This window comes from Python bivittatus, unplaced genomic scaffold, assembly GCF_059951505.1.
Source record: "Python bivittatus isolate LINGU-HERP-01145 unplaced genomic scaffold, Pbiv_v1 ctg000120_np1212, whole genome shotgun sequence".
Lineage (NCBI taxonomy): Eukaryota > Metazoa > Chordata > Lepidosauria > Squamata > Pythonidae > Python > Python bivittatus.
Genome location: NW_028277037.1, coordinates 2451453 through 2510532, shown reverse-complemented (window position 1 = coordinate 2510532; position 59080 = coordinate 2451453). Strand labels below are relative to the sequence as shown.

Here is a 59080-nt window from a genome sequence, read left to right as displayed (position 1 = left end):
TCTGCATGCACAGGTGGGCGCTCAGAGCTTGCTTTCCCCCACTTAAAAAGTCTTCTTCCAAGGTACAACTTCTCCTATGCAAGTCCAACCGCAATCTATTCTGAACCCAGCAGTGACTAATAAACGCTAGCAGCACACAAAGTGGATAGCCTTCCTCTGTTTGTCTGGTATGCGAAGATATACTGCCCCTGAACCTGGAGGCTTCACTGTACCACGGGTCAAACACTGACCGCTGAGCCGGCTGCGCGCCAGTAAGAGAGCCAGAGAGCTCCCCAGAGGAAGCCCAGCGTGGCTGTCTGTTCACAAGCAGCATCAGAACGCGGAGGATTAAACGCGCGCCCGAGGAAGGAGCCGCAGTCGCTCCCTGCTCCTCGCACAGCGGATCCAGCGAAAACAACCCGTGGCGCCTCCCAGGCTCACCATCCCAGGTTTGCAGCAAGGTGCGGGGATTCTCTGCTTCGGGATTGGCGAAATCAGGCCAATGAGCTCGCAGGGGAAGGCAGGATTTGTGTAGGCGGAGGAAGTGGGGCAATTTGCGACAGTGCCCGAGAGCGAAATAAACCCGGCGGAGAGCAGGCAGTCGCTGCAGCCGCCTTCGACGGTCGCTTGGGTCGGGGCTCGCGGAGCATCTGCCGGAGGTGAGGCCCGCCGCGGGACGCCGGCGCGGCTGAGGTTCCGGGCGCGGGTTTCCCGGGCAGGGGCCGTGGAAGGCGCCCGGGCGTCGCGCGGGGCGCGCTTGCCTCGCTGGGAGCGGATTGCTGCAGGTGGGGCCGATCCAGCGCTGGAAAGCGGGACGCGGGCGGAGGCGCGCCGGGGTCCGCTACGCTTCGGGCTTGTTTCCCGTTTCGTGTCGAGGGGGTGGTTCTCTGGGCAGAGAAGTTATTTCCAGCTGGTTGTGTTCGGGGAGGGAGAGGGAAGAGTATCGAGTCGTCCGAAGGAGGAGAATGAAAGTTTATGGCGTTTTGATTAACAAAAAAATAAAATGTGGGACCACCCTAACTGGGGATCCAGGATATCCTAGTGGCTGAATAGCTAGAGATAGAGACTGTGAAAGAGAGTTAAAAATTGCAAAGAGGGGTTGGGGGGAAGCAAAGAGATGGATGAACCCAGCAAGCCAACGTTGAGCAACATCAGGTATGAGAAAGAGCCGTGACTTCTTGGAGCAATGATTCAGCCTCTCTTTTCTCTCCCAAGAAACCCCTCCGACCATGCACTTAATATCAGCGTGGGCAATAGAGAAACAAATCCACCCATCGGCGGGTTTCAACGTTTTTAACTCCTGGGGCTTCTATTCTCATGGCAGAAACTAACCTGATTTCTCAGAAGTCTTTCCCCCAGAGCCCTTCCAAGGCCTTTCTTTCACTTGCCACTTACAGCCCAGGTACTCACCTGCTTACAGGATTCCCTGCTGGCCCGTGCAAGACACACTTCCCCAGAAACAGTGCAGGGTTAAGCAGTGTGCATCTGTGGGATTACAGTCACACATTTGCTGCAGCTTCTGGACATGAGTTCCAGTCTTGTCCTGCCCTTGATGTACCCAAGGTCATGAGTTCCACCTGGAATTGCCCAACAGACCGTCTGCATTCACACAGCATGCTTAACCAGGTTACTGAATTGGCTGATTTTCTGGGCTTGTGCAGCATGATGTACTAATAGCAGCACAGGCTAAACACACAAAACAACAAAAACGCTTATTGAGTTAATCCCATCCAGTTTATTATGTAGTAGAAAGGATAGTGAAGCTTCACGCCATAGTGAGGATGTCACTGTTCCATGTTAAGAAATTCCTTGTAAGCTGAAAATTGGCACACCATTTGCAGGCCGTTGATAACGTTAGAGAGTATTCCGGGCAGTAGTCCCACGACTGCAGCCTCTTCTGCCCCTTCACTGTCCATCCTCTTCACCTCATGGCTGTGAAGGTCTGGGAGGTCTTCACAGGTAGCATCGTCTTCAGCCTGCCATGGTTCTGGCAGCGAACAACCCTACAGCCTTAATCAATTGGTCAGGCCGTGGGGAAGCATTCCACCATTCTCAGTGCTGCTCTTTCTTTTTCTCTTCTCAGCTGCTGATCATGAGGAAGAAAGTTGAGGTTTGGAGGAGAGGCCCAGATCCCTGGCACTGAATCACAACCAGCTTGTAGCATCCAGAGCTACAGGAGAAATGCATTTTCTATAAATACTGCCTTTTCTCGGCCCGATGCTCTGTCTGCCCTGTGGGCTTCAGCCCTCTTTGTAACAAGGGATGACTCTGTTTTGAGACGAGCACACTGTTCATATCTGGACTTGAGAAGCCCTGTGAAATAATGGGGGATTTCACCACCAGAACATACGGGACCAGAGGCCTGGATAACAGGCCTCTTTTTGGAGAGACATCACCAAGGGTAAAATGAAAGATCTTGTGTTTGTCTAATGTGTCTTTTGCCCTCCAGGAAAGGGGTGATTTGCCGGGCAAAGTTCTTCCCCCAAAAGGAGCATAAATGTATCCCGGAATGTGTGACCATATTGCTCCTGATTCCAGTTGCAACTGGGCTCCAGAGCTAGCATGGCATAATGCTGAAGATGCTGGACTAAGCAAATAGGGTTCATGTCTGGCTTCCTCCACCAAAGCTTCCTGGGTGAATTAGGGCAGTCATTCTTCCTCAGCCCAACCTACCTCCTAGGGTGCTTGTTGTGGGGTTAAAAGGAGAAGGGGCTGCTGTCAACACCACCTTGAACTTCTCAAGGAGATGTGAGATGTGGCCGCCTGCAGTCTGGAAGTTGTACTCAGCATTAGATTCCACTGTGTAGAGGACTCTGGACATGCAGCGTGGCTCAGCCATGCTGGCTTTGTGTACCTTTTCAAGGTACATGCAGCTGTCTGCTCAGCTTTGTGGCAATGGAGGGTTGCATTTACCTAGAGTCTTAGTTGAATTTTCTACTCCCCACTGAAACATGCCATGAGCTAGTGACTGCAGAAACATACGGGTCATCCTCTCTAATAATGTGATTGAGCAATAGTGTGATTGTGTAATATATACACAGTGGAGTGCCTTTAGCTTGCAGTCTTTAAAACTCTTGCTTACTCTATGAGGGTCTTCTAATAAAGAACTCTTTGTGCTGTGCAATCTGGACACGTCTTAGTTGTGACAGATTTACCTTGGAATTTCCTTGGGTTTAATGGATTTATTCCAACAATCTTTTAAAGATTTTTGCAAGGAGAGGGGCATTGACCTCTGGCTTAAATTTAAGTGTGACACTCTGGACTATCATTTAACATGGAGTTTTCATGTAATTTGCCATGTTCATCCTGTGCTGACTATGCATTTTGAACTTTGTTAGATGAAGTTTTTATCCTCAGTTGTGGTGGATTTCTTCATAGGATCTTCCCATAAGGGGCTGTTATAAGCCAAGCCCTATACAGGCCATCCTTCCTCAAGCTGATGTCCTCCAAATAAGTTGGACCAAACAGTTCTCAAAGTCCCAAACAGCTTGGCAGGTTTAAGGAGGTTGGGCTCTTCCATGTTGATGGGGATGTGGATTTATTTATTTTCTCATTGCACCAGCTTCATTGTGATTCCCTCTCACACAATCTGACGCACTGCAGCAAAACATTTTTCAGACCACCCTACCCCCAAGTATTCATTGAAAATATTCAGCTGTGTCTGTCTGTCAGCCATTCCCAGTGAGAAATAGACACTAGGTCTGAATCCTGGGCAGATATTCTAAGGTTTATTTAATTGAGTAAATCTTAACAATATGAAGTCAGTTTGAGCCGACGTGATCAATTTATGTTGGGTGGGGTGATCAAAGAGGTGTGTGTATCTTGGTGTCTGTTGTAATTTCCCAAAGAATGTTAAGAGGATGCAAGTCAGATTCTTTGCGGTTCCTCCTGACTGCTGTTTCAGATTCCAGCCAGAAAAGATGGGGGCAGTATGCAGAGTTTTCTATGCATGTACTCTATTGGTAGAGCTCTGAAGCAACCAATACTTATAGTTTTGGTACCCTAACATTTTTAGCTGATTTTTTTCTTTACTTCTTTAATTGCAATGAACTTCATTTGTCCTTTCCTTTCTCAGCTATTCCATTTTGAGATGGGTAAGCTACATGCTGAGAAACATCTGTTGTGTCTCTACAACGTTGCTGTTTATATGGAGTGATAATCTCTGACTTTTAAAATGTCTTTTTTAAAAAAGAAAAGAAAATTATGCTATCTTTTCTTCAACGTAATGTTCTTCTGATAAATTGGTTAGTGTGACTAAGTGTTCTGGATTAATGGATTTTGTAGCTGAACATATCAGGAAGGTCTCAAGTTGAGTAAAAGTGGTTTGAAACGTAGGGACAATTGGATTATGACAATAATATATGGAATGCCAACCTACTGAAACATTTTTCAGGACAGAAGCAGCCACAAACAACAATAAAGGGAAGAAGAGAAGAAAGGAAGATCTAAGCATCTTCTTGAGAAATAAGTTTGTCTTGCTAAGAATACAAAGCCTCACCTTTTTAACTGTTCTGAAATATCTGGTCTCCCTGGTATTCTTCCTCCCCCCCCCCCCCCCCCCCCGCTTTCAGCGGTCTTTCTTTAGAGTTTCCTAATCGAGACTTGTTGAGATAAAAGGTATCTTGAGAAATGACGCTAATACTTTGGAAATGGCACCACCCTGGGGAAAGACTAGCTGGATCAAACAGATAAGGAAGAACATTATTGGCTTAAAGTCCATCTTCTGTATGACGTATTGAGTAAGTTGGTGTGTAATGAGTAGATACTCTACTGAGTGCCTGAATATTGTCCTGGAAATGGTAAAAATGCCTCTTTGCTCAAAGAAAACAAAGTGTAGGAATAAAAGAGAATGGCTGTTCTGAAAGGGAAGGCTCCACCCCATATATTCATAGCTATTGAACTGCTTAGCATCATCTTCTAAACTTTGACATAGGATGACCTAAAGAGGGAGTACAACAAAATGCGTTTTGGACTTGTAACCATTTGGAATGACTGCATCCTAAGAACAGTTTGGAGCAAACTTTAGTATTGCAGAATGCTCAGCTGGATACTGGGCAAACAAGTTCATTGGGTTGTCTTGTGCAGGGTATTTGTATTGCACACCTCCAGGTATTTCCTGTGCTTCTCTAGCCAGAAATAAGACCTATTTGAGCTTATTTTGGTTTACTCAACCTTGACTGATCTTCGTACTTGGATGGGAGATGCCAGAAAGCCCCAGGGCTTTCTTAGGTTAGAGTAGGAACTCAAAAGGAAGACTTTGCAAGAAAATCTGTATTATTGCCCAGAAAGCTACTTTGTCCTGTTTATGTAATCGCCATGAGTTCAGCCTGAGTCAAAGAGCTTTTACCTCTAAGTGTGCACAAGATTGTGTTGCAGCCTCAGACTGCTGTTCCTATAACACAAGCTTGTTTATCTTTGTTTAGAGATGAATTCCAGGTTTTCAGGGGGACTTACTCCCTAATGAGTGACTTGAAGACTGTGCCCTTTCAGTTTTGTTTAAAGAGAGGTTTTGTTTTCACTGTTGGACATTTCCAGCAATCCATTTATAATCATCGGGTTCTTCTCGGGACAAGTTGCTACATTAACCATCATTTCTTATTCAGGAAAAATTACCGGGAATGATAAAGTTTAGTTGAGAAAGCAAATGCTGCTGTTCCACATCTGCCACTTTCACTGACCTTCTTTTTATGTGGAGGCTTCCTTCTTCCCTAGTTGTAATGTTTAATTAACTCATTTTTTATGTAAAAATGTGTGCATGTTTTTCCTCCCCTACACCCGCCAATGGGCAGGGGCATCCTTGGGGGGGGGGGGGGATTAAAAAGTTCTAAGTCCTGTTCAGTTTTTATATGTGATGCATGTAAATATTTGCAAATTTTTCCTCCTCCACCACCCTTAAAAAGGATGGGAACAGGCAGAAAATTCCACAGTAGGCTGAGATGATGGTCACAATGATGAAATTGAAGCCCTGCCCCATCTTGACAGGTCATGTGCCAGAAGGGGGCGGGGCTTTGTGTGGTTGTGGCTGTCATCTTCACTTTTTCACTCTCCCCCGCTCCCCCCAATATTTACCCCTGGAAATGGGAGCAAGAAGACTCTGGCTACGGATTGCTCTGGTTTCTTCCCTTCAGCTCCCTCCCCCAATCCTTTGAAACACGTTGGTGAAATTTTGGCAATCTTGCTATCAAAATTCAGTGGCCCGCTTTGGGGCTATTTGGGGACAGAGAATTAACAATGGAAATGAAAGTGCTTTGCCTCCCAGTCACCATTTGGGAACCCTTCTTTTATAACCCCCTCCCCCCCCAAAAAAAACTTTTTAAAAAACAGATTGGAGAAAAAAAACGTTTCAACACCCAGAAGGTCTTCTGCAGCCTGCACGAGTGTGGGAGGATGAGCTGTGTTCCATGGCCCTTCAAAGACTGCCCACCCCTCTTTGTTCTGCATTGCCCAAAGTGAGTTGAGCATGAGGAATGAATGAAACTATCTTGGGAGCAGCAAATGCAATCCTTTGGAGGCCCCTGGGAGGTTTTTCAAGAAAATTACAGGTAGTCCTCACGTACCGACCACTCATTCAGTGACCATTTGAAGATATAATGGTGCTGAACAAGAGGTACTTATGACTGGTCCTTGAAGTTTCGGCTGTTGCAGTGCCTCCGAGGTCCCGTAATTGCAATTCGGGTGCTTGGCAGCCGGCTCACACAACGGTTGCAGCGTCCCGTGGTCACATGATTGTCATTTGCAACCTTCCCTGTTGACTTCCCACAAGCAAAGTCACAAGCTGGTAGGGAAGGTTGCACATTGCTCTGATAAGTTCCCCCAGCCTTCCTGCACTTGTGCCCCACTGCGCCCTCCATCCCTTGGCCTTCCTGCACTTGTGGCCTGCACCAGGCCTCCCAAGCCCTCCCCCAACTCCTGTGTGGCCTGTGCCAGCCCTTCCAGGGCCTCCCCAACAGCCCACGATACCCCTGAGCTCCTTACCTGGGACTCCCACCACTTCCCACATCTTCGGGTTACGATGACAACCAGGACTGCCAGAATTGTTGTTGCTAAGTAATGTGGTCATGTGATGTCACACTTTACAACCGCATTGCTTAGTGACATCAATTCCAATTGTCGTCATAAGCCGAGGACTACCTGTAGCAGCATATATGCCGACAGGGCGAAAGGCAATGATACTTTTATTTTAAATTCTGGAATTGGGAGAAGCATAACACAGGCACTCTCTTAACTTGTTACCCCCTCCCTCTATAACATTTCCATATAAGTTTAAAATTTCTTGCAAGCCTCAAAAGTCAACAGGACAACGCAAACAAAGGAGAGGAAATCCGAAACAATGGGAAACATTCTGATGGGCTTCAGTGGTCAGGAAATTGAGCCGTCAGCAGCTGTTAAGGACAGTGCTGGACAGAAGGAACCACAGTCCCCGCGGAGACACAGAGGCACTTAACAAACCTTGAGGTGTGTGAATAGGAGGACATTGAAACAATGCATGCCTCTGATCAGGTAGAGGTCAATCTTGCTCGAGCTGTCTTGAGAATGCATTGGAGCAGTGTTTCTCCTAGGAACTGGTCTTCCATGCAAGGATGCTACAGCTGAAAGGAGGACCACTATTGACTATCCATCTCAGTGTTTCTCAACCTTGGCAGCTTGAAGATGTGTGGACTTCAAGCTGCCAAGGTTGAGAAACACCGCATTAGAGTAACAGTCGAAAAATGGGTGGGGTGGGGATCCAAGGGTAAAGAAACAAGAAGGAAGAAAATGTGTCCTTTTCTAAAATCCAAGAGGGCCATGAGTAAATATAGCAATATAACTAGCACAGCGCCAAAAGGAATAAGGGAAAATGAGAAGAAGCCCTTATTTTTCAATCTGTAGTAGGATAAAATGCAACACAGTAAAAGATATATAAAACTTCCATATCTTTTATTCATGCCTGACATAGAAATTTAGCAGAATGGCGCATAGTCAGGTTTTGTTCAGTCTGCTCAGGTGTGAAATTTCTAAAACTTCGATGATGGGGTTGGAATCCTAGAAAAAGATGGACGTTTTGGAAGAAATGCAATATATGCAACTTTTTTACATCCTTTATAACTCTAAAGCCACTGTCTAAATGACTTTATAAAAATCCAGACTGTATTTTGCTTCGCTCATAAGATTATTTTATATAAATTGAAATCTGTGGTACAATATTTTTTGATAACATTTATTTTAGAGTGTTTTTCTTTTCAATTACAAAGAAAGTCACACAATGTTGAATTCTTTGGAATGTAGCATCTCTTAATCTTTGCTTGATTAGGAAAAGGAGGCAGACAAAACGTTAATGTTGAAAAATATCACCCCCCCCAAAAAAAGTTACATATTCTGGACTTTGCATTCCAATGTATCAAACAGATAAAAGAAAGCTCTTATTTTCAGGGGGTGGGGAAAGCTGGGAAAATATAAGGCTCAGAGTCAGACTAACCTTTTGATAAATGAATGTTGTTTATTCAGTCTATATTTTCTGAATCTGAAAATCTAGTGGAAGAGATCCGATTGGAATGCAGCCAAGGCTTGCAAAAAACACGGCATTATTTTTCTCTCTCTGCCCCCCAATCGTTGTCAGTTCTTCTGATTCCTTAATGTCCATAGAGAAGAGAAAGGACACCCGTAGTTCCTTTGAAAATCTTTCCAGATCCTTGGGGGCACCATAACTCTGTAGTTCAATTGTTGGGCAGAACAGATGGAGCTAAGTTGAATTATAATCGCGTAACTCCTCTGCTCTCTTTGTATCTCACATATTGTAGTCATGGGCAAGAGTGGAAGAATGATGCTATTGGTGTGGTGTTTCTTCAGTTGCCTATGTGAACATCTCTTTTGCTCTTATTCTCCAGATGACAGTTGGACATTGGATGGCTCATGTTTCTTTCTAGCAGCCCTGATCCCACAATGTGAATGATCCGCCATCCCAACTTCCAGGCGATAGCTTAACCATTGGGCATTGGCAGGACACTTTTGGAGGTGGTGGGAGCTGTTTTCATAGTTTTCATAGAAAAATTAAAAATAAAGTAAAAACAAAACAAGATACAATTGGGGATGGGTTCATCCGTGGATAGTCGAAGTCTGCCTAATTATACAGGCAGTATAACAAAATTTAGATACGTTCAAGGAGACTGACTCATACTGATCGAATAAGAACAACCATACACAATAAAGATCAGAATTTCCCAGGTGTTTTACCAGGTAAGGAGTTATAAGGTGGGTGTTTGAGTCCTTATAGAGCAGTGGGGAATTCTGGCTGGCTGGGGAATTCTGGGAGTTGAAGTCCAGACATCTTCAAGTGGCCACGGTTGAGAAGCACTGCTATAGAGGGTACAGTATAGCTGCAGTTTCAATAGCCCCTTCCTTGTCCACAGTCTCAGCTGCCCACAGTCTCAGCTCACAGGGGGACTTTTTTGTGTTGTCCCTCCAAAAGTGCTGTGGGAGAGCATTGAAGCGTGCTAAAGTAAGTGTTCTTTGAACTTTGGAAACAGTTATGTGGTATGAGTATCTCGCTGGTTTGTAAAAAGTGACTGCTTAGAAAACCATTCTAGGTAGAGCAGGTGGTCCTGTTGGGCTTCCAGGTCTTTGATATGTTGTTGAAATGTGCTGATAACTCATAACTGATAACTCATAAACCAACATTAGGAACTCCTCCCTGGAAAAACCAAGATGTTGAAGTTTTTGTGGGATTATCCTGACCTAATATTGAATTGTAATTGTCCTCAGTAAGGAAAGAACCCAAACCTGTGGGGAGGAGCAGTAACTTCAGCCACTGTGTACAGGTCTATGCCTCCCTCCTTAATACTGTGTGTGGACTGCAAGGGGCTACCTGGAGTATAGCCCTTAGGAATTTAGATTGGGCCTTTTCAAGAGTAAAGGAAGTATAAGGTCCTAGCCGCACACTGAACAGTAGTTGCATTAGCCTCAGCTGAATATAGCTTCAGTGCTACTGGGATATACTGCACTCCTCTGGTGAAGTGAAAAGATTGAATTGCAGCTACTGTTTTTTGAGCATTTTGTATAACAAATTCGGTGCACGCTGCATTGATGGAACTGTGGAAAACAATGCCCAAATCTTTAAAAGATTTCACTAGTTCAATACTCAGGTCATTTCAAAGTTGTTTCTGTTGTGGGTTGCCCCCTTTTCCTTTTCAACTGTAGACAATACATTCATGCAGTGCAGATTTTAAATTCTTCTTGCCTTCCTCTTTTTCCTTAAATTATGTTTAATTCACATGTAAATGTAACTTCTGGATTCATCCAAAGTGATGAATGATCACTTTGCTACTGATGGAGGTAGCAAAGCATCTGCTTAAGTGTTCAGTTAGAATACTGTGCCTTAAAGCTGCAGTCCTGAATGTAATTAGAAAGATCAGCCTTCAGACAAGTGAGCCATGCAGTTCCATGGAATTATGGGGTATGTTGCAGTGGCTACATTCGCACAACTTTTTAAGCAGGTCCGGTGAGGACACTTCCCACGACACACTAAAACCTGGGGGTGTGGGGTGGGATTTGGGCTGACTGGTTGGTGCTAAGCAGCTCACTTGGTTAGTTGATGGTGTATTGTGCAAACTCAGGAGTAATCCAGTAACTAGGTTTGGGGTGTTCTGTATTTGCAGACAGGCTGAGTTGCTGGGATTGACTGTAGCCTTCTCGCCCCAATTAATCAGCTGACACTTGCAGAAAACGCAGAAGCAATTTCTCATACAGTATGGTCCTTTTGCTTTAGGGAAACTGTTCATGAAACAACCCATTGTTTTCTGCATTCACAGGATTAATGAGAAGAGAGTTTTAAAAAATATACCCTGCAGATTTGTGATGTTGAAAGGTTAATTCTTGTTCTTTCCCATCTTAGTCATGTTACAGGGTTCTACAAGCTTCTACTGTATCCCCAATGCTATTTAAACAAGCATGAAATCTCTGATGGGGAACATGGTGATGTGGTGTCATGGAAGACGTATCACCAATGTACAGTTGATCATCAGCTCTACTTCCCTGTTTATATGATCTTTTGACTCAATAATAGTGAATGAATAAAAGTCAGTAACTCAGAGTCAATCCTGATAAAGAGGTAATAAGCAGTGTTTTATTGTGAATTTTGGAATGGCTTGAAGGGTGATCTGTAGTTCTGCAGATGTCATGGTATGATAACTCCTAACAACCCTGGTCATCAGGTTCACTGTTTAGGAAAGCCTTTAGGATCTAGCAGTCATTGGAGTACCTATTTGTTTATTAGATTTACAGGTACAACCAGAGGAAAAACAAGGGAAAAAAACAAAAAGAACTAAAAATGGAAAGATTTACAAGCAGTGTAAAATTAGCTAAATCACATATTAGAACATCTTTTTTTTAATGTCAAAATTAGACAATCATACAATAATTAATAACCATAACCAGTATGAATTAAATTATAAATTATAAACCAAAATTTTAAAAAAGCAATAATTTCTGTCTCATCTAAGAAATTTGGCAAATTTAACAAATCATAAAGATAATAAATATTATAATCTTATATTAGGAAAAATCCAAACTTTGGAGGTGGTAGAACTCAATTATAAGATTATAGTCTGAAAATGGCTTCTACATTAAATTAAATTCTATATCAGATTTGTTTTTCAAATATGAAGTTAGTTTTGACATCAACACGTATTTCCAGGAGAATTTGCCATCCTTCTGTGGCGGGGAATATTTGTAATTTTCAGTAAGAAGCATGAAAAATCCTAGTAGCTGTTACCCTGTACAAAGCCAGTTCAATATACTTTGTGGGACATAAGATTTCATAATATTTAGTTTAAAAAAAGCACACTAGAAAGAAAATCCACCTTTAAAATTTGTTTCATTCCATTTTAAATCATTTTCCTGAATTATTGAGCTTTATGACATTGCTACCAAATTTTTTAAAAAATTATGCAACCTGATTACTGCATTTCCAACAATTTTTAGAGAATGAACTATCTATTTTGGCAATCAATACTGGAGTAATACACCATTGATAGAATATCTTCTTCCAATTTTCTCTAAAATATTTTCTGTAAATTTTATATTTTCTTCCTTTGATATGATCTTTGTTGCATGCCAATTTTTTATTCAAATATCACATCAATTTAATCTATAATCTTCACTTGTTCAATACTGAATCACACTTCACCAGCAACTTATAATTAAGCCCAATAGATGATTTGAATGTTGTGTGGTAAGTTTCTCAAATTTAGTCAGATCTCTAACTGTTCCACCTTGTTTTTGTACTCCTTTTGGGCTATAGAGATTATTTGTAGATATAAAAACCAATGAGGTGACTTTGGCCATTCTGAAGAGGAGATCTCAAAGGATTTGATCTTTACTGATAGTTAAGTCCTACAATCTCTATGAATTATTGTCTCTCCACTGATCAAATTTGTGCTTTCTCCTTAATGAAAATAAATAACTAATACTGAAGGAAGAGGCAATCAGCCTGGGCTAATTTTTTTTCTGAATTTATCCCATACTTTTTGAACACTACTAATTGAATGATCCCTTATGGATTGTATTTTTCTCATTGTATCCATCCTGCTGCTTTTATAGAAGCCATCCAAACTTAAGGTATTATAGTACAGTCTGTTATCCAAAATAAGCAACTAGCTTGGTAGTACAATTTAAAATGTGGTGTTGCCAGTCCACCTCATTCTTTTGAGTCTTGTAGGATCTTAAGCATTACCTTATGTTGTTTTTAGACCATATAAAGTTAGTTGTTTGCCTCTGCCAATCATTTAATATCTTCAGTTCTTATTGAGTTCATTTGGAACAAAAAACGGTGCCTTTCAAAATGTTCATTTTGACTGCAGCTGTTCTTCCTAACCAAGGCAGTGTCAACTTTCTCCCTTTTGAAATGTCTGCCTTTATAACTTTTCCAAGTCTGTGAGTTATTGTTCTAAATTCTCCAATACATGTCTTTTTAGGAGTTATGTTAAAGCCTGTTGTTTGCTGCAAAGACTATTTTTTTTCCCTGGATAAGTTCCGTATCATCATCGGAATCTTGGTCTTACTAATCAGCTATCTTGATAATGAGCTATACAGCTGCCTGCATTCCATTATTGATTCTAAAGAGTCCTTTGGGTGGTAACCGTAAATACAGCATCATCTCCATAAAGATTTAAATTAAGTTCTTGATTTGATAATTTGATTCCTGAGATTCTATTTTCTTGTTGAATCTTCTTTGTCAGTGGTTCTAATGCTAATAGAAATAATGAGAGAGAGAGGTTTGGTTTATAAGGAGCTCTTTATTTTGTGTTTGTGTTGACCCTTGAATTTAATATCTTTCTGTAATAATAAACCATTAACTCTTTACCTTTTTGGTTTGAAGTTTCCTCTGTATAATCTGACAATTATTGGATTATGATGTGCATCGGTCAGAGGTGCATAGGTCAGAGGTGTTAATAATGAGTTGTAAATCCAGCACACATTTATTGAAATGGCTCTGTTGCACCCAATTACACGAGGCAGACACTGACAAGCTCTGGAAGCCTTGGGATTTATATTCATCCAAAATGATTTGATTGAAATTCTTCGATGGCATTCCAGAACCAACCTGGTGAGAACTGGTTCTGGAATGCCATCTATGAATTCTCAGTTGTTGGGGAGGCTGGCAAACTGCTGGAGAAAAGGAATAGAAAATAGGTAAGAAAATAGGTAAAACTTTGGCTTAGTAACAGTTCTGGGTAGCCTCACACCATGCTGGGTGTTGTTATAAATATTGGCACAGCAACGGTCTGCAGTTGGTGTTCAAGGACACTTGGCCATGAGCATGCCTCGCTAATGGCAGACTGCCTGGTCCTTCTCAGTGTGTACAGATCTGCCTTTGAAAATTCTTAGAACGATGAGCTGGTGAGTTTGGGGTTTCAACTTGTGCAAGAAAAGAACAGTGGTCAGATAATTCTGTCCAAGAGGGGAGAGTCCTCACAAATGACTTCTTGGATGTTATGGATGCAAGGATTCGTGTCTTATTTTTTATCATTAGGAGTGTGTAAATACTATAGAAACCCTAGGTACATAACTTATCCTGAAAATTTAGCCAAGTTGGGTGTAAAGTAATAAAAATGCGTTGGACAATGCAGGCACATGAACATGCACACACACACAACCACGCAAAGTTAGGAATAACAGATGGAGTGAAGTGATCAACAGCCTTCGTGACCTGAGGAGTTTGGTTTTCCTCCAAGTGATAATGAAACGGAACAGATTTAGATGACTGTAGCTACATTTGTATGATTTGTGAAGAATACAGGATACTGAATTTTGGATGTTCAGATGGCAGTAGAATTATTACCTTCTCACTGCCTTGTTTTATCTATCAAGAATGGCTTTCTTTGAAGGACAATCTAATGATAAATGGACTTTAGGTTACTGTGAGAAAATTCTTTGAACAGTGTGTTCTGCAGGCAGCAGAGATCAACGTATTCCTTATGTAACTTTACCCTCCTTCTAGTATAGCCTCAGATCCTTACTCTAGCCCCATATGGGGGTTATATAACCTGAACTGAAAGTATTGAAATAAATTGGGAGTTGGCTTCCCAATTTATTTCAATACGAGCCAAGAAAGTTTTAGCAGATAAACTCACATAAGAACCCATTAGTGAACCTACAGAATAGCACGGATGGTCACAAAGCACCAAGATTCCTCAGTCAGCACTGCATCTTAGCATCTTCCATTCGAGTTTTTCTGTGCGGTTATGATTCTTTTAAAATTTGGCTAAACCTCCTGATTACTGTTCTGTTAGGGTGCCTTGCAATGCCATTGCCCAGCTCTGTGCCCTGTTCTGTTGCTGTTTGGATCTTTTATGTGCCTGGGAACGTTGGGTCTTGCATATGCTGGGAGCTTATTTTGAGCAACAGCATTATTCCCACCCCTCCCCCCGCCCAAAGGTGACATCAGCTATTTGTGTATCTTCTTCCCAGGAGCCTCTGTAAGGGTCCTGGGTGAATGTTTGCAGCTATTTTCACTTTTCCTCTTAGGCTATGCTGGGTACGTGCATTTTGCTAAGCTAGGATTTAGTTAAATCAGGTTTGTGCAGCATTAAGTGGCTGAGGCCACATATTGTATGGCCAGCAGAATCATTTTGTGTCCTTCATTTTGACCTAATAAATATTTTCCTAATGATACCCACTGGGTTTTTTTCTAACGGCCAACCCAATTTTAGATTTTGCTTCTTTGGTTCTGTCATAGTAGCTGCCAGTCTTCAGTTCTGGGTAGAACTGTAGTTGCTAAGCGGTGTATTGTGTTGTTGTCATTATTTGTTAATTAAGCATGTGTATGATCTATGTGGTCAGGCTGTATCTGTTGTAATAATAAACCATTAACTCTTTACCTTTTTGGTTTGAAGCTTCACCAGCTTGAACGCTGGAGTTTGTTGTCCCAGAAGCGTCAATAAAGCAAGCAGCAGAAAAACTTACTCTTGACTTTAGTTGACTTTAGCTTTTATTGATCAGTAGAAAAGACACACAGCTTTTTCCTTTTAAATTGGACACTACTTCCTAAGAGTAATTTTGTTTATTTCTGCAGATCAGACCGGTATTAAAACCTGAAAAGGCCATTGTTTCTCTCTCCTTTGCATTTCATGAGTGCCATACCTCTGCCTATTGTCTATCACAAAGCCCAGTGGCCAGGAGTGGGTAACCAAGGCCGCTACGAGCCATAAGAAGGACAAGTAGATCTTCTACATCAGTGTTTCTCAACCTCGGCAATGTTAAGATGTGTGGACTTCAACTCCCAAAATTCCCCAGCTAGCATGCTGGCTGGGGAATTCTGGGAGTTGAAGTCCACACATCTTAACATTGCCGAGGTTGAGAAACACTGTTCTAGATGATTAGTGGGGCTTGCTAGAAGGCTCAGTTGACTTAGGAATCAAGAAGCACAGTATCAGAGATTGAGGGCTGAGCAATTTTCAGTGTACTCTTTTTCCTTGTCTTCTTTTAATTTCGGATTAATTTTGGTTTCTTAGCAGTTGCACAGCTTTTCCCATCCTGGTGTCCTTCAGAAATGCCAGCCCTGAAGACTTGAAGAGCCATCTGGTTGGGAAAGGCTGGGTGATAGTGGAACATCTGTAATACATTGGGTGGTGTTTGAATGGAGGACACATCCCAAAAGTGGGTGGGGTCCTTCACTCCATAAATCAAACTCATAAATTTCATCAATTCATAAACTACCCTAGTTTACTGCCCTGACGCATCTTGATTCCATCCCTGCCCCATTTTAAAACAGATTCTACCCCATCCCCAGTCAGCTTTAATCATAACTTGATATGTTCAATATTTAACCTTTTTTCTATACTTTCTCTTAACCGCCCCCCCAAGTCACTTTTCTCCTGGCAATAACATTTGCAAAGAACTAAAACTGAACAAGTCCTCGTTGATTCTGCCCAGCAGTATAAATGCCTGCAGATTTTACAGAAATGTCAAGGAAAAAATAAAAGGGGGGGGGGACCCCCAGCAATAAAGGGGAAGTGGCCAAAGATGGGTTGAAGGAAAATTGGGGCTTTTCTTAGCAGAAGGGAGCAAATGAGAAAAGGAAGTGGTTGTGATTTTAATAACACAAGAGAAGCCAGCTGGGGAATTGCAGCGGGAGCAGAATGCCCAGCCAAAGCCCGCTTTTTGCAATTTTTAGAGGGGTTTAAGAGGCAAACTGGTGGCCTTAAGCTGTGAAGCATTATCAGATATGTTGATGCACTGATTGCCAAGTGATAGACACTTAAATATGAACCGGTTCCCAGTTGCCTTTCCACTTTTTTGGTTAAATCAGTTTCCTCGCATCTCAAATGGCTTTGCTTAAATTATGGAAACCCTTAAAAGACTTAGATGTTGATGTGATTTATTTGCCCTCTCACATAACTAGCACCAGTTGTCAGCTGTTTTGTAATTGTGTCAGTATTTTGTATTTTGCAGACATAGCAGAATATCCTTTTATTATTATTTTTTTGTCTTTCAGGACAGAGTAATCAATTTTGCAGTTGGCATCGTAGCTTCCTTGTTGCTCATAGTAAGTATTCAACTTAGCCTTCCATACCTAATTCCAGAAGTGAAGTGGTGATGTTCATGGCTTTTCGTGTTGACCTCCACATGCTTGAATCTGCACCACAATGTTTCAGAGCAGGTTTATCTTCTAGCTTCTAGCAGCCAGTAAGGTTATATTCACTCAGGATTCTCTCCAGGGAATGGCAAAACATTCATTTCCTCTACCCCAGTATCTTTCATAAGGGCATGGACATTTTGAATTGTGCCCATTTCTTTTTCAAAACTTTTTTTCTATTTCTACAAACCTTCATTTCTTCCTGCAAACACTGATACTTCCATCTTACTCAGCTGCTGTTTATAAATATTTGATTTACATATAGCAAAATACACAGATCAGAGCACTTCAACAGAGGGACTAGGTGGTAAATGCCAGTAAAAAGAGCCCCATATCCACCTGCCTGAGATACCAGTAAATACACTCTGAGCTGATAGCTTCTGCCTCTGCACCACCAGAGTAGCCAAATTGGGATGCAGCACACTCAGTTGTTAGAGCAAGTTAACGCTCCGTTGGAAAAATAAAACATGACTGGGGAAAATAGAATATGCAGCTGGCTCGTTGCCACCATGAAGAACATGGTGGTAAGAAGATGGAATCAGTTCCAAGCTGTTTGAAGCCCCATCTGTTATTTTTCAAAGCCCAGGGTATAATGTGGATATGTCCCTGTCAGGTGAGAATTAATTGCTGAGAAGTATGAATGCCTGAGATGCAGAACACGATCTCCCGGTCTGAGGACTTTTCGAGCCCTCCTTTGAAGATCTTTTAACTGGCAATGCTTTGTTACAATCTCAATAATAAACTTAAGTTCCATTAATATATGAATGATTTGGTTCTCCATTATGATTTTCTATCAAGTTTTTTCTCACTTCCATGAGTTGCCTGTCTGTCTTTTTCCTCCCTAAACTAAACATCCAAATGTGTTAGATTTTTCTTAAGGGAAACTGTTTCAAGCTCTTGCTAATTTTAGTTCTCTCTTGTGTATTACAAAGCTCCAGATGTAAGCATCACTAAAATTTAGATAATTAATGGCACCTTCTCGGCACGTGTTAAGTGCCTTGTGTAACAGCTGAACTTTTAGCACTGTTATAATAACCTTCAAAGAGTTGTCCACATGATTAAGAGAACTGTGTTGTCTTTTAAATCATGGATTTCAAAACAAATGCAGTTAAAACCTGTATGAACTACTCAAATCAATGTTCTCTTTCTAATTTGGAACTTTTTTCTTCAGTCTCAACAGGTGGTAGCACCTGGCTGACCTTAGACCTTATCTGAGCTTGGAAGCCAAGCAGGATCAGGCCAAATACTACTGCATGGGAGACCTCTGGGGAATCCAGGAGCGTAGGCTAGACTGAAAAGTAAAATCATCAACTTCTATCATCATCCTGGAAAAAAGCAATGGCCAATCAAGAAAATTATAGGGATGCGTCCATGAAATCCTCAAGAACCAAACACAACAGGCTGATCTTCAACATACCCAAAGTTCAGGGGATAAGCTACTGTATTGTACTTCTAAGTTCATTCAGTGAGAAGATGGCCAACAGGACCACTGTGCTGTTGACATCCTGAATTTCCGGGGAACCTAGAGTGTGACCAGAAGGTCTCAATAGAGTTTAAATGTGGGGAATTCTGATTGGGTGTGTCTTAGAAACATCCACTGACTTTCACTTATCTAGCTGTTGCTTTACTAAAGAACAAGAGTGTACTAATGCCCTGTTTAAGAAAAGTTACAAGGAAGGTAGGGAACTTATAAGTGGTTGAACTAGTAAGTACTGTACAGTCCAATGCTGGACTGCAATTGCCTGTGGTGAAAATCAGCTCTGAAAAACACTTAGAAATATCTTTCAAAAAGGTTGTATCTTTTCATTCTCCCTCACCTGAGTTTCAGCCAGCTGTCCAACACTGAACTGGCTCACGTGTCACATTGATTCCCCAAGCTAGGCAGACATGTTAAATTCTAGTGTGCTGTGCCGAACTGTAATGGTAAGAAATAACTACACTAGGTTGATCAAGCTGCATTCTGACAGATCTAGAGTTTACCTTAGATTGGAACAAATATGGATAATCACATTCCACAAATGTATGTAGTTTTTGGTAAAGTTAATGCCTGTACTTTTTTTTTTTTTTTTTTGGCTGTAGGTCACTTTAATCAGCGCTTTTGTCTTTCCTCACCTACCTCCAAAACCGGTGAATATATTTTTTGCTTTCTGCATCTCCTTGAGTTGTGTTTCGGCTGGCATTCTTGTAAGTATTGTTGTGCTTACTTTTGCAAAGATTAAGTAGATCTTACTCCGATCAGGGGAACAATAGTGCACAGTAGGCCAGCATGAAAAGCTGTAAAAATACTGCAGGGCCCAAAGTGAATAAGGATTTAAATCCACAAGTGTTGTATAGCTATTTGCATTAGCTAGCTAGCATGCCCCCTAAGCCAGGTTTTAGAACCAGTTTTAGAATACCTTGTAATGGTAGCTTTGTCTAGGTATAAGATTTCCACTTTTCATTGGGGAGAATGAATGGTTGGTTCTAGAAACATTGTGTGCATGTACGAGAGAGGTTATTGTAAAGAAGGATTAGGGACAGGATAGGAAAAACATGATCCTCAGATTCATTTCCTTTTTCCCATCCCTTATGTGAGAAGATAACAAATAAAAAAGCAACTCACAGCAGGACTGCAGCTCAGAGCCCAGAGCTTCCTTCCTGCAAGCCCTTCCATAAGTTTTATTATACCCAAAAGGTGAAAAAAAGAAATACAGAGTTATTTTCAACTAAATTTTAATTAGATTTTGCTTTTGTCCTGGCCAGACCCACTTTGGGGGAATGTAGCCTGCTGAACAAGCATGGCCACCATCCCACAGTGTGCACCTCTGATCTTCACCATCACCCAAGGAAATTATAAACATCAGAGTAGATTCATGAGGGGATAGTTGTGATTATGAAAATATTGCCTACTTTGGGTGTCTTTAATATCATGGTCATGTAAATCTCATTAGAAGCAAATCTTTCATGGGGTTCAATTCCCATCGCCAAGTAGAGCGCTATTGTTACTCTTCCTGGGAGAGGACATCAACCTCTAGAATATCCCAGAGGTGGTCAAGGGTTCCTCTAATACGATGACAGTGTCCATCTACTTGACAGGTTCCTCTTACTTTTCCCCCCCCTTTTCTTCTCCCTCCAGATCTATTGGTATCGACAAGGAGACCTAGAGCCTAAATTTAGGAATCTAATTTACTACGTTTTGTTCTCAATCATTATGCTATGTATATGTGCCAATCTCTACTTCCATGAAGTGGGGAAATGACTCTCATAGGACAAATGTTGCAATGCATCAAAATGGTCCAAGGCACCATTTTAAGATGTGCTCTCTGAAGAGATGATTACTGCTTCCAAAAAGCCAAGGCTTCATCAGTACCAGCACTGGAAGGATGACCTTGAGATTTCACAGATGTGTACTTTAACAGCTCTTCCTTCTGGTGAGGTGAAGTAGTGCAGTATGATGTAGCATCTGCTTTTGGGGGGTGGGGGTGAGCAACAGAATAGCTATTTGTGCACTCAATGAACATTCCAATTGTACGCTTGCGTTTTTCAGAATGGCACACCCTTTTTTCCTTTGTGAAAAAAATGGCATTTTTTAATTACACTGTACAAAAACGGCAGCACTGCAAATGTCTATACTACATTATAAATAAAAAGGCATCTACTATTACAGAAGAGAAATAGCTTCTCACTTGTATTAAACTGGACACCACTATTTGGTTCCCTCCCAAAGCAACCAACTCTTTTGTTAACTACAACTTCATTGTACATGAACAAAGCCACAGACTGAATACAAACTAACTTCGGAGGAAGCTAATAATTACAGAAGTCAATACTGATTTTGATTTTTTTTTACATAGCCTTGTAGTACTGAGTCATGTTGCCTACCCAAGTTGCACCGTAATCTCAGCTTAGTGTTTCCATGTACAGATCCTTCCATGTAGATGGAACACTCAAAGTCATCACTATGCTTGTTCAGATGAAAATCTCTGAAAAATATGGTCCAAACTGGGTTCATTTGCAGAGGTGGTTTTAGCTTCTGTAATAGATTTCTGAATAAAAATGAGAAGGTCTTGGGGTTTAAACTTACTTCTAAGTTTATTGCAGCTTGAAAGTCTTCTCTTCATGCTAGACTCAGGGTTCCAGTAGTAGTATTTGAAGTTTAAGAATTACATCTAATCATTCTGGGGTGACATCCATTGCCAGCAACAGATTCTTTAGTTTCAAGGAAGATCGCAAATGTGATCTTGCAGTGCTTTATGGTGCTTGAATACACTGGAACCATTAGAAAAATAAACCTTTTCTAATGTCACCTCTTGCTTTCTGTAGTTACAATTTTGTAACTATATTCTCGCCTGAAACAGGAGGATCAGTGCAAACTCTAAACTGTTTATCTGTCCATATGCTCATTTACTTCTGTGTTATTGGTCTAAGACACTGAATTCCCTCACTGTCCAACTGGGTTCCTATCCCCAGCAGCCTAGTAAAGGTTGTATGCTACCATGAAAATACAAGACTCCTTTAATGCAGAAACTTGGGGGGGTGGGGCAGCTTGACGGTCACTATTTGAAATCAGAAGACAGTAATTCATGTGGTGAGCACAACAGATTGAAGCTCCTTTGACCAATGCAGAAGTTACAGACCGTGGGACACCCTCAGTGACAGCTTACTAAGTTTTCCATACCCTTTGAGTCTTCAGAACCAGGGCTATCCAAAGAAGAGCCAATAATATGGGAATTCTCTCCATGGTGTTGTAATATAGGATCTAGGAAGAACCAAGATACAGTAAGTTGTTACATAAATACAGCCTTTATCTCTTGTGCTGGCCTAACATGCATGCCGTCTAGAACACCTTGAAAGGTTGGTTTCTTTTTGTTAAACCAACAGGATAATGATGATATGAAATTAATTTTTTAGACAGAAAGGAACACCAGGAAAGAGGCCTAACAGGCAAAACTCAGGAAAATTTAAGCTGATTGCTTAAAAGTTGTCTTCCTTTCCCTTCTGCTGGAAAAAAAGGGGGGGAAGGAAACCCTAGTTCAAATACTGACTGCATATATCACCAATGTGCTGTTGTAAATCAAGAGATTTCTTTCCCGTGCGTGTGTGCTTTTTATTTATTTATTTTTGCTGATCTTATGGGAAGGATCCAGCATCCTTGAAAACTTGATAGATTCACTATAATGGGAATGTATGATCTGAATAAAAACATTTGCCCTGATCACCCAGAGGCCATGTTAACTATCCTGAGACTTTCAGACCAAATACGTCAACAGTGGACAAATGTAAACCGTGTGCAGTAATCTAACTTCTGAATTGCATCTGTAACAGCACCAGTGTAACAAACCCTCATACAAAGCTTTCTGCTCTACTGACCAAAATTTATGATTGACGAGACTAATTCTACAGTTCGAAAACAACCTATTTGTTTTCCAAAAACAACAAAAACAAAACCCAAAAGTCTATTCTGCCCATTATTCCAAAAGCTATGCATATCCTGCATGTCAATTTCATCTACTTCAGTTTCTTATAAAATTAACTTACTGGCATAAAGACTCAGTTAATTTTCCCAGGATCTTTAATAAATATGGAATTTCAAATCTTCAAATTCCATAAGTGTGGAATTTCAAAGTCGAGTTCAAAGAGGAGCTGATGTCTGAAATTCCTTATTCCTATTTATAACTGAAGCAAAAATAAATGCCAAAGGATAATGTTGAAAATATGAAAAATAAAATCTACTTTTATATAGGAAATTATAATGGCTGTAGTAAGAATCTTGTAGGATGCTTTTGCTAAAGAAAAATAATTGAGTTGTTTAAAAATATGCTTGAAATTGTATGAAGAAATTTAAGAATCTTCTTAAAACACCAGCTTCTGAGTTAAAATTCATCTTAAAATAGTATATATCTTGTTCCAAATACCCAAAAGAATTCTAATCTATCTGCTTAGATTTTGTTTCATTTCTGTCAAAAATTGAGAACGTATAAATCTACCAATTGAGAAACTATTACAGCAAGGTGAACAAAAGAATCTAAATTCAACCTCAGATCTCTAACCTTGGGAGTCAGCAGTTCATATCATACTCTGTCCATCCAAATTGCCTAAAAACAGTAATTTAGTCTCTGCTTGGATAGGACCTATGAATCAGGGCTAAGAGAGCATCTGTAGGTTGAGTGTATATGTCAGAAAAGTTGAGATGATGGCAATGACCATGTGATCAAAGTCACATCACCTTTTTTACAGGTGTTGCAATACATGTTGCATGTAAAAAAAGGGCAGGACTTCAATTTCATGGTTGCGGCCACCATTTTGACACCCCTCTTGCCCTGAATGAGCCTATGCAGAACGTTGTCCAAAGTACTTCTCCACCGAAGATGGCATAATCCACTTTTTAAAAATGATTGTTTTAAATGTTTGCGTGGTTTTATTTTACTTTAGATTTGCTCTATGGCATTTTATCTGTATAAAATAAATAGGAAGCAATGAACCTGGCCTAAGAGCTATAATTCATTAACAGCAAGAGACAACACAGTTCAGTAGCTATAATTTATTTTTTAATAGCTATAACTATAAAAATAAGCAGTTTAAGATGTCACTGAAGAAGGTGAAACATCACAGTAGTTTGTTTTAACAGTGATATGTTAAAGAAGAAACAACAGGTGGGTTTGCTCTGCATGCTAATCAAACCCAACCAAAATGCAGAAACTGACTATCTGGTTTTCAGATGGCATGGTTTAGCAATCCAGAAAGAAACAGCCTCCTAATCTTCTTCACTGTAAAGGCAACTTAGTTCCCCATCACATATGAATTTAGTAGTAACTAATAATAATAGAAAAAAAGAGCACATTACTAAATCCAAGTTCAGATATCATTTGGGAGACAAGAAGGCAGAAACTGAATATTTCCCACTTTGTCTTGTGGTTGGTGGACAGCACTTTAAACCTCAGATTAAACTCGCCTCACCTGTGTCTTTCTAGATGACTTTGGTCTATCACTGGCTAGGGCTTACACGATATGAGCTACGCCTACACACCAAACAGGGGAGACATTTTGTCTTGTTTTGAGCTTGGGACAAAACAGCCCCTCTGGGAACATTCTGATGGAATCTGGCCGGGTTCTGTCAGAAGAAAAACTGAAATGGCTCCAAGCGTTTTGTGCCAACCTCAAAAAAAAACCCACAGGAAAGGTTTTCTTTAAGAGCAAAGCACTTTACAGCCAATTTGGTGTAGGGTGGAAGTGTTGGGATAGAAACTGGGACTTAGAAACTGAGCCATGGAAGCCATCAGAGTGACTTTGGGCCAGTCATTCTCAGGCCAACCCACCTCACAGGGTTGTTGTAGGGAAAACAGGAAAGGGGAGCATTTTGTATACCAACTTGAGTTGTACAAAATAAAGGTGGGATATAAATCAAATCAGTCAACATGGCCTGTTTTGAGGCTGAAATCACTAGGATAAGAACCCGTAGAAAGATGCTGCTCACAGCAAAAAAGTTCTTGTTTTGGATTTTAGAACAAACCTCTTGAAACTGTTTTGCTACGAACTCAAAACCTTCAAAATGGTCTTTGCAAGATTAAAATGTTCTAGACACCACTCATCTTCACCAAAAGTTCAGTCTTGTGGCAGAAGGAAGCACAGTTCAGAAGAAACAACGCCTTAGCTATTACACGTGCTTCAGTCAGGAGCACAGCAGGCTCTGATACTCCCATCGAGTGGCATAATGCTAAACAAGACAACCAAATCAAGCTCAGATTCAGGACAGTTACCTGTTAATGTTGTCAGAGGCAGCACTGATTCATTGTCTATATCATCTGATGTCTGGATAAAGCCACGGGGAGAAGGCACAATCAGAACCGTTCCATCCATGGCAGACTGTTCTACTTGTTCTTCTGTTGTGGGAGAACCAAGATCCTGTACGACAAAACCAACAACTTTGCTGAGCCGTTTCTGGAGAATTTTAAGAAGTGTTTTTAAAAATCCACAGTACCAGATAAAGTCGAGTGACGCTGCTTGCTATAAATAAATTCCTACAAGTAGAAGTGTATCCACAACAGTAGATCTTAGTGGCAAAGCCTCTTATGAAAATATAACAACGTGATGGTTATTCACAACTTCTTGGTAGGAAAGCAGAGAATCAAAAAATTGTCCTGAGCGCTCATCACCTTTTTAGTACATGCCAGGGCTCAACTAGTAAAGAAGCTGAATTAGACAAGAAGCAATTTGATCTCCTCACTTTCTAATACTTAGATTTCACATTTTTGCCAAAGCTGGTAAAGCATGACTTAGGGCCACATACACATCCAGTCACATGTTACGTGTGGTTTTCCTTACCTCGGAAACATAAGTGCCAGCCAAATCTGACTGACAGTCTTCTTCACGCTTGAGATCTGTATTCAGAATTTCTTCTCCTGCTCTTCCCATGAGCTCCGGGCTATTTCTGCTGCCAAATTTGGAGGAGTCGACCGCACTGAAAGCAGATGGTTCTTCACCTGCCAGTTTGGAGGGGTGGATGTCATCTGGAAAAGTGTCTGTTTCCAGGGACGTTGGCGTGTCTGCTAGATCGACAGGCTGCATGTCCGAATCTACACTTAGTTCTGCCTGGCTGACGGAGGGTGAAATGTCTTCTGCTGCAACTGTGCGAATGATGACACTTGGTGCGTGACACTGCACTGTAACGTTCTCAGTCGTGTTCAGCAGGTGCTCGGGCTGTGGGAAATTGCCACAAAATGGCTATTTGTATTTACAAAGATTGTAAAGGCTGAGTTTATCCTCTTTTGCAAGCTGAATACTGGTTGCTCAGTGCCAGGAAGTTTTAAAAAAAGACAAACCATGAACATTTATAGAACAAAATGGAAACTGGAAATCAGTCACCCCATATATCACATTTACTTAAAAGGAAGACAATCCCCACCCCACCCTGAAGAATAAAGAAAAATAAATGCAGACAAAACCAGCTTCCTTTCCTTGTCGATCTGGACTGCCAACTTCAGCTGAAGCTAGTCTTAGAGAATCCCCATCGCTCCAGTAAAGGCATGTGTCATACATGTGTGTCTACTTACCTGCCAGAAACTACATGCACACACATACAAAGGCAAAGCCAGGACACGCACACAGAAAGTTGTTCAGAGCATTGACTGAATTAACTACTGATAAAAATTAATGGCTTATAAAATAAGGCACCTCATTATCAGTAGCATCCACAGAATGGGATCAAGGCCGGCAAGAAGATGGGAGTGGCCTCGCAATCCAAGTCTTGGCCCTTTTGTGGGTGTGATCCATGGGGTCAGAGCTGCATCGTGATGCCCCCACTGCTATCGGCCTGCTTTTATCTCCTTCTGGTTTCTAAATTCACTGATCCCCCATCTGTGTAGACCAACCATTCCAAATTCAAACCATCTTTATTACACACAAAGTCCTTCCCAAACACCTTCAGATCAATCTTCTATACTTTTAGGAGGAATTGTTTGCAATCATTTGTACTTCCTTTCTGCTCTTTCCTTTGTTTTCAAAAGCTTCTTCTAGTCTTCTCAGTGAATATAAAGAGACTTACTCTATTCAAAGATAATTATTTGGGGCAAAAGATTTGTCTTCCTACTGGGTATAAATGGTTTTGTGAATGTATTAATAATAATAATAACTGGAGAAAATCACAAAATATAAAAGACCTGCAAACAGAAGTAGAACGACTGTGGCAAAAGAAAGTAAAGATAGTACCAAGAGTAATAGGCATCTTGGGTGCAATCCCAAAACATCTGGAGCACCACTTGAAGACCATCAGCACTGACAAAATCACCATCAGTCAATTGCAAAAGGCAGCTTTACTTGGAACAGCTTATATCCTGCGACGAAACTTTTAACGCCATCAAACAACAGCATCTGCTTATCTCAGGTCCTTGGGAAGGACTCGATAGGTGGATAAAAATGCCAAATGCAGTCTAAACATCTGGCTGACTGTGCGACCAATCATCATCATCATCATCATCATCATCATCATCATCATCATCATCATCATCATCATCATCATCATACCAGTCTTTCAGGTATAAATAATACACCTTAGTACTACAGTTAATAGTGTTTCTTTCATTGAAACTGTATACTTGAAAGAATTTCTAAACTCAGATTTGAACAATCTCAAACCATTCTTTGGATCTGAACAATGCATTTCTCTAGTTAAATAACTAAATACAGGAATACAGCTTAGGTCCAAGTATTTGAACACTCAAATTTGGATTCATGGATTTAATATCTGAAACCCAGTGCTGAAATATATTAAAAAGATTAAGGGGCAATAATGGTATATAACTCCCACTTATCAAGAAATTCCTAGTTCAGAGTTTAAAATGTCATAACATTTCATTGTGTTATTTTATTTTAGATTTATGGATTTGTCATGTCCTTTGAGAATATTATAGAGATGCTTCCCCCAGGCAGAGTAAGAAAAATATCATCTAGCAAAGGGCCATAACTTCTTTTAAGAGTTGGAATGTACTCTAATGGCAAATGTGATCTGCTGACAATAGACTTCTCATAAATGCAGCATTTGACTTGAACAAGCTATTGTTCCTTGTCACAAACACTTCTCACTGAAACACTGACATTCTAATAACTTTAAAGCAAAACTGATACACACTGGAAGTTCTCTGATATACTGCTAGAGGCCAGTCACAGCTAACCCAACTCACTAGCCACAGCTCTGAAGCCACCCACCCTCCCTGCACCTTCTTCCTGTATCCCTTTGGTCTGCTTTCATGATACCTACGGACAAGGCATGGACTATGATCTGGTCTGGTGAGGCTGGGGCCGCAGCAGCTGTCAGAGTCACAGTGGGGCTGGTGGTTAGTGTCAAAGGCAGGCCTTGGGTTGAGCTAGTCTGGAGTAAATAAGTGCCTGGAGTTCCAGTTGGCTGTAGATGAAAAGACTAAGAACAGAGGAGAGAAGGGCAAGAGGAGAAGTTACATGTTTAATGGCCACCTCAACCCTGTTCATTCCAAGTGAGACATCAAAAAGAAACTCGACTCAAAAAGAAGTTATAAAAACATAACTGAAACAAGGTATTAAAAACTAGGTATCTATACTGTCTACATTTTTCCTTGCAAACAACTCCAGATTGGTTAATGTGAATGTATTTCTTTACTACATTTTCTCCATTATTTAGACAAAAATATCAGGCTTATGAATGGACCTCCATTTTCTCCTCAGAATAACAGGAGAGGCGATTGGGACTAGAACAGTGATGAGTTCAAAGTTTCAGCTTGTGAAAGTTCAGTGTTTTAGCTACTCTGTGCTGCTCATTTATTATAAAGAAAGGGAAATAGTTGCTTGATAACTGTTCTCTCTAAGTTCCAGGCACGGCTTTTAATAATAAGATACCTCTTTTGGAATTCAGTGGGACTTAGGAATGTCGCCTCAAATATGCAAAATGCAGGGACAGTGAAACTGTTACAATCACTTTACATTGTTTTAAAATCTTCAGAACTATACTACATGACCTTTTGGTAACTGCTTCTATATATTCAGGGGGTAGTGGTGGTCAGAAGTCCATCAGTTCAGCTTTAGCTGATACACCAGTTTCATTTTTTGAGGGAGAAGGATGAGGCTAAAAGCTTCATATGCCATATGCTCTTGTGGGGGTGTCCTTGAAGGATGTTTGGAAACGATATGACTGTCTTCTATGATAGAATAGACAATAGTGATCTTAGGGCAATTGTAGTTGGTTGCCAATCACTGTTCTGATTCAACTCAATGTCTTGGTGCTTTCCTAATAAAGCTCCAGTTGGGACAATGATATCTCAAGAACATTGGCTTTCACATAAGCCCATCATCAGCATTCCCACTTTGGAGGTGTTGAATTACAATGCTTAGTGTTCTCAGTTTGGGGTCATACTAGCTGAGAACTCTGGGAGTTGTATCCCCAATACATCTGGAAAGAGCATCTGAATGGGAGATGCTGATATAGATACATGTTCTACTTTGCACTAGAACTTTTAATATGTTAAGATCTTTAACTACAAAAAGGTAAAAACCACTTCAGTGCAGTATAATCAAGTAAACTCCATAATACCTACTGGCAAAATCTCAAAGGTCTGTAATGTTCCACTATTTAGTGTTATAGTTTCAGAGTCAACAGAAGCAGCAGGGGATTCGGCAGAAGCTATATGAGAAAAAACACAATAAAACAAAACAGGACCAAAGGTTCAAATCAGTAAATAAGCCCTGAGCATATTAATTGACAAGAGAATGTAAAATAGAACATGCACCAAAGGATGATTCTCCCAAGTTGTGAAACCAGGAACAAGGAAAGGAACATTGTATATTAAAAAGCTACCGTTGCAAAAGGGTTGGGACAGCTTAATCGGGGTTTCTGGGAAGACTCCCACTGTGATTTATTCATTGGGCCAGATTTTGTTAGCTTCAGAGGAAGAATTAAATCTCAGTCAGAGGAGGAACAGCAGTCTACCTTGTGTGGAAACACACAAGTTATTTGAGTGCTGGCTCTGGCTCTCTTTCTACTCTCTCTCTGTGTATCTGTCCTCTACTCCCGGGTTCCTCAACCTTGGCAATTTTAAGTTGGGTGGACTTTTAACTCCCAGAATTCCCCAGCCCTGGCTGGGGAATTCTGAAAGTTGAAATTCACCTGTCTTAAAGTTGCCAAGGTTGAGGAACCCTGCTCTACTCAATCAATCTTCAGAGCCTGCAGAGATCAGATTCACTAACTATATAATAAAAGGTCAAGTCTCTGTAAAGTCAAGCTCCACTTTGAATAACCTCATGTCCATGATCATGTAGTCGTCTGGGCCATAGTACAGAATGCAATAATGTTAAAAATATTAGCAATGGTGACACATGGAATAGCATTTTAAAGAAGCAGCAAACATTTGCCATGTTCATGTTTGCAACTGTTTTGTATCTTGTTCTCCTCTTAGTCTAGGCAATACAGAAAGATTCAGTCCATAATATCACAAGGATTTGTTTAATTATCACTACTAGGATTCTTACACAGTCCTGGTCATCAGTTCAGTACCTCCATCATGAATCCACTCTAACGTCTACACAGCAGCCGCATTCAAAGAGCAAGGGAGCAACCATAGCTGTGACTTGACCATGTCTAGGAAGACTTTGCTGATACAGCCAGTGGCTCAGTGAATCTGAAAAGCCACAATATAAAATATGCAAGACTTTAAGCTTGCACAGACTAAAAGCAATTGGAGACACAGTGCTGGGTGATTCACTGCAGTATCTCTAAGAAAGAATCTAAGTTTTGACCGTATCAGCTGGAGAGAAAACGGAGAAAGGATAACAGAAGTGAGGAATGTATGTAAACAAGATTACACACATGGGAAGCATAGGAAAATTTCATTTGTAGATTTAAATACTGCCTTTCCTTCAGGAGCTCAGGTGGTCTACCCTCTTCTTCCATTTTTTCCAACAGCAAACCTGTAAGGTAGGTTGGGCTGAGAAATAATACTTGTCCCAAGTGAGCTTCCATGGCTAAAGACCAACACCTTCACCATTATACTACACCAACTCTCATTAATTTTCATATCTGAACATGCAACGCTTGTTCAACTTTTCATATCAACATAATTGTAACTGTGGTTACCACCATACCAGAAAAAAACAGCAATATCTATACTCTTATTAATGTTGCTCCTAGCACATCCTGAACAGAACATCCTAACTAAAGAAGAAATGTGCATATAGTAAAACCTGACTGGAGAAAGACACCAAGGCATGAGTTTCAACTACTTACAGACATGGGTGATCTGGACTGGAATCTGTAGGGCTGCCATGGGGCCAGGAGAATTGCCCGAATTTTCTTCCAAACGAGCCACTCGAATCTGGACATGCTGAACACCAGATCCAGAATGAGAGTTTGGCAACCCAGGTAAAGACTTACTCTCTGAAAGTTGGTGCCCTGGAGCATTTTTTTGGCTTTCATGAAGTTGTTTCAGACCTTTTATAAGAACTGGAACAAACAAAAAGTTATTCAGTGTTGCTGGAAACATTAAACAAAAGTAAATATTTATAATAAAAATAACAGCTGCCAAGAGCAATTGTACCTAAATTATGTATTAATGATAGCAAATTAGAGTGAACCAGATCCTAGACTAGTCTTGTATTTAACCACTTACTTGGTCATCTGGTGGTGATCAGCTATTTTCTCCAAGTGCTGTAGTAAATCTTTTAAATTGCAACTCTTTCAGATTTTGGAAGCCTTGCTTTGAGTTCAAAAGAGTTGTTTTGAGTTTGAAATGGGCTGTTTTAATCAATTTAGAAAGGCTGTGCTCAGAACTCTTCCATAAGGGTCACTTTGTGTGTGATGGGCAGCTATATAAATATGAATGAATGAATGAATGAATGAATGAATGAATGAATGAATGAATGAATGAATGAATGAATGATTGAAACATCCCATCTAAAATGTGAAACCACTCTTTTGAGTGAGAAACAGCAATTTAACAGTTCAGATGCAAACCTCCTTTGCCTGTTAACTTTCAGTTGAAGTTCAAGCCTTGTCCTCAGAGACACACTATCCTGTTGCTTTGATCCTCAATGTGAAGGGAGCCTAACTTGCAGGCTGGCATGCAAGAAGTATGGCTCTTAGTGCAAGTTCAAGCTCAAAATCAAGCAAGGAAACAGAAAGCCACAGCTTCTTGGCGTAAGAGGAGGCACCTTAATTGTGGATATAAGAAATTGGAATGATTCCCCATCCCTGAATTGTTACAAATTCAACCATTCTACATTTTAGTCAGAGAAACTTCCAAAGGTGTCCCTTGTAAGGAAAACATCAGGACTTTTCACAGATATGCATGAATATTCAAAGTCTCAAACTAAAGCAACAGTGCTAGAAATATTCCTGAGTCTTAAGTCCTAACCTTCTTTGAGATTTCCCTCTCCTACTTTAGCTCCAATCACTCAACCAACTGGAACACTATTAAGTTTGAACTGTGATGGAGAATTTATAAACTGGGGCAAGCCGAGAATAAACTTAACTCTTTACCAGGGAATGAAACCTCTTTGTGGTTTGCGATCTGCCTCTTGATAGTCCACCATTTACTACGAAGCCACTGGGGGGAGCGCACGCTACTCCAGCCTTCGGCCAGCAAATCCCAGTTGATATCATTTTCATCAGACACTTCTAGCTCTGCTATTCTGACAGGATAACAAGGAAAAAGGAATGTGTCAGAGAAGGCAATTGCTTCTAATGCAGAAATACCTCTTGATGTTCCTGCTCCCCTCCCCAATTTGTAAAATGTTATTGCAAAATCAGACCTCAAAAAGTAGCCTCCAGAGTGACTCCTAAGGGATTTACAACTTTTACAACAATATCAGCAGAGAGGCCACATGGTTGAAACAGCCTGGTGAATGAGCCACCCTCTATGAGGACTCATCTCAGGTTGTGGGAGATAGTTAGCATCATCAATTTCCCATGATGCTCCTCCTCAGTGTCGATAAGTAAACTGTTCATCTTGATTCCTCTTATAAGTATTAGCATTCAGGGTTTTTTTGAAGATTAGACAAAGCATTACAATTAAAATCTCTCTCAAGCCAACCCTGACTCCTGATGACAACCTGGATGCATCTATGTAGCTTTCTTGGAAAGAATACAGAAAGGATTTGCCACTGCTTGCTTCTGGAATATGTTTTATACTTCCCAGTCTAGTCTACCCTTTTTCTGATTTTTGTAGTGACCTCCCATCCAAGCACAAACTTTCCTTAGCCTTTTCTGAGGTCAGCCAAAGTTGGCAAGGTGCTGCCACCTACTGTAAATCCTGAATATTTCTGAAAACTTGGAGCAGAGAAGACATTGTCGGGAGAGGTTTCCACAACATTTCAGTACTTTAAAAGTAAACTCTGGGAGTGCTGGACTCCCAGTATCTATTATTCCAGTCTCTCCCGCTGCCCCGCTGCCCATCCTTTCCAAGTCAAGTGGTGCAAACCTAAGAATCAGGTTGATTTCATCTTCCTTCGTCCATTCAGTGCCTCCACTCTGCTTCCAGTTCAGGTAGTTGAGCCATTTGGAGCGGCACTGCTTTTCTGACCGGGTTCCCACACGTTCTGCCACAGCAGCCCAAGATACCCCTTGCGTGACAATGTCCCCAGGCTCTGTGCTAGTTAATTCATGGACAACTTCTGCTAGTCTCTTTTCTTCTTCTTCTGTCCATTTCCCTGAATTAAAAACAATCCAAGAGATAGCGCATGGCATGGCATGGGAATGAAAAACACTTCATTCAGAGCTAAGCCCAACATTTGCAGTTTATTCTTTCTCCTTATTTTGTTATTTTTATTGTGGGGGAGAGACTAGAGAGGCTTCTGTACCTCCTGATTTTCCAAAATAGCTTTCTGTCCTGTTGATCAGGACCTGTTCAGCAGAAGGCAGTGACTGGGACCAAAGAGAGTTGAAAAACACCAATATCTATAGTAGAAATGGGATAAGCAAAGTAGAGCCTTCCAGATCTGTATCCTAGTCTTCGGGTTACAAGGGTGATTGGGACCAGAATTTCCATCACTAAGCAATGCAGTCGTAAAGCATGACATCACGTGACCAGCCGCTTAGTGATGGCAATCCCGGCAGTCCCTGTTGCAGTCATTAAGCTGATCAGGCCAGAGCTGACAGAATTTATAGTTGCCAACTCTATCTATTTTACACTCCTGTTAAATAGATAGAAAAGCCGTAATTTAGCCAATTTCTATAAGGCACATTTCTTGTGCCATGCCATTTTTTTTTTTAACACTGTAAGAGGTAACAGTAATCTGACAGATGAAATACTGTATAAGAAGCAACAGATCCCAGAGGAAACATCTCCTTATCAGTAGCTCTTGCTAATCACCATGTTAGGAAACAATGAAACTTTGTGGTCAGTCAACTGCAGCCATAACACAAGAAGGTTTCAATGATTTATGGTCAGATTTATTTATTTATTTATTTATTTATTTATTTATTTATTAATTAGATCAGGAGGATATACTGGAGACCCAGGCAGACTGATACAGTGGGTAAGGAAGGACAGAGCTACATCTCAGCATCCCACATGATAAGGCGTTCTCAGGCACATTGTTCACTGTGGAAAAGAGGTGGTGACAGGAACCATGTTCCCATAAGGCAACAAATAGAATGAATTCTGGATGTACCATGGACAGCTCCTTGCAAACCACCAATGTGCTTGGGAGGGGAAACCAGGAGAAGACAGACAATGTACTTGCTAATACACAAACAATTCAGAAGATATGGAAGGTCTGAATCTTTCCCAGAACCAGTTGACAGAACCCTATATTCTAATATCCTATAAAAAGCCTAATAACCTAAAGCTCATATTTATTAGAGTGTGCAAAGCATCCAGAAGAGGTGTTTTGCAAAGGATGTTAATCTGAATGAAGCTCCTCTCTTCAAATTGTTAAAAGCAGCTATGTATTTTGAATAATTCATGATTTCTTTGAAAGTGTTCCCTGGCTTTCTATATATGAATGTCCATGCCAAATTTGCTTTGTTTACAGGTCCATCAGAAGGGTCCCTGCATGCACAGACAACTGGGAAAAGGTTTTGAAGCAACTGCACTAGCCTTGCAAAGGAAACAGCTGCTTTAATACCTTGAAGAGAGGTGCATTTTCATGTTAACACACATTGCAAAACATCTCTTTCAAAAGCTTTAATCGTTATTTATTTGGTAAATAAATCCATAAAACCATTTTGAAAGGTATGGCGTTAAAGATATTTTCTTTAAGCCAATTTATGCACTGGTGAAGCCAGCTACCTTGGCAAAGCCATTATACAGGCATAACCAGCTTTTCTTTGGCAGTTATTTTAAGAGCTGTACCTGTGTTGCAAGTGTCCTTCATCAGCCTGCACCGGTCTTTTACTGACGAAGCGCTTCGACCAAGAGCAGCTCCTATTGTTGCCCAGTCATTACCATGCTTTATTCTTAATCTAAAGGGAAAAGCTATTAGTTCTGTTCATCAGGATTAAGAAGACCAGTTATTGCACAGTGTTACATTGATGGGAATAAGAGCAAAAAGCCAAGATAATCACTCCAAAATGTTGTTTTCTATAAATAAAGTACAGTATTCCGTACAGTACAAGAGTTTACTTAGGCTTGAGGTTTTTAAGAAAGAATGGGATAAGGATCCCACACAAATAGTTGCACCAGTTCCTAACACAGAGAAAACTTAAAATATAATATAAAATCTATCATTGACCCTTTTGCTTTTACTTCTCAAATTACTGCATCGTTATTTTTTTGTAAGATTTAAATTGTTTCTTGACAGTAGTCATAACTATGAATCAAAATAGCAAAGCAGTTTCAGTCTATTCCTTTGCATATAATCCTCTTAGGATCAGTCCTGCCTCTCAACTGAATGGGGCAAGCCATGCATAAAATCAGTTGCTCTTACGGGTCCAGAAAGAGCATTGGAAGTTGGCTTATGATCCTGGAGGCAAGGCCTGTTTTGTGCCAGTTAGCTGGAACTCAAAGAGGAAATTCACTTTCTTGCAAAGGACAATAAATTCTTTACAATCAATCATGATACATTCAAAAAAGAAGCATTTGTTTTTCTGGCAATAAAAAATAAGATAGGGAAGATCCATTTTGAGAGATATCTCATATTAAGAGGGTACATCAGTATTTTTATATTGTATTTTAAATGATTTTATCTCTGCTGTAAACTGCTCAGAGTCGTTTCAATGAGATGGGCGGTGATAAATTACATATACATATACATATACGTATTTTAAAAAAATCTACATCACTCTTAAGTGATTGGCTACTAATCCCAGCATTCATAGTTAGTTAAGTTGGGCCTGACACCAGATGAAACAATTCGACTGAATTCATTCTCTGCACCTAAGAATGTGGTAGTCTACCCCCATCCTCAAGAAACCATTGCTGGACCCTATCGTGATAGATAATTTCCAACCTGTCTCCAGCCCTTCCTTTTGGGGGAAGGTTGCTGAGAAGCTGGTCAGCCTGCAGCTTCAGAGAGCTATGAAGGGGGCTGATTATCTGGACCCCTTTTGGTTGAGATTCAGGACTGGACACAGTACTGAAACGACGACACCAGAGAAATAACATGGAATCAAATAGAGTAGTTTTTTTTCAACTTGTGTTCTGCAGAATCCTAAGATTCTGTAAGAACTTGATGGGGTTCCACAAGAAACTAAGGGCAACAAACAAACAAATTTAAATGCAGCCAATTTTCTATCAGTAGAGCTTTGCCTCTTGATCAAAGGCTCTGGGATTATTATTTTTCTTAGTTAAGAGGTTCTGCACCCTGAAAAAGCTTGAAGGCCTCTGACAGAGAACAGGTTACTGTCGGCCCCTTTGAGGGAAGGAGGTGTCTCCACATCCAGATTTAACCCAGAAGTGGCTCCTCCATCCGTTTTCTATAGCTCCCGCCAGTATTCTTTCCACACTGCTACAGGGATGAGGCAATCATATTGAGGTGACTTTTGGAGGAAGATGCAATGGGATGCCAAAAAAAAAAATGCTGAGTTTTTTGTGACTGAGTCACAGTAATCAGCTGTTCCCAGGGCATCCTTGTAGCCTCCCTCTTTTCACTTTTGAGCAGTTGTCTGTATTGCTTTTTTAGATATAGAGGGATGATGGAGGAATCTCTATATTCCTGACATACATTAACGAGAGATTTTTTGGCATTTATACAGCCAGCATCAAATCAGGTCTATGAACAGTAGACAGCATCTTGGTCTTTCTGCAGATTCCTGGTAACTAAGCCTGGCTGTGACATACAGCATGAACTTCTATATGACATAGAGCACAGATTTAACAAAGCCTTTATAATCAAGTTATTTGCCTCAAACACAGCTGAAAGGTCTCCCCTAAAGCCCTATGCAAATAGAGAGACTTTTGGAGAGCATTTAATTCACACAATCCATTTTGATGTTTCTTTTTTCTCTTGAATATCAATTCATGAATCTCTAAGATTAAACCAAGCTTCTAGAGTGGGATATGAACTATTGGCAAAATCTGATTAAAATAAAACTTACTCTTTGAGCTTTTCAATTTCTTCAGGAGTATACCTGTTAAATATTTAAACAGCATATTTAATGAAGATATAAACATACACACATTATACAAATACATCTTGGTCCATTGTCTTGAGCTTGGAGCAAAAAGCCATGAGTTCTCCCATTCTTTACCATATTGCACATAATTTGCTAGTTTCCCACTGTGGGAAATCATGATTTTAATTACGATCAATAGGAAAGGAAGCTGCGTAATCTGCTCCTTGTCACTATAGCAGGAAACTAGCAATCAGTTCTTCACGGTCTCATGGTCATTCAAGCCATACTTTTCAGCCAGGGCCTACTGTATATATTACACATTCCTATTTTAGAAGAACACAATCTTACTTAAAGCAGATTAAATACTATTCATCCATGTGGAGACACCACCAATGAACATCTCTTCCATCTTGTCTGGATTGGTACTCAGGATATTTATTACAGGAATGGGCAGAAGTTAAATTTGGATCTACTCACAGATCTTCAGGTGAAATTCAGTACATGAGAAAAGACCTCTGATTCTCAAATGTTTTGCCTTAACAATAACAATAATTGCCCAGAGTCACTTTTTGTGAGATGGGCAGCCATATAAATGTGATTAATATTTTTTAGGTCTCTACTCTTCAAGCTAGAACTTCTTGCCCTGAGCATCAAGCTATTCACAACTCAAAATCCTACCATTCAGGTCAAACATTAGGAAGTTTCATACTTGCCAACGTGGTTTCGGTCATCATACATGCGAAGTACTCGTCTATAAACAGCAAAGAGAGGCCGGTTCAAACCCCATGCAATGGTCCTGTAGAAATCTTTCCTTTCATCTTTTGACATCTCAAAGATGATTTCAGTGGCATCTTTTATTCCACGTGCCTAGTCACATTAAGAGTGGAATGACAACTTAATTCACCTGACAGTAAATGAAAACTGATTTTTCAGGATAGTCTTCTGCAAATGAGTTGGGCGTTTTAAAACTCTAATCAATCTTAGCCAGCTACTGTTCGTGATAGCAAATGGGAGTGCAGGACAATCACCTCTGAAGGGGGTGAATAAATAAGGCAGGATCTGATTTTGCATGTTTAAGAAGGCTGCTAAATAATAAAGACCTTTTATTATTGCTCGATTATATAATACTTGTAATGACTATACATTTAATATGAGACTAAATTGAGAAGGCAGCAGTGTTTTTTGCTTTTTAAAAAATAACAACTAGCAACCTGAAAAAGGTGCAAAATTCATTTCAGTTGAAATCAAATTTGGGAGAAATGAACTTCTCTTATTTCTAATGGATCTTAAAAGTCAAAACAAGGGTGTTCGAATCGATAATCTTTTTTTTTTAATTATGAAATGAAATTTATTACAACAGATCTACCTAAAAAGTTCTTTATAGCTCTCTCTTATACGGAAAACAAGCTGCTTAATGAATGGAATGGCATTCTTAAGTACTTTTAAAGAAAAGGCTGAATCAGCGTCAATCAGGGTGAAGCTGGGGTTCAGGATGTCCTGATTTAAGATCCATTGGATTCATTGCCAACTACAGTACTAAGTCCTTGAATTAATGCTATAAGGAGGATGGACAATCCCATTTTAAACAAAAGCACCATTCGCAATTTAGTTAAATAGGTAAATAAACAGTCTGGATGCTGTTTAACCAGACCCACTGTTGCATAAGCTCCTGCAAATTCAGGTAAAGAGGAAGTTCTCTCCACATATTGAGCTAGAGGGACTTAGAAGTTTTCAGAAGTAAGTTTTCATGAAATTGGGGGCTACAGCAGAGAACATGGAAAAACCCTACAGTGCAAATGGAATCCCACTGATGAAAGTTCTGAAACTCATCAGATAGAAGAGGCCAACTTCTGAAACTAGGAGGCATATTGACAGCAACACAAACCTTTAAATAACGCTCAATGTTACTCATCAAAATCTCAATTTCTTCCTTCGACCACATTCCCTGTTTCCACTTATGACCTTGAAAATGGAGAAGAATCTGTCACACAAAGACACCCTACTAGTAGTTAAGCTTATGGGGAACAATTAACACAGAGAAGCGGAGGGGGTTTATTTAGACCCACTACTAATCAAGCAAATAAATTTTAGTAATTGATTGGAGCCACTACAGCATCATTTTTTAATGTAATCTGACAGAGAATGGTAATTATTGGGTGGATTAAAATATAATAAATAAGATATGATAATTAAATCACAGTATAAGTTTTCCAATGATTTTCCAAGTGAGCATCATGCAAAGTGGCTTTAAACCTGTGCACCCAATTCAACAAATACTTATCAGTAAACTTTTCATACACACAACAAATTAAATAGTATATGTACACAAATGTTGATGTTTAGCACTGATGATTAATGCCTCAAAGTGTAAATGAAGAGTTTCTATTATTTATAGACAAGAATAAAATGTAAAGGCTGGAATGACATAGAAACCATAAAAATACAAGCTATAAAAGTTCTTTGGCTCTCATTATAAAAAAAGCTAGCATGTTTTCCTCAAATTATTTTAATAAAACAGATTAATTTATATCAAAATAATGTCATACTTTTTTGTCATGTACATTATGCACCAAATATTCACAGGTATTCATCCTATGGAAGATACAAGGATGCCTTCCACAATGAGAAAATGTAAACTTGCCTTTGTTAGTTAAGCAGTCCTTGTCCTCTTTGGTTGTAAACCAGGCCTGACTCACTGCAGATACTTCTTCATTGGCTAGAGAAGAGATTTCATCCAGTTGCTCATTCTGAAGAATCTGGGAGAGGTAAATGGGAGAGGAGGCCTTTAAACTGATATTCAGGCTCATAAGTAAAGAATGAAGATGACCTACATATATACTCTTCCAGTTGGTGATGACTGGGGAGAAGTCCTGCCCCTGGCCCCTACTATGTGGGGTGCCCCAGGGGTTGGTGCTTTCTCCTCTCCTTTTTAACATCTACATGAGGCCACTGGGTGAGGTATAATCAATATGCTGTTGATTCTCAATTATGTATCTCCACTCCTGGAATTAAGCAATGCCATGAATGTCTTATCCCGGTGTCTGGAGGCTGTGAGGGTCTGAATGGGGAACAGCAGGCTTCAGCTGAACCCTGGCAAGACTGAGTGGCTGTGGTTTTTGGGGCCTGGTGGTTCCAGGGCTATGACATCTTTGGCCCTGGATGGGGTTGCACTACCCCAGACATACCCCGTGTGCAATCTGGGGGTCCTCCTAGACTCATGACTCCTGCTTGATGAGCAGGTGGCAGTCGTGGCTAGGAGTGCCTTTACACAACTCCAACTTGTGTGACAGTTGTGCCTGTTCCTGGAGCAGCGGGCTCTGCTTACAGTCATTCATGCCCTGGACACCTCCAGATTGGATGTGCTCTACATGGGGCTGCTCTGGAAGAGTATCTGGAAGCTTCAGCTGGTTCAGAATGCAGTGGCGCAGTTATGCGTGCTCCAAGAACAGCGCATGTTACACCTCTGCTCTGCGAGCTGCGTTGGTTGTCAGTTTGCTTCCGAGTCCAATTCAAGGTGCTGGTTTTAACCTTTAAAGCCCTTCATGGTATGGGACGTGGTGACGCAGTGGCTTAATGACGCTGAAAGTTGCCGGCCAGAAATGGTCGACGCTTCAGCGGTTTGAGTCCAGCCTTCGCGTTAACAGGGTGAGCTCCTGTTTCCTCCCCAGTTCCTGTCAACCCAACAGTTCGAAAACTCACGTGAGTAGATAAATGGGTACTCTCACTCCGGTGGGAGGAAAAATGCTGGCGGCGCCTTGCAAAAAGGAGTCAGGAGCAGTTGCCGGTAAGCATGAAAACTGTGCTCACCCGAAAAGGGCGCAAAGCAACGGAAACTCCGCCTTCTGCGCTCGCCAGCTGGGCTCTGCTCTAGGAAGGAGGCTCTGGCAAACCACTTCCGAAACACCTTGCCTTGAAAACTGCAAGGACTCATCCAGGCAGTCACTGCAGAGTCGGTAATGACTGAGCGCAGATAAAAAAAATGGTATGGGACAGGGCTATTTGAGGGACCACCTCTCCCCGATCACATCAGCCTGCCCCATCAGATCTCACTGAGAAGGCATGCTGCAGGTACCATCGGCTAGGGACCTGCATTTGGCAGGTCCCAGAAGATGTGCCTTCTATGCTGTGGCACCCGCTTTATGGAACATCCTTCCTCCTGAGATTACATTAGTGCCATCCCTTTTGATATTCCAAAAGGCCCTCAAGACCTGGTTAAATGATCAGGCCTGGGGCTCCCAGGGAACCAGAGACCTGCCTTAGATGGCTCCATTGCTGAGGGGGCCATTTTTATTCTCCCTTCCCCTGTGGTTTGTATTTTTGGCTTTTTACAGTATTTATTAATGTGGTTTTTATATTTCTTTTTTTGTTTTTATCTGATTGTTGTACGCTGCCCAGAGTCACTTCAGTGAGATGGGCAGCTATATAAATTTGCTTCATAAATAAGTAAAATAAATCCATTCTTATTGTGATTACACTGAATCCAGATTGCTCAGTATAATCAATAGAAATATTACACCGACATTCCTATTGATTATACTGAATCCAAATGGCCTGACAGGGGAGAGTAGATAATGTCCCCACTTTTTTCTGTTTTGGAACGTAAGGCAAAACCTGAAAATGTTTGATGGATATAACCCGAGTTATTCCCATCTTCCTGTCTGCACTGCTCTAAAATGATTGCAGATGATTAACATCTACTTATAGTCCTTCAGTATTTGTTGAATTGTCCCTGCTGCAGAAATCAAGGATGCAGTGCCTGCTACATAATAGATTTTTTTAAGGGGGGGCAGAGGGACAATTGCTCTGGCTCTTATAGGTATTAAATATTCCATCCAAAGTATAATTTAGTATCTGAAATGATCAGACAGATGGATGTTTTTCATTCAAGGCAGCCAAACTAATCAGGTCAAATATAATGGCCGAGAATTATTTTAGTATCTCAGGTTTTGCCCAAACACTCAGTTGACTTCAGTGGAGCATTGTGGTGTCACAACACAAATCCCATCCTTTTTCTACAAGTTCTGTGGCATCATATGCACCCCCAAGAACGGCAGGACTTCCGTCATGACCCCACAGTGCAATTTCTGACTGAAACAGTGAAATCCTGCAGATGCTGCTGGTATTTAGGGATAAACTCATTACTCTGATGGCAACCCTATTTTTTAGATTTTTAAATCCCATACAACCATGCCCCAAGAATGCATTAAACACCTTTAGAACTGTATGATACCTGAATCTGAGTAACTGTTCCTTCGTTAACCTCATTGTCAGCTACCTCTGTGGTAGCAGTCATAGTCACCTCAAAGCTCTGATCACTTTCTGAAACTTAAAAATACATAAAGGGTTAAGTTTGTACAGGACTTTTATCTCTGTGGTAAGTATTCTTCTTCTCACATATACACAATAGCTACAAGCTTCAATGAATATGCATTACCGAGTTACGAGTCCTTGCTATTTCTGTTTTCCTGCCTGTTTCTTTAGATATGTTTATAGACTGAGGTAAGGAACTGTGGACTCACTTCACCAGCCAAACAAAAATTCACTTGCCATGCATTTCCTCAAACTCTCCTGGTCCATACCTTAGGTAAAGAACTGTACCAAGTTGCCACAAATCAACATATACACAAATTCTGTTTTTCAGATTTGGAAAGGCCCTACGCTACGGAACAGGAAATGAACACATTTTGTTGCAAAACTACAGGTAGTCCTCACTTAATGACCACAACTGGGACTGGCAACTGGGTCATTAAGTGAAGTGGTCACTAAGTGAAACCACGACGTGTTTATGATCTTACAGGTAGTCCTTGCTTAACGACTGCAATTGAGACCGGCAACTCCATCGCTAAACAATGCAGTTGCTAAGCGAAAATCACATAATTGCACTTATGACTTCACTTCTGCTGCGATCGTTAAGCAAGACATCATGTGACCGCGACCTGCAATTTTATTGCCAGTTTCTCCATTGACTCTGCTTGTCAGAAGCTGGCTGTGAATCTCACAAACTGTGATCATGTGACTGTGGAGATGCTGTGATGGTCGTAAGTGTAAGGACCGGTTGTGAAGTTACTTTTTCAGTGTTGTCACAACTTCAAATGGTTGCTAAAAAAGGGCAGTTATTAAGCAAGGACTACCTGTTCTTCAGCTTTCTGTTGCTTTACAGACCTGCAAAGGTCATAAATGCGAGGATTGGTTGTAAAGTTACTTTTTCATCACCATCATAACTGTGAACAGTTGCTGTACAAGGCAGCCGCTACAAGAACTACGTGTAATGTCAAACGTAACATAAACTAACTCATCCCATCACTAAACCTTTTGATGCTTGTATCCTTCCTATATTCTGCTCTCTGGAAATATTGTGTGTCTATTGCCTTCCTAAAATAGAAATCTATAGATATAGTTTATTTTTTATCTATCTATCTATCTATCTATCTATCTATCTATCTATCTATCTATCTATCTATCTATCTGAAATAAAGGAAATAGATAACACAAGTACAAATTTAAAAGAATATAAAGAATACTGTAGATAATACAGATTAAAAAACAAATAAAAGCAATAAAATATGGATAGATAGCCAACACATCTGTAATATATGACTAATATATTCTAATACCTCATTAAAACTTAAAGTAGGTCACGAAGAGTCGGACACGACTTAACGACTAAACAACAACAACAACTATAAGAGTTTTCATATCCATTTTCTAATCAAAATGTCTCTACAGATAGTCCTTGACTTATGATAGCAATTGGGACTGGAATTTCTGTCACTAAGTGATGCGGTCATAAAGCACAACTGCATTGCTTAGTGACGGTAATCCCTGCAATCCTGGTTGCCATCATTAACCGAATCCCATGGTCACTAGCTGAGGACCTCCTTGCAACTTCCTGCCAGCTTCCCATAACCAAAGTCAGTAGGGAAGTCAGCAGGAAGCTGCAAGTCCCAAGCGGCTCACAAACGGGCCAGCAGGCAGGTAAGTGGCTGCTGCCGGGTGGGGGGGGAATGTATGGGGGTGCATGGGTGGCTGGAGTGCAACAAGACTTGGGGTGGCTGCTACCAGGTGGGGGAGGGTGCATGAGGAGCCAGTGCGGTGTGACCCAGTGAGGCTTGGGGTGGTCGCTGCTGGGTGGGGTGTGTAGTGGTGGGGGAGGTGCGGTGAGGCTCAGGGAGAGTGTGCAGGGGTGCGCAAGGGAGGTGTGATGAGACTCAGGGAGGGTGCACGTGGGTCCACGAGTGTCGGAGGAAGTGCGGTTAGGCTTGAGGAGGGTGCATGGGGGTGCATGAGGGTGCGAGGGAGGCACAGTGAAGCTTAGGGAGAGTGCACATTGTGGGAAGTCGGCAGGGAAGGTTGCAAATGGCAATCATGTGATCGTGGGGCACTGCAACTGGTTGTAAGTGCAAGCTGGTTGCCAAGCACCCAGATCACAATCACGTGACTGCAGGGGTGTTGTGACGGCTGGAACTCCAAGGACTGACTGTAACCACCATTCAGTGCTGTTGTAACTTTGAATGGTCGCTGAATGAATGGTCATAATTCTTCCATAGAGAGGATCAAATACCTTTTCCAACAACAGGTATAGTTTATTAAATGTTTATTGGCATTCTTCTCTCATTTCAGTCATCCAATTATTCTGTGATTCCTATACATCACCATCCGCAAATCTGAGAATATTTCCACTCTGCAAGATAAACATTCACAGGGGTATCTGCAGAGTGTGGGCAAACAAACAAAACAAAAATCAAGGTGGCAATAATGACAGTGCAATCAAAGCTCTGCCTATATTTTATGGGTGTCGCACCTTAAATTCCCATAAAAAACAAGCAAAACGTTGACTCCACTGTTACGGCCGCCAACTTGACTTTTTTGACCATAGCCTGAGGGCACTCCTGAGCCTTCACCAAACTATCTACATTATGGCCTAGCATAATGTATGACCCCCTGACAGAAAGGTTGAGTTGATTAAAATCAGGCATCAATATTTATTACAACAGACATGTAACATTCAAACAATTAAGAGAGGGAAAAATCAGGATAACAGGCTGAAACAGCAGCACTGACTCTCCTTGAGTTGAACTCAACTATTGATGGTTGGCATCACCATCAATAAGATGCAGTGTTCGTGACATTGTTATCAAAGGAGTTGGCTGGTGTCTTCTAAGATTCGCCCCCCCCGCCCCCGACTTTCTAGTCTAGCCAACAATAGTTAGCTCAGGTTCAGTTGGGCAAGGAGAGAGTTCCGCAATTTGGTCATTGCACTATGGAACATAACTACAGAAGGGATCACCAGAACATGAGCATCATCAAGAACATTCTCAGGAGAGCTCCCAAAACATTCCAACCAGCAACTGCTTGATCCATATTCAGGCATTAGCCCTGTGGTAAACAGGGATATGGCCTTACTTTAGCAATCCCCTCCTTTCCCTAAGTTGCATCTGCACATACTTAGGAAGAACAACTTACTTGGAACTGCAACAACAGAAATACATGGAGTGCTGCCGTCAATACTCTGATCATCTTCTGATGATAAGCAAAGCCTTTTATGTGGAGGTTCAATGCTGTCTTCAGAATCTATTTCATCTGCCTCTAAATACACATGTACAGAAGGAGAATGATAGCCATGAAACTCATAAGGAAAACCTGCTTGGCATTATTCCTTGATGAACTGCTTACTGCAGATCAATATGCATTCATTCAAGGCCATTCTATAACACTCAGCTGGAAGTCCTATGAAAAAATGTAGTTATTGAGAAATGCCAGCTTTGTTAAAATTCTTGGGCTCAAGACAGTTTCTGAAAAATATTCACATTTTAGCTGTTGGTCCAGGGTGGGCCATCCATAGCCTGCTGCAGACCCCCTTTTTTCAGTCCCCAGAGACCAGCAGCTAACATTTGGTGGTGTGATTTTTCACTTAAAAGAAATAATAATAAGGCATAAAATAGGGGGGGAAAAGGAGGAAAAAACATGCTAAAAAGTCTGACCTGCTCTCTAGTGCCATAATATCATGCCCTCTAAAGATCTGAATGGCCTAATTTCTTTTTTTTTTTTTAATGCAATCTCCAATCCTAATATCTTTGCCCACCCTATTATGTATCATTAAAATAAGCTTTCTTTAATCCTATTTTCATACACATTAAACTCTAATGGTTTAGGAGTCGTTAGTTGCAATAACCAAACCAATAAGGAACCGTTTATTGTTTTAATGTATTGGCTTGCATAATTTCAATAGAAGTCATCAAACATACTGTACAATTAATTACAATTGGGTGCAAATGATCTGGTCTAGTCCTCCCACACCCCAAGTCCAGTCTCAAGCAGCTTGAGTTAAAAGGGCGAAGTGGTGCAACACACCTCTTCTGGAGACCCAACAAACTGTTTTTAGAGAAAAATGTCCAGGCTGGGTCAGGGTTTTGCACCATCTTCATGCTGCAGCAGTGGGATCACAGTCTATTTTGAGGAGTGGGGTTCAGGAAGTGAAATGGATGTCTTAAAGAAATGCAAGTCTTAACTCTCCATTGCAGACCTTTGTTTTTTTTTTCTTTAAGGGAGAGTCTTGAAATTCCTCTAGGAAACTGTAAAATTCCCAGTGAAAATGTGACATTAAAAACTGTCTTTCCCAAATTTTATTACAAAAATATGCCACCCTGCCACCCAGCAGTGCAACCAAACCCATTATCTTCGTCTGTGGAATAACTATAGTTTGAAATAATATGGAGAAAGCATACAGTCAAATAACAGGTGTTCTATACCATCCTGAGGGCAGTGAAGAATAAGGTTGCCTTGAGTATCTTGCGTCAGAGTCACAGAATTCACGGTTTCTACTGTCACTGTGTCAGACTCTTCTTCAACTGTGGTCATACTCAAATCTAAAAGAGAACAATCACAGATTAGCAATATGATGATTATTTATTTTGAACCTGCACACTACTTATTATCTCAGATTCAAAATGGCCCTTAGTACTTTGTGCATAGACCGGTAAGTAAAACAGCAATATTACAGACTTAGACAACAGACATATGCTCCTCACTGTGCTAGTGGATGGCAGTTAATTCCTTGCACCTTCTCCCCATTGCACAGCATCAGGCACAGCTCATTCATAACTTTAAGAAGAAACAATCAGTTACCCTAGGACCAAATAAGTGCTGGCTGCTCCCTTGAGGCGATGATTACCAAGAAGAAACTCACATACGTCAGGGAACAGAGGATGAACTAGAGAAAGTTGAGGGACTTAGATTAATAGAGTCTAAAAATGCAAGGGTTGGATAGGATTTTGGAAATCATCTTCACCCCCTTGCAGGCATCCACTACTATGGCATCTCTGAGAGATGGTTATTCAGCCTCTGTTCAAGCACCTCCAGAGAAGAAAAGTTCATCACTTCCTGAGGCAGTCTGTTCCGTTGTTGAACAGCTCTTACCATTAAAAGTGTTTTCCTGATGTCTGACCGAAATCTGCTTTGTTGTGATTCAAACTCATTTCTGGTCCTATCTTCTGGAACAACTCTGCCCTGTCTTCTACATTCAGATACTAGAAATGGCTTCCATGTCTCCCCCATTTTGTCCTTTTGATTTTTATATTTCATCTTGCTGAAATTCATCTCATTGGTTTCTGCCCATTGTTTCACCATGTTGAATTCCTTTGGAATCTTGATAAATGTAGTCTAAGGTCTTTGTTATTTTTGCTATCTTCCCTGTAAGTTAGCCCTGCAAGGTAGTCCAGACAAGAAGCACAACCAGGAGTACTAGCTCTCTCTTTATTGTAAGGTTAACAGAATCTTGCAAGACTGAAAGTCTTTCTCCTCTCCTTTCCTTTTATTCTCTGGAAAACTAAGGAGGGTCCCTTCTGAAATGTTTCCCACACTCTCCCTCCTTCTGTGGTCTGAGATATCTTTTACATGCCAGTTGTCCAGTTTGTGGCTCTTCCTCCTGCCTCCCAAGGTCATTCCCACATACCATTACGCTGTCTTTATGACATCTGCAAATTTGTTATTTGAGTTGTCTAACCTCTCATCCAAGTCATTTGTAACAACCCTGAACCTAGAGCACAGCCTTGCACTATGCCAATTGATAGCATCTTCCATCTTGACACAGAGCATTGATGGGCACTTTATGGGTATAACCATTTAACCACCTATAATGATAACCACAGTTCACCGCCTTCCCTCCTAGGATTTCATAGGAGACTTTGTTGAGTGCTTTGCTGAAGTACAATATGTCCACCACATCCCCATGGCAGACTACATTGGCCATACAATCAAAGATCAGGGCCTGGGTTCTCATTTTCCGCTTATGAAGATAAGAACAACATCTGCCTTTATATCCATGATTTCTCAAAGTTGTCAGAAAGCGGTCTTTCTTCGCAAGCTTCTTCAAGACATCTATATATAATTGCTTTAGTTCTGGAGACTTTAAGTTTGTATATGGTAAATAGGTACTCCTTAATTATCTCTTTACTTGCCTTCAATTGCAATTCCCTCTTTGTGTTCATTGTTCTGCTTAGGTCCAGTTGAACAGAGTTCCCCTTTGGGGAGAAGACTGAAGCAAGAGAGGAGTTTCGCTCTGACCTCCCTCTGTGATGTGGTACTATCACTTGTTATCATCAGAAGGCCATCTTTATTTGACAATGGCAAATCAAGGTGAGTGGCAGGGTACACTGTGAGGCTAGGCTGAAGCAGCCCTAACTAAAGATGAAGCAGGCATGTAAGCAGAGAGGACAAAAAGCCAGGGATCTTGTCTACGAGATCCCTTCGGGAAGATAGATAAGAAGGAAACAAGTTGTTAAGAAAACAAAGGAAAAATATCACCTGAACAAGACAAAGGAAGTTGGACCTGAGCACATGGAAAAAACCCCAATCCCAGCTATCAACAATGCTAGAACTGCTGGGGATCAAAAAGGGTCCTGAAGCATGCCTACTCCTTGAGTCATCTTTGAATCCAGACTTGGCAGCTTCTGTCCCTCTAGCTAGTGCCTACAACCTAGTTGAGAAGGACAAAGTAAGTGTGGATGAGTGTGTGTGTGTGTGTGTGTGTGAAAGAGCAAATGCACATTGTAACCAGTAAAGTTTTGCTGTCACTTTAAATTCACTGGGTCTCCGTGTATTACAAAGAACCTGTTGTGCCTCAGTTTTTGGATGAAAGTGATTTGCGTGTCTATTATTTCCTGGCTGTTGGCAAGGGCTGTGTGTCTTGTCTGCTCTAGCCACACCTATCTGGAAAACCCAGGTAGAAAGCAAGGGTGCTTACAAGAATGTGAATGTGTGAATGAATGACAATAAGCTGAACCTGGGAGCACCTGTACCAACACACCCAGAGTATTTAGTGCTTTCATGAAACACAGAAATCTCATAGAGATGCAAATAATTTACATATTCTTAAAATCCTCATAGGAGGCACATGCCAGGCTGCTGGTGACATCTTGCTCAACAGTTTTAACAAAAATCAAGCAAGCAAGCAAGCAAGTGAAAATCTACCGGGGTGAAAAAGAAGGACTACAAACAGCTACCATACCAACAACTGATTGTATGTTCCTGAAGAACAGAAATACATGATTCTGGCACCACGTCAGTTTCAGTGCTCAGCTGAAAAATCAACTCAAAGCATAGGAAGATATATGAGACAGAAAAAGTCCCTCTCCTCTATGATGCTGAATATCACAACTATAGTGCAGACAACCCTGCAGTCATGCTGCATGACAGTGGTTGCTCCACTGTTGCCACTGTGAGGATGTTGGTCAAAGCTCATGCCAGATTGGATGAATGACCACCACTCATTACTGACTCTTTGGGTCATGCTGCCAACCTCTGCATTTTCTTCTGCTGTTTATATGGTGTGAAACTACTGACGAATAGAAGACATCTCAGTGCTGCAAATCAGGGGTGCGCAAAATGTGCCATCACAGAAGGTTCTGATCTTCAAATGTTTTGACCTTGAAGCAGATGCACAAAATGTTATGAAAGTAGTTGAATCCTGAGACAATTCTGAGATCAGAAAGGCTTAATTTCAAAGTCAGACCCTTTTTGGACCATTTAGAATGGCTAGTTATAGAGTCAGAACATCCTGTAACAGAATATTTTGCACCTTCCTGGTGCAATTATAAATTTACCATTAGCGTTACATGTTGGCTTATGGTTCTCTGCCTAATCTCATAGAGAGCATTCTTGCTCCAGGGTTGGATGAGTTGCTATTTCCACGTGACTTGATAAACAGGTGTGTTGGACTAGTTTTTGTTTGCAGATCAAAGTATCTATCTTGCAAGGACTTGGATTAGAATACATCATTACTACAATATCCATAGGTGTTGCATATAAATATAAATCAAGCTCTTACCACTTTTAGCTATAGTGTTAATTTTCTTATAGGACTCCAATAAAAAGCAAAATATTTTCAGCAATGTATTAATGATTCAGATATAAACTAGATTAGGCCTATAAATTATTATTTGAAGAACCTTGATCTGTTTTCACCTCATCTCCCATGAGATCAAAAATTTGTTTTGTTTGGTTAGGGCTCTGTTTTACTTTCTCTGTTATAAAGCAAATTTGTATAGTTTTTTTTTTTAGATTTTTTATCCTGCCTTTATTATTTTTATAAATAACTCAAGATGGCGAACATACTTAATTCCCCTTCTTCCTCCCATTTTCCCCACAACAGCCACCCTGTGAGGTGAGTTGGGCTGAGAGAGAGGGACTGGTCCAAAGTCACCCAGCCGGCTTTCATGCCTACGGCAGGACTAGAACCCACAGTCTCCTGGTTTCTAGCCTGGTGCCTTCATCACTAGACCAAACTGGCTCTCTCATCCATATTCATATTTTCATATTAATCCATATACAAATTTTTAAGATGAAAGCATTAGATTGCTATTTGTGTTGTAAGAGAGACACCAGATATTAAGAAAATTTAGATGTACACTTTTGATCATCCCAAGCAGGATAGTAGAAACCTCAGAAAATGTAGACTAAATGCCAGATTATAGGTTTCCATATAATAGGTTTTAACAAGTGTAAAAAAAATTGCAAATCCTTCTCTTTAGTTTGTCAAAATTATTCAAACTGGCTAGATAAAAAAAAAGTTTGGAACTAAAAAACACATCATTCAGAAAATGTCACCTCTAAACAGGAAATTTTATCCAAATAGTTATTTTAAAGGGAAGTCAACAATGAGCAGTTTCATGTATAAGTTTTTCAATATAAAGTTTGCCATGTTTCCAGCTATATTATTATGAATGCATAAAATGCAAAAAGAAGCATTTTAAACTGCAGAGATTACTGCTTAAAACTTTGCTGTCTACATCAGGTGATATTAAGAGTGTTTCACTTTGGTAGATTTTAATTCTTCTTTAGCTAGGCCTGAACTACTATCTCAGCAAACATTCGATAACCATTCATCTACTTGCCTGGAAGTGGGGGGAAAATAGATGCTTTATTAAGTCACAGGTGCACTGTGCCTGCACAATGTACACTGAGGATTAGGCTATAAAGTATTAATATTTATCTTTTTTATTTAGAAGGTAATTTTTTATTTATTTTAGCCTTTCTTCCTTGAAACCAAATTATGTGGAATCAATTAAATTTAAAACATTCACTGCCTTATATTTCTTCACACCATGATATAGCAAACACCAACATTCACTCACTTGAATGGGGGGAAAATACTTTCTATGCGCAAACTCAGAGCTTGGGGTTTTTCTTTTAAATGCTGCAACATCTCTACACCCACAATTTACTATTAAGTAACAATTTGGCCAAGGACTCTGCAGTAGATACACATTTCCAAATTCTAGTTAGTGGAATTCAAGGAATGATGATTCTGCAATGAGTAAGACTTCAAGCTCAGGTTTCTGAAATAGCCAGATTCTAGTATGAATCAAGGGTGGAATCTAAAATTCTCTATAACAAAATCAGAAGAAGTTACCGGAGAAATGTCTTCTTATAAATCAAAAATACCTGAGGTGGTCTTGTTGACATTATATTGATTTATTAGCAAGACCTTCTCTAAAGCACCCAGAGTTTATTTAGAGGGTATAAAATGCAAGAGTTTCTAACCAATTCCATAAATTTAACTGATCATCAGGTTTTTGAATCACACTATACATTCATACACAAGTATGTTATTCAAAGGAGTTTGAATGCTGTTCAGATTTTATTCCAAAGGATAGCTGTGTGCAAATCAATATACAAATGGAGGTAGGACATGAATCATCACAAAATGCTAGCTGAAAAACACATTAGGAAAGAGATAGTTTCCATATTACTTTTTTAGTTGTACTGGTGCACTGGTTTCTCAAAATTAACAGAAAGTATTACTAGAGATCCCAGCAACATCTAATATTCCAATTTATTATCCGACAAGATTTTTTTCCAATGATCAAGAAGCTTTTTAACAGTTCCATTCAGCAAAGTTATTTTCCAATGCTAAAGGTGTGACCCCCTTCTAAATTTCCCCATCTTCTTTCTTCAGAGGTGGGCAATAATGAGATTTTCCTTGTCTAACTTCTGCATTGCTTGCAAGCCTGTTCTGCAGGTAGGCAAGTATGCCTTTAATTACAATTTTCATTTTAACAATATACTCAAATACGCTAGAAGATAGAAAAATTAATAGTCTTCTCCATAAATCCGTCCTCAGATCCCACAAGAGTCCATGCTGTTATAGCTGATGGCATATTTGAAATTCAGCATGAAGCAATATTTTGTTGGGCAAAGTTGATATACCCTGAGAACTGAATGTATTTTGAAACAGTACTATGTATTTTGTGCCAGTGTAAAATTAAAGAATATTTTTGAAAATACAGTGGAAGAAAATAGACATTTTTAAATATAGCTTTTATTTGTCAAAACATTAAAGCAAGTAGCATGCTTTGTGTGGACTTCTGAACTGAAAAGTTGGAGACAGTATATTTCACAGTATTAGTGGTAAAATTTCCATACGTGTATTTTTGTATTACAATGTCATGGTTTGGTTCTTGTCACTTGTCTTCTTGTCAAGACCCCAATATTGTTTATGAAATTTTTAAAAATCATGTACAAGAACACCCAGCAACCATAATAACTAAAACAATCAAATTCAAGAGAGGATTTATTTTGTTAAAATACCACTGACACAGGGTAATGGTTACTTATACTAGAAAAGTAAACTATATTAAATGTTATTAGAACATCATTCTGATAGTCTCAATCCATGGACTTCAATAAATTAGTACCACAAGATTTTGCAACACTTTAAAGAAAGAAAGAAAGAAAGAAATCATCAATGTGAAAACCCAGAGACAATTTTGGGGGCATAATATGGGAACATTGTCATAGTCTTTTTATATAGTTTGATTTTTTAACTAAATTAATGTGGATATTTATATTTATAACTGTAGGATATTTATATTTTTAACTGTTTTTGAGGTTTGATTTCAATTTTGAACTGCCCAAGGTCACTCTCTGGGGGAGTTGGGTGGCATATAAATTTAATAAACAAACAAACAAACATTCATTTCCTGTAGAATAGGTATGGTTTGTGAAAATTACCACTTAGTGGGGACTGAGCAGAATTAGGAATCAAAATTACATAATTTAGGGGAGTGGAGATGAAAGCATCATTGGCACTTTGTAGGTACTGAGGATGTTGCTGTATTAACAAGTAGCATTAGGCACTACTTCATGGAAGAAACAGAACAGAAAAAGAAACATAAATGGTAGTGCTATAGTCTTATTCCAGGGTACTTAAGGAATGTGAAAGAAAAGATGGAAATGTCAGAACTAGAAATATGTTGTATTATGGAGGTGGGGAGATCAGAGGAATATGCACTGTAGTATTATATACTATAGAAAAGGCAACTTTTTATATGTTGGGATGTAGTATAAGAGGAGGGAAGGAAGAGTGGACAGGAATACATCTTGACAAAATTGTGGCAGTCCCACACATATACTCCATTCATGTAATACTTAGCCTGGTAACTGAATTAGCCCATTTTCTTGGTCCACACCAAACACTGAACCATCAATTAACCAAGCTAAACACCCCCTCCTCCCAAAGTTAACTCTACGTTAGTTTCATATGCTGTATGAAGGCAACCACTAGACTGTTTCTTAAATTAGGGCAGCATGTTGTATGAAAATTATATTGCATTTCATTCCTCTGCATTCCTCCCACTCCCTTTACTCTGGCCTCTTCTACTCCCTCACAGCTTATTCTACTCCCAAAATGCATCATGAGAATGAAACAGAATATATTTCACAAATAAAGAAACAACAGCATCAACAGAGACAGTAATGGGACAGAGACAGTGGGGGTAGGAAAAACGAAAGAAACAAGTTACTACAGTTATGATGCAGAAAAAACAAATACATTTTGTATAAAAATACGTTGCCCCACATTACATTATATGTGTATGATGCATATGGCACAAATATACATATACACACACATATATGTATATTATATACACATATATAATTATATGGTATATTATACAAATACTATATATAAAATGTCTGGCAATGTCTTTTATTTTATAAACACACCTACCCTTAGTTTAATTACAACTGTTGAATGATCTATCTTACATACACATAGGACAGACAAAAAAAGAGACAGACAGACATCTTTATCTATAAATATAATAGCTTGGCAACATATTTTTTATATATACAGATGTACTGAAAGTCAGGCCCCACAGACAATTTATTTACTGTATAAAATATACTAAATGTTCGAATTGGTTGCCATTTTCTACTAAACACTTCCTTACTTGTTTGATGCATGACCTTTGAATACTCCTAAGGACAGTAACATTTTCTCTGGGGAAAAAAATAAACAAATAAAATACATTATGATTGGCCTGTGGGGCCTGAACTGTGTGTTAGGTAATAGATATTATGTGTAATGTCTCGGTGATTAAATGTATGTCTGCATGCACACCATAGCGAGAATGGTTGGGTGTGGTGGGATGTAAATGGAATGAATAGATTATATACATTCTTGCTATAATTATAAACCTATCTATGTGGTCGCTAAGAGTCAACACCAACTTGAGGACACATAATTAGCAATGACTCACTCTAATGATACATATACTACTTATAGCAGGTTATATACGTAATAATAATAAAAATAATAGTAAATAATTTATTAAATTTGTAGGCCACCCAACTCTCAATGGCTCTGGACAGCTGACAACTATCAAAGAAATAATATAAAAGAATGAAGATAAAGATAAAAGGTGGCAAACGACAGGAAGCAAGGGGTCTCCCTCTCCCTCGCCAAATGCCTGGGCGAAGAACCAGGTCTTCACAACTGTTCTAATACCATTTATATATGGTATATATATATGGTATATATATTTTATCGTTTGACATACATTATATTTCATTGTATATATTATATTATATATTTCAGTTTAATATATATTATATTTTATTATATAAGTATTATATCTATATATTATAAATGAATATTTATTCATTAGGTTTATACTATTATTTATTAAATTTACGTGCCGCCCACCTCTCTGGCGGCGTACAAATTATTTAAAACACTCAAAACGACAAGAAACCCAAAGAAGGGCAGGGTGAGAATCGAAGCCAGAATCCACCTGGGTTAAAAGGAGGCTCAAAGACTGGACCCTGGGCGGGTCGCAATATCCAAGCCGCGCTCAGACGAACGTGATGGAACTACACCTACAGTCCCTCTCGGGGGCGGTCGAGGAACCCCCACCCCCACGGGGCCCTCTCCCCGCGGCCGCGGCTTCCTCGGCCGCTCCTGCCGCTTCAGAGGACGAGGAGGGCCGGGCCAGGCCGGGTCGGGCCGCCGCCCCTGGGCCGCGTAGGCCGGCGACCCGCGGCCGGCCCGTCTCCCGCTTCGGCGCCGGCGCTGTCCTGGCCGCCCGAGCAGGCCGGGCCGCAGCCAGGCAACCGCCGCGCGCAGCACTTACTTCCTGTTTTGGGTCCGGGCACTTGAGAAACCAGGATGGAGGCTCCGAAATACCAGGATGGAGGCGCCCGCCGAGCGGCCGCAGCAGCAGAGCGGAGGGAGGGCGGCCGGGCGGGGCGGGGCGGGGCGGGGCGGGGCCGGAGAAGCAGGCGAGTCCCGCAGCCAGAGCGGCCCGGAAGCGCCTCCGCGGCCCCGCCCACCACTTCCGCGCCGCGGCCGCTGTCGCTAGGTAATGGCTCCTCCGCCGTTACGCCAGCGTTGTCACGGGCTGCAGCGCTTGGCCGTTTCATCCTTTCTTTTTAAACAATGCTTTATCTCTGCCTCGCCAGGGCGCCTTCAGTAACCTCCCTCCGCCCCCCTATCTCCACGGGTTTTCCTCACAATGACAGCCCTGCGAAGTAGGCCGGGCTGGGAGAGTGACTGGCCTCCACGGCCCAGGATGGGTTTGAATGTGGCTCTCCCTCTGCTGGAACTTGAAGTACGAATTCGTTTTATGGGTTGGTCTGGTCAGGATTTGAATGGGAGACCACGAAGAAATCCCAGGGCTGGAAAGTTCCATGAGGAAGTTAAAAAAAAAAGAAACATCCTGGAAGAAGGCAGTGGTGAGCCACTTCTGTAGAAAGATCCTGGCATCTCCAGGTATCAGGCTTGGCTTGAAGTTACCTTTTGTCACAGTAGAGGAAACCACTTAGCAGTCTTTGGGATTATTTATTTGTTTATTATATTTATATAGCCGCCCATCTCAGTAACATGACTCTGGGTGGTGTACAGTAAAACAAACAAAAGCAAACCTTAAATAACCATTAATAAAATATAAATAAGATCAGGGGAGAATGCACCAAAATCTCACATATGATACAACTATTTTAGGGGCTCCTCATTACCATGGGATCCACAAGCCTGCTGAAAAAAAATCTTTTAAGAGATTTATGGAAGGTCAATAGGGTTGGGGGTAATATCACCTCTGGAGGATGATGTTCCAAAGGGTTGGTGCCATGGCACACAAGGCTCATCTCCTGGGTCCTATCAGATGGAACTCCTTAGCAGACAGGACCCATAACCTGCTCTCCTGCCAGACCTGATGGGACGGGTAGATGTAACTGAGGAGACGTAGTCCCTCAGTTAACCCAGTCCCATGCCAGGTGAGGTTTTGACCTTTAAACGTTAAAAACAGCACCTTGAATTGGACACAGAAGCAAACTGGCAACCAACAAAGCTCATGGAGTAGAGGTGTAAAGTGTGCAATTCTAGGGGGCCACATAATTTCCTGTGCCACTGTATTTTGCACCTGTTGGAACTTCCAGATATTCCTCAAGGGCAGCCCTACGCAGAGCACATTACAGTACTCCATTCTGGAAGAGACCAGGGCATGAGACCAGGGAAGTGAGCAGAGCCTCCCGATCCAGGAATGGGCACAACTGGTGCACAATCCCTCTTTGAGCAGGAGTTGTGAGTCCAGAAGGCTCCTAGAATGCACACTGGGTCTGTTTGGGCAGCGCCGCCCCATCCAGTACCAAAGATGTTAAAGTCCCAGATTCAAAAGCCCTGAAACCCAAAGCCACTCAGTCTTGCCAGGGTTCAGTTGAAACCTGTTGTTCGGCATCCAGATCCCCACGGCTCCAGGCACCGGGACAGGACCTCAACAGCATTGCTTAATTCGCCAGGGGCAGAGAGTGAGTATCATCAGCATATACTGATAATACCTCACCCCATGGTGATGGATGGATGATCTCACCAAGAGGCTTTATGTAGATGTCAAACAGAAGTAGACCGGGTACTGAGCCCTGGGGCGCCCCACAGTGTAGTCACCTTGGGTGGGACCTCTCCCAATCAACATCGACTAGTGTCAGACCCGTAGAAAGGAAGAGAGCTAGCTCAATACAGTGCTGCCTGCTCCCATTCCACGGAGCCAACCCAAAAGAATACCATGGTCAATGGTACTGAAAGCCGCCAAGATGTCAAGAAGAGTTGATAGCAGATCCTCTGTGAATTTATGCAGATCTCTTCTTGAACCAACTAAATTGGTGTTCCTCACCAGATCTGAGAGTACTGAATTCCATAGTTTAACCATCTGATGTGCAAAGAAGTTGATCCTTTTTTTTAGTCCTGAATCTCCCTGCAGTTTTTTTCAGTTGGTGGTTCTGGGTTCTGACATAGTAGAAAATATAAATCTTTTTTCCCCCTGTTTTCATTGTTCACACCATGCATAATTACAGATAAATCTATCATGCTTCCCCTTTCCAATCTTTTTTTCAAGCAAATCCCCAAACCGTTATCCTTGTAGGAGAATTGTTCTAGCTATATTTGTTCTAGCTGCCCTGTTGTGCACCTTTTCAAACTCTACCTAATCCTTTTTAGATTAATGGAATGATGCAGAGTTCCATAGTTCCATAGATTTATGTAAGATCATTACTATGTCAGTAGTTTTATTTTCAGATTCTTTCCTAATGGTTTTGAACTTCTGAACAGCAACAATGTCTTTGAGTAACCAAAGGTGAAAGTGTTGAGACCCAAGATTTCAACTGGAGACAGTTAAGCTTTTTTTTTTTTATCCACACTCAATTGTTACCGATTCTGCAGTGACTGCCTGGACGAGTCCCTGCAGTTTTCAAGGCAAGGTGTTTCGGAATTGGTTTGCCATTGTCTCCTTCCTAGAGCAGAGCCCAGCTGGTGAGCGCAGGAGGCGGGGTTTCCATTGCTTCGCACCTTTTTCGGGCGTGTGCGGCTTCCGTGTTACCGGCAACTGCTCCCGTCTCCTTTGCAAGGCGCCGCCAGCATTTTTCCTCCCACCGGAGTGAGAGTCCCCATTTATCTACTCACGTAAGTTTTCGAGCTGCTGGGTTGGCAGGAGCTGGGGAGGAAGCAGGAGCTCACTCTGCTGCGCAGAGCTGGGCTCGAACCGCTGAAGTGTCGACCATTTCTGGCCGGCAACTTTCAGCATCATTCTGCTAAAATCAGTAGGTTTTAGTGATGATTAATTTGGTTGGATGATGTTTATGCATATTTATTTGCTGAAATGATTGAATTAGGTGCCTAATTTAGCATAGTAACAAAATATTAGGAAGACTGGCAAAATCATTGCTGTCTG

At 40.7% G+C, this 59080-nt stretch overlaps 2 protein-coding genes across 7 annotated transcripts; one reads left to right on the top strand and one right to left on the bottom strand.

Annotated features, from left to right (window-relative positions):
• Window positions 1–494: 494 nt before the first annotated feature.
• Window positions 495–52969, top strand: TMEM243 (transmembrane protein 243). 4 transcript variants are annotated; one of them, XR_015795098.1, is made up of 6 exons: window positions 495–638; window positions 2063–2380; window positions 16949–16999; window positions 19169–19273; window positions 48578–48713; window positions 49464–52969. XR_015795098.1 is itself a non-coding variant. In XM_088134831.1 (5 exons), exons 2-5 carry the CDS (start codon window positions 2303–2305, stop codon window positions 34180–34182), a joined length of 399 nt encoding a protein of 132 aa, XP_087990957.1. In that variant the 5' UTR covers window positions 495–638; window positions 2063–2302; the 3' UTR covers window positions 34183–35764. The 4 variants fall into 4 exon arrangements, 3 of the variants coding, with proteins under 3 accessions (XP_087990957.1, XP_087990959.1, XP_087990958.1); XM_088134831.1 differs by lacking the exons at window positions 48578–48713; window positions 49464–52969 and adding an exon at window positions 34018–35764; XM_088134833.1 differs by lacking the exons at window positions 48578–48713; window positions 49464–52969 and adding an exon at window positions 20205–20344 and having other exon boundaries at window positions 496–638.
• Window positions 21690–56100, bottom strand: DMTF1 (cyclin D binding myb like transcription factor 1). Of its 3 annotated transcripts, XM_088134830.1 has the most exons (19): window positions 55994–56100; window positions 46829–46945; window positions 45543–45665; window positions 42310–42404; window positions 39721–39835; window positions 38965–39041; window positions 37789–37946; window positions 37062–37094; window positions 34879–34988; window positions 33004–33232; window positions 32064–32215; window positions 30813–31028; window positions 29128–29213; window positions 27822–27980; window positions 25391–25765; window positions 24826–24970; window positions 22203–22240; window positions 22126–22164; window positions 21711–21827 (listed from the first exon to the last, which is right to left on the bottom strand). In XM_088134830.1, the coding sequence occupies exons 2-19, from the start codon at window positions 46935–46937 to the stop codon at window positions 21732–21734; spliced, it is 2355 nt and encodes a 784-aa protein (XP_087990956.1). In that variant the 5' UTR covers window positions 46938–46945; window positions 55994–56100; the 3' UTR covers window positions 21711–21731. The 3 variants fall into 3 exon arrangements, with proteins under 3 accessions (XP_087990955.1, XP_025023537.1, XP_087990956.1); XM_088134829.1 differs by lacking the exons at window positions 22126–22164; window positions 22203–22240 and having other exon boundaries at window positions 21690–21827; XM_025167769.2 differs by lacking the exons at window positions 22126–22164; window positions 22203–22240; window positions 55994–56100 and having other exon boundaries at window positions 21690–21827; window positions 46805–46941.
• Between the last annotated feature and the right edge of the window lie 2980 nt (window positions 56101–59080).

Coding starts and splice junctions, on each gene's coding strand:
- TMEM243 (XM_088134831.1), top strand. CDS start 2,303: ATGGGGGATTTCACCACCAGAACATACGGGACCAGAGGCCTGGATAAC. Junction 17,000..19,168: donor TAGCTTCCTTGTTGCTCATA/GTAAGTATTCAA, acceptor TTTTGGCTGTAG/GTCACTTTAATCAGCGCTTT. Junction 19,274..34,017: donor GTGTTTCGGCTGGCATTCTT/GTAAGTATTGTT, acceptor TTTATTAATTAG/ATCAGGAGGATATACTGGAG.
- DMTF1 (XM_088134830.1), bottom strand. CDS start 46,937: ATGACCACAGTTGAAGAAGAGTCTGACACAGTGACAGTAGAAACCGTG. Junction 34,989..37,061: donor GAAATTGAAAAGCTCAAAGA/GTAAGTTTTATT, acceptor TTTTCCCTTTAG/ATTAAGAATAAAGCATGGTA. Junction 22,165..22,202: donor AAGGATGCTGGATCCTTCCC/ATAAGATCAGCA, acceptor AAAAGCACACAC/GCACGGGAAAGAAATCTCTT.